The sequence below is a fragment of the Chelonia mydas genome, chromosome 3 (assembly GCF_015237465.2).
Source record: "Chelonia mydas isolate rCheMyd1 chromosome 3, rCheMyd1.pri.v2, whole genome shotgun sequence".
In the NCBI taxonomy this organism is placed as follows: Eukaryota; Metazoa; Chordata; order Testudines; family Cheloniidae; genus Chelonia; species Chelonia mydas.
In genome coordinates, this window is record NC_057851.1 from 126013211 (window position 1) to 126074158 (window position 60948).

The window sequence follows — 60948 nt, forward strand, 5'->3', positions numbered from 1 at the left end:
ATAGCTCACTGCATCAGATGCACCTGTTTAGATTGTGAGGGACCGCAGGGCAGGAGCTGTATCTTCCAATGTGTCTTTCACAGGGCTGAGTACAGCCATTCTCTCTAGCCCCACACTTTCGGGCCATTTCTAAATCTTACTGCATCTTCCTACACAACATCGAAGGGTCCAGCCTTTCCTTTCTGTTCTGACACCGACACTCTCAACCAGGCTCGTATCATCTCACATCTTGACTACTGCAACCTTCTCCCCTCTAGCCTTAACTACTGTAACCTGGCACCCCACCTCAGGTCCATTCAGAAAGTTGCTGCTAAGGTCACCTTCCTAGCTTGTCATTCTGCCAGCTCACCCCCATCTTTGAGTCCTACCAGTGACAACCCCCTTTTTCACTGGATCACATGCAAGCTTCTCATGCTTATTTTCAAAGCCTCTCACAATTCAGCTCCCCTTGACCGATCCACTGTTACCAGCGTGCATTGTCAGCCTTCCCCATTGGCTCTTCCAGCCTTGATTGACTGCATGACCCCTTTTCCCTCAAATACCGTCACTGTGTTGCCCATATCACCCATGTGTGGCACACCCTTGACACAAAAAATCTGTCAGTCCACTATTGTCTGAGCCTTCAAATCGCTTATTTAGATTTAGAACTATCTATTCACACACATTTTGGACCAGACATCCAAACACTGTAGGAATATCAGCCTCCGTAAAGAACACTCTCAATTCTGAAAGAGGCCATGCCTAGTTACTTTTGTTCTAACTGGCCTGGGAATTGTGTCCTGCTAGAATTTCAATAAGTTCTTTTCCAGAGGATAAACATGTAAACCGTCCATCTGCCATATCAACATATGGTGGCTGTGACTGAGAGCTGCTCGGTTAATCACTGACCCATTTCTATTTCAGTCACACAACATGCTCCAGGCTATGAAGTGACATGACAAATCCATTGCACTGTGGCACCAGACAATCTGTTTTCAAGCTGGAATGGCCCCAGAAGCCACCCTTCTGTCTGTGCACTGCCCGACAAATAATCAAGTTGCAATGTCAGCCTGACCCAGGAACCTCTTTGTGCCAACTGGCAGAGAGCACAGGGGGCACAGTGTTATACAGGGATTCCCCCAGGTCCAGTATATGGACAATAATTCACCAGCAGGTGGAATAGAAGGTCTCTACTGAGAGCCAATAGCCCACTGTCCATCATAATACTTTCAAAATACATGTATGGATCATATTTACTGTATCTATACTGGAAATTATGGTCTTAAAGCCTGGAAGTTAAAGGTAGGTCACCAGAAGGTGACATGCCTGGGACAGGCTCTGTTCAGGCAGGGGGCGGTAGATGCTTCTCTCTCTGGTCATTGTGTATTGTGTGTGTCACACTACAAGTCTATTTGCATAAGTGCAAAATTGAGATGAGACTGTGAAATCTGCTGACAGGCACACACAGCAGGACAGGTGTGTGTGTGTTCCAGTTTATGAGTGAAGTTCAAATGATTGTTTGGATATATCTGGGGTTGCGAGGAGACTGTGAGCAGCCAGTGGTACAGAGGCTGGATGCTCCAAGGAGACGCTCGGAGGGCTGGCATGTGCCTAACACTAACCTGCAGAGGGACAGTAGAGCCTGCATAGGCTGAGAGGAAATGCTTGTGTTGCCCATGGCCGGTGGAGTTGGGGAGCTGACCCACGGCAGGCACAGACAAGCTAAGGGCAGGTGGGAGCGAGGTGCCACAAACTCCTGGGTACCCCAGAGAAACATCGTAATCTGGGGGAACCTTCCAACAGTTTAATTTTGCATCAGCACAGCACAGATGACATTGCTGTGTCATACCACGGGGATGCCATCAATGCAATCAGTGCATTTTGGACAGGAGAGCTTGCAGGGGTTGGGACTGACTTCCTCCCCCCCGACCAATCAGGCTACGCCTGTGAAATCTGGGATGGGTGGCCAACCCAAGCAGAGCCTCCACCTGCCTGAGTGACTGAAAGAGGGACAGGATGTAAAATGCATCAGGCTGTAAATTTCCAGTTCATTGTTTTGAAGAAGGGTTTCTTTTCCCCTCGGTCAACTAATTTTCAGCATATTTGCGCTTTTGGCCATGTTGCTTACCTACTGGACAGACCTGTCACAAAATAGCTGGCAATTCCCTTGCTGATAGGGTGGTGGCGGTGAAACGTCCCCCTATTGACTCTTTGCCAACCAGGATGCCAATAGGACTGTTGCTAGTTCTATCACCTAGGCCAGTTCTATCACATATGGGTGTTCAGAAGCCGTCTATTTAGAATGGCAGCAACGGTCGAGAAGCTGGCCATTGTTGTTCCTATCATGGCCATTCAGGTAGGCTAGCTAAAGATCAGTGCTAATTTCTCTCTATCATACTTTGCAAATATGGAGATTGTGCCTTTTTATGGGCAGGGAGGGACATGGGGAGAGGGAAAGCGTCTTTTGTTTTTGTGTACAATGTTTAAAGTGGTAAATAGGCCCCGTTCCTACAATCTGACCTATGCAAGCAGAGCCCTGCACCTATGCAAAGTTGACTTCACTGGAAGGCTCACATAAGGATCAGCCAGTGAAAATCGGTATTACTTTCTTGGTATGGAGTTATAACACACTCATAAAGTGAGTTACCCAGGACAGGCCACAGGGGTCAGCTAGCTGGCCACTACCACTGCTAGCCGACGGATTTAGAGCTATCGATAGGCATCGGTATTTCATTTCCGTAGGTCCTGCATTCAGCCCTTGCTGGGTGTCATTGCAAAGCACCTTTTGCTCTTTGGTGTGCTTCCAGAAGAAGAGAGGTTATTTATTTTCAAACAACAGCACCATTCTACTTCTTTTTAGCTATGAGTGTACAGTTAAAGACCATTGTGATCTCGTTCTCTCTTTCTCTCTAAGCATTTCAATTACTGGAAATAACGGCCAACAAGTACAGTGTTCAATTTCAATGTAATTTCTGGCCTCTCTTTTATAATACCTGGAGGTCTCATAAAGAAGCACTGTCAACTTTAAAGTCATACTTTGGTCTGGCATTTTTTAATGCGCGGTTCATGCTGACTGCAAAATTAGAAGAAACAAATTATGCTTCTCCGTTTTTTCCAGTTTGTTACTTTTTGCATTAGAGCGCACTTCAGTATAGTCAGTTCACTGTTTCCTCTGTACTGTCCTTTTAGCTAGCCAGTTTCTCCTGCTATTTGCGTGGTGCTTTCACACACCAACTGGGGAGGGACAAAGCATTTTAAAAGCGAAGACACTGTACTCGTAATGCCTCAAAAATTGGGAGAGGGACTCAAGGGCATGCATAGAATGAACCTCCTTTTAATTTTTTTTTGATTCATTGCTTGTCATTCCAGTTGATACTGTGCCTTTCAGCTTAGAAACCTGCTTTGCTTAAAAACGACTTATAGCAAATGCTGTAGGAACGGTGGCATTTTCCTTGAGAGCCTTGATAGGACCACATAGCTCAGCTCACGAGAAGTCAGGGGACAGGACATTTCGTGGGCAGCGGGCAGCTCAGCTATCATCCAGCAATCTGAGGTTTTATAAACAGGTTCGGTCTGGGGCTCTCTGCAGGGGGAGGAAGGCTGAGGGTATGTCTACACTACGAAATTAGGTTGAATTTATAGAAGACGGTTTTGCAGATATCGTTTTTATATAGTCTATTGTGTGTGTCCCCACACAAAATGCTCTAAGTGCATTAACTCGGCGGAGTTCTTCCACAGTACTGAGGCAAGCGTCGACTTCCGGAGTGTTGCACTGTGGGTAGCTATCCCACAGTTCCCCCAGTCTCCGCTGCCCATTGGAATTCTGGGTTGAGATCCCAATGCCTGATGGGGCAAAAAACATTGTCGCGGGTGGTTCTGGGTACATGTCATCAGGCCCTCCCTCTCTCTGTGAAAGCCATGGCAGACAATCATTTCACGCCTTTTTTCCTGAGTTACCTGTGCAGACGCCATGCCATGGCAAGCATGGAGCCCGCTAAGCTCACTGTCACCCTATGTCTCCTGGGTGCTGGCAGACGTGGTACTGCATGGCTACACAGCGGCAAAACCCATTGCCTTGTGGCAGCAGACAGTACAATAGGCCTGAAAACCATCCTCATGATGTCCGAGGTGCTCCTGGCTGCCTCGGTAAGGTCGGTCAGGAGTGCCTGGGCACATATGGGTGCAGGGTCTAAATTAGGAGTGACTTGACCAGGTCATTCTCTTTAGTTCTGCAGGCAGTCCTATTGTACCATTTTATGGTGAGCAGGCAGGCAGATGTGGATGGCTAGCAGTCCTATTGTACCATCTTCTGCCGGGCAGGCAGGAAATGAGGATGGCTAGCAGTCCTATTGCACCATCTTCTGCTGAGCAGCCAAGAGATGTGGATGGCATGCAGTCCTTCTGCACCATCTGCTGCCAGCCAAAGATGTAAAAGATAGATGGAGTGGATCAAAACAAGAAATAGACCAGATTTGTTTTGTATTCATTTGCTCCCCCCTCCCTGCCTCCCTCTGTGAAGTCCTGCCTAAAATACCAGAGAGTGGGATAGCTTAGTAGGTTGAGCATTGGCCTGCTAAACCCAGGGTTTTGAGTTCAATCCTTGAGGGGGCCATTCTGTGTGACAGTTGTTTTTGTTCCTCCTTGATATAAAGCCACCCCCTTTGTTGATTTTAATTCCCTGTAAGCCAACCCTGTAAGCCATGTTGTCAGTCGCCCCTCCCTCCGTCAGAGCAACGGCAGACAATCGTTCTGCGCCTTTTTTCTGTGCAGACGCCATATCATGGCAAGAATGGAGCCTGCTCAGATCTCTTTGGCAATTAGGAGCGCATTACACACCACCATTATCCAGCAGTATATGCAGCACCAGAACCTGGCAAAGCGAAACCGGGCGAGTAGGCAACGTCAGCGCGATGACGAGAGTGATGAGGACATGGACACAGACTTCTCTCAAAGCATGGGCCCTGGCAATGTGGGCATCATGGTACTAGTGCATGCCATGGAATGCCGATTCTGGGCCCGGGAAACAAGCACAGACTGGTGGGACCACATAGTGTTGCAGGTCTGGGACAATTCCCAGTGGCTGCGAAACTTTCGCATGTGTAAGGGCACTTTCATGGAACTTTGTGACTTGCTTTCCCTGCCCTGAAGCTCATGAATACCAAGATGAGAGCAGCCCTCACAGTTGAGAAGCGAGTGGCAATAGTTCTGTGGAAGCTTGCAACGCCAGACAGCTACCAGTCAGTCGGGAATCAGTTTGGAGTGGGCAAATCTACTGTGGGGGTTGCTGTGATGCAAGTAGCCAATGCAATCAAAGATCTGCTGATATTAAGGGTAATGACCTTAGGAAATGTGCAGGTCATAGTGGATGGCTTTGCTGCAATGGGATTCCCTAACTGTGGTGGGGCGATAGACAGAATCCATATCCCTATCTTGGCACCGAAGCACCAAGCCGGCGAGTACGTAAACCGCAAGGGGTACTTTTCAATAGCGCTGCAAGAACTGGTGGATCACAAGGGACGTTTCACCATCAACATCAACGTGGGATGGCTGGGAAAGGTACATGACGCTCACATCTTCAGGAACTCTGGTCTGTTTCAAAAGCTGCAGGAAGGGACTTTATTCCCAGACCAGAAAATAACCATTGGGGATGTTGAAATGCCTATAGTTATCCTTGGGGACCCAGCCTACTCCTTAATGCCATGGCTCATGAAGCTGTACACAGACAGCCTGAACAGTAGTCAGGAGCTGTTCAACTACAGGCTGAGCAAGTGCAGAATGGTGGTAGAATGTGCATTTGGACGTTTAAAAGCGCGCTGGCGCAGTTTATTGACTCGGTTAGACCTCAGCGAAACCAATATTCCCACTGTTATTACTGCTTGCTGTGCACTCCACAATATCTATGAGAGTAAGGGGGAGACATTTATGGCGAGGTGGGAGGTTGAGGCAAATCGCCTGGCCGCTGGTTACGCATAGCCAGACACCAGGGCAGTTAGAAGAGCACAGGAGGGCGCGGTGTGGATCAGAGAAGCTTTGAAAACCAGTTTCATGACTGGCCAGGCTACGGTGTGAAAGTTCTGTTTGTTTCTCCTTGATGAAACCCCCTGCCCCTTGGTTCACTCTACTTCCCTGGAAGCTAACCACCCTCCCCTCCTCCCTTCGATCACCGCTTGCAGAGGCAATAAAGTCATTGTTGCTTCACATTCATGCATTCTTTATTAATTCATCACACAAATAGGGGGATAACTGCCAAGGTAGCCCAGGAGGGGTGGTGGAGGAGGGAAGGACAAGGCCACACAGCACTTTAAAAGTTTAAAACTTTAAAACTTATTGAATGCCAGCCTTCTGTTGCTTGGGCAATCCTCTGGGGTGGAGTGGCTGGGTGGCTGGAGGTCCCCCCACCGCGTTCTTGGGCGTCTGGGTGAGGAGGCTATGGAACTTGGGGAGGAGGGTGGTTGGTTACACAGGGGCTGTAGCAGCGGTCTGTGCTCCAGCTGCCTTTTCTGCAGCTCAACCATATGCTGGCGCGTATGAGTTTGATCCTCCAGCAGCCTCAGCATTGAATCCTGCCTCCTCTCATCATGCTGCCACCACCTTTAAGCATCAGCCCTCTCTTCAGACTGCCACTTACTCTCCTCAGCCCGCCACCTCTCCTCCCAGTCATTTTGTGCTTTCCTGCACTCTGACATTGTCTGCCTCCACGCATTTGTCTGTGCTCTGTCAGTGTGGGAGGACAGCATGAGCTTAGAGAACATTTCATCACGAGTGTTTTTTTCGCTGTCTAATCTTCACTAGCCTCTGGGAAGGAGAAGATCCTGTGATCCTTGAAACACAGGCAGCTGGTGGAGGAAAAAAAGGGACAGTGGTATTTAAAAAGACACATTTTATAGAACAATGGGTACACTCTTTCACAGTAAACCTTGCTGTTAACATTACATACATAGCACATGTGCTTTTCGTTCCAAGGTTGCATTTTGCTTCCCCCGACCATGTGGCTAGCCCCTCCAGCCTCCCCATGGCTAACACCGGGGAACATTTCTGTTCAGCCACAGGCACACAGCCGAGCAGGAATGGGCACCCTTAAGAAAAGTACCCTATTTCAACCAGGTGACCATGAATGATATCACTCTCCTGAGGATAACACAGAGAGATAAAGAACGGATGTTGTTTGAATGCCAGCAAACATACACTGCAATGCTTTGTTCTACAATGATTCCTGAGTATGTGCTACTGGCCTGGTGTGGTAAAGTATCCTACCATGGTGGACAGAATAAGGCTGCCCTCCCCAGAAACCTTTCGCAAAGGCTTTGGGAGTACATCCGGGAGAGCCGCAAATGCCAGGGCAAATTAATCATTAAACATGCTTGCTTTTAAACCATGTATAGTATTTTAAAAGGTACACTCACCAGAGGTCCCTTCTCCGCCTAGCGGGTCCGGGAGGCAGCCTTGGGTGGGTTCGGGGGGTACTGGCTCCAGGTCCAGGGTGAGAAACAGTTCCTGACTGTTGGGAAAACCAGTTTCTCCGCTTGCTTGCTGTGAGCGATCTACAACTTCATCATCATCATCTTTCTCGTCCCCAAAACCTGATTCCGTGTTGCCTCCATCTCCATTGAAGGAGTCAAACAACACGGCTGGGGTAGTGGTGGCTGAACCCCCTAAAATGGCATGCAGCTCATCATAGAAGAGGCATGTTTGGGGCTCTGACCTGGAGCGGCCATTTGCCTCTCTGGTTTTCTGGTAGGCTTGCCTCAGCTTCTTAAGTTTCATGTGGCACTGCTTTGGGTCCCTGTTATGGCCTCTGTCCTTCATGCCCTGGGAGATTTTGACAAATGTTTTGGCATTTCGAAAACGGGAACGGAGTTCTGATAGCACGGATTCCTCTCCCCATACAGCGATCAGATCCCGTACCTCCTGTTCGGTCCATGCTGGAGCTCTTTTGCGATTCTGGGACTCCATCATGGTCACCTCTGCTGATGAGTTCTGCACTCACCTGCAGCTTGCCACGCCAGCCAAACAGGAAATTGAAATTCAAAAGTTTGCGGGCCTTTTCCTGTCTACCTGGCCAGTGCATCTGAGTTGAGAGTGCTGTCCAGAGCGGTCACAATGGAACACGCTGGGATAGCTCCCACAGGCCAATACCATCTAATTGTGTCCACAGTACCCCAAATTCGACCCAGCAAGGCCAATTTCAGCACTAATCCCCTTGTCGGGGGTGGAGTAAGGAAATCGATTTAAGTCGAAAAAAAGGGCTTCGTTGTGTGGACGGGTGCAGGGTTAAATCTATTTAACGCTGCTAAATTCGACCTCAACTCCTAGTGTAGACCAGGGCTTAGTGATCTGACTAACCCCTGCAGCGATGTGAATATTGTTAAGCAAATCATTATAAAAAATATCTCTGTCATGAGGTCCATTAGCACCTCCCTCCGCAGACAGGCTGGGCCACCAGAATGAGACAGTGGTTGCTAAAAGGTTGGGTGTATGACACATTAGAAACTGAGATATTCAAATGATCTTCAGAGCTATGCAAAGTAGTTTTGACAGAGCCAGAGCTGTGTGCTTACACTGCCTTTTAGAAAATCCAGCACAATCAGGAGCTGGACTCAAAATCTCCCTCTCTCTCACTCACAGCTCAGGTGACAATAAGAACTGTGGGGAACTACAAAATTTGCCATGCTCAGCAGCTTTACGTGTGAGGTCACTTCTCCCTTCTGAGAATGGGCCTCGTTCTCATGCAGAGAGGATGATGGTCCAATGCTTAGGGCAATAGTCTGGGACTTGGCAGCGCTGGATTGAATTCCCTGCTCCGTCACAGGCTTCTTGGGTGACGTTGGGCCCAGAACCTCCAAGGTAGTTAGGTGCTGCTCTGCTGAGCCTTGCAGTGCCTATGCCCAGGAGCCCCAATGGCCAGTGGCAGTCTCAGCCCCGAGTTAGGCACCCAGGCTCCCCGTACTGAGATAGGCACCTCCCTCTGCTCAGGATCCTCTGCGGTGAACCCTCTCCTGGAGCGAGGCGCCTAAGCCAGCTCAGTCGCTGAGGCAGCCCACACCCTAGCAGCCTAAACTGCCTGACTCCTGCTCAATACCTGTCTCACACACACCCTACGTTGCCCTGTATTCCTGTGTGTCTTTTGTGGGGGTGCTCTGCTGCCCCTCCACCTATCAGTGACATGCCTCCAGTCCTCCTGATACAGAGGCTGGCAGATAGCAGGTGTGCTTTCAGCACGCCTATGGAATCAGGCCCTGCTGATGAGACAGGTGTGTGTATGGGGGGGCACCTAGTTTGAGAATCCTGCTTTGGCTTGAGCTCGGGCTCTGAGCAGCTTGTTAGCTGTGAGGTGGTCCTGGCAGAAATGCAGGCGTCTAGGGGATGTGGACACCTATGAAGTTAGGTGGCAGCTGAGTGGCAGCTTTGAAAATAGCCGTGGCACCTAACTGGTGAGCTAGACAGCTAGTCTCCTAAGTATCTTTAAGGATCTGGGCGTTAGTCTTTCTCTGTGCTCCTCTGTAAAATAAGGATAATGGCACTTCCCTACCTCACAGCAGTGTTGTGAGGTTAAATACGTTACAGACTGTGAGGTGCTCAGACACGACTGTGATGGGGCCAGATAAGTACCCGTGAGAGCTAGAATCCTGAGTCTGTTCAACTGGGTGTGGGAGTGGTGCTTAATTTGTAATGAGAGAAGTTCCAGGGCTCAAGCAATTCTTTTACATTTATAACAGATGTGCCAAGCTGAGGGGGGTCGGGGCTATGAACTGCCACAATTAGAGCTGCTGGAGCTCAGCCCTGGCACAAATTAAGCTTGGTGTGGGAGGCTAGGTTGACTCGTAAGGTTTTGGTTGCTAGCTCTTCTGCTTCTTTGTGATTCAACCAGCAGGCATCTCCTCAAACTGGGTGGGGGAAGCTTTTTGTGTCTTTGTCTACTTTGCCATTTTTTTCTTTTTAACTGCAGAGACAGATGTTTTTAAAGACACCCCTGGTTCTTCCCTGAGATGTCTCACTCTCTCATATCAGGCCTGTTTTCCCCAAGACACTCCTGGCTCCGGGAAGACAAAAAGCCAAATATAGTGAAGATAAGATACCACTCAGTGTGACTTCTCCCTACTCTGCATCATTTGATAATACTGTGGCAGTAACAATGTTATACAAGACAGTAATAAATATGAACAAAGCCCTGATCCTACATATAGGTTTGCTAGCCAGCCATGTAGTTGTAGGTTTGATTTTAACTGTGGGGGTAAATGGATGTTGGCTAGAGTTGGGCCTGAACTGAAGCCCCATATTAGAACTCCAGATCCAAGTGTCCTGTCTCTGTAGTGGGCAGAATTAAAACCACAGATCTGAAAAATGCTGAAACTGAGATTGAATTCTAGATCCCAATTCACATTTTTTCCAAAGTTAGAGGACTTCCTCCCAGGGTTGCCAGAGAGGCACAACGTCTTACAATTTGAACAATAAACACACTCTGGGGGCTGCATACCTTGGTTTACCGAATTCCGTAAGTGTCCCCAGAGGCATCTTCTACCCAGACACAGGATAATTTATTGAAAGTCAGAGAAGTGGCTGTTTTAGCCATCACCACTCCTAGTGATTTTATTGTTTTAGCCTCGTGCTTGTTAAAGCTTGATTTCCCTTTCCGAACAGTTTGTGGGATCCACAGTTCCAAAAATATACCCATAGCTACGTCAGTGTGACAAAACTTGGACATTCAGAAAGGAGAAGCTGCTCTACAGACATTACTTTTGCTGCGAGAAATGATTTGCAAAACAAACCCAGCAGAGATTATTTATTACAAAGCAAATACAAGTTATGGATATCCTAGAGGGAACCAACCTGAACAGGCAGATGGAGACTTGCTCGGCCTTTGACTTTATTATTTTCTAATTAACACTGAACACCAAAGCTATCTGAACACTACTGCACAGCACCCTGAAACTGACTGACACGGTACGTCTACACAGCAATCTGGAGCGAGTGGGAACGAGCCTCCACGCCCAGGTTGACAGACTTGGGCTAGAGGAGCTCATGCTATCGCTGTAAGAATAGCTGTGTAGAGAACACTTTGAAGTTGCGGCTCGGGCTGGAGCAGAGACTTGCAAGGCTAGGAAATGGCACTTGCCACTGACTAGACCTAGTTTGCCTAAAATGGAGCAGAATGCAGCCACTTATCTTCCTGGGTGGAACACGGGTCCTAGCTGCTCAGGTCAAACTGGAGCATTGCATGCTGGCACCTGTGGTCTCAGAGGGCCACACATTCATACTGAAGATGAACACAGCCATTGGCTGCATTGTAGAATGGTGTGAAACTTATTTGCCTTGTGGGATACACTTTGGTCCACCTGGTATTAGGGGATGGAACAGAGGAGAGTCAGAGGAAATAATTTGCATCTCAGTGAGCTCTGTAGACAGGGCCAGCCAATGGATAAAAACATCATTCTGAGCAAGCCAGAATCACAGCCCCCATGGTATAAATGTTCCAGGATGAATGTGAATAATAAATCTATCACTCCACTAGTGCTCCCTGATTTGCAACACTCTGGGATGCTCTTCTATAATGATGGCCCAGCGTTTGTTGGGAAAAATCCACTTGGAAGCCAATACCATTTTGATGAAGTTCTGCAGGCTACTGTACCTTCAAAAGCACTTTGCTAACCTGTAGACAAGCAATCATGAGGAGTCTCAATGAGTGGGTTTCCATGGTGCAACGAATAAGTATATTGGGACTGAATGTGATTATATTCATAAAAGGCCTTGGTCACTCATCATTGTCAGTTTCAGGCTGCTTGAAATGTGCACGTGCCTCATTCAAAGGCATATATACACTGTAGCAATCAATATAAATCTTTAAACAAAATAAAACAAATTTCATCCCATAAAGATCTAATTCATTAATATAATGGGGGTGGAGGAGAGAAAGGGTGGGAAGAATAAGTGCTCCGCTTGCACCATAGCGCCTGTATACATTTGCATGGAAAGGGTAACAGCTCTTTGGTTGGAGGTTTGAGTGTCACAATCATGAGATCCTGCTGAAATCCAGGTTGGACATCTTCAAATGTTCATTGTCAGGGTGATAAACTAGTAGAGAGATAAAGATCAACGGTTATGACTGATAATCCCAGCTACCACCATCAAACCACAGGTGCAGGAGGAAAGGCCCTTGTAACAGCACCATCTTGTTTTGAATCGGTGCCGTACAATGCAGGGGAATTCTGATTTTTGTGCCAATGAGCTAGTTCCCTAGTTTAGTTGTAGTCAATACAAATATTTGTCAGCAAAGATAATGGCGAGATTCAAGCACTTCTTCATGACTAAGAGAAAGGCAACAGGACAAATTCTTCTCTCACCTACACCTGTAAATCTGAAGTAACTCAGTGGACTTTGCTGGAGTCACTCTGATTTTACAACAGTGTAAATAAGAGTAACATTTTAGTCCAATTATTACAAGGAAAGAAATCTTGGGATGCCAAAAAAGAAAATTTAATAATTCCCAGTAGCAGGGACAGAAGTTGAACCTCCACCTCCCCCTGACTCCCTCACACGGAACTTGTTCAACATTAAGCTCGTTGGTTAAAAAAGGAATGCATTGTAGATCTCTAAGAATTAGTTTATTTATAATTATTTATTATTATACTGTGGTAGCACCTAAAGGCTTCCGTTCCCATTGTGCTAGGCAATGTACCACCATCTAACAGCCAGATGGACCCTGCCCCAAAGAGCTCCTAATAATTGAAGTGTGGAATGAGAGGGAACAGATGGGCACAACAGAGAGATGGGGGAGCACAAGGAAACAATGAGAAGATACGGATCACCACAGTAACAAGAGGACAAAGTGCAGCAGCTGCCTGTGAGGCACAGCCTACAGTAAAGGGTGGTATGGATCCACAATGACTTAGAAAGAACCAGGAGGCATTTTTCTCCAATCAGCTGCACTCATTTGCCCCAGCCGTGAAGTGGGCCCAGAGAGAGTAAGGAGGAGAGACCCCAGAAAGAGGAGAGAAAGGGAGCAGTGACTATGAAATGGGGCAAGAAGGTGAGAAATCAGCTTGGAGGAGACAGAGTTATGCAGTAATGGTGAAATCCTGGCTCCACTGAAGTCAACGGCAAAACCCCCCCGCTGAATTCACTAGGGCTGGGATTATTCCCAATTTTTAAAAAGTGACAAAGTTCTAGAGCAGATTTCCAGGTTGTCAGTTTTAAAATGAAGTTATGATCATACCTCATTTATATTCAGGTTAATGAAGTCTCTGTTTTTCTTACTTAGTGCCAGGAATACCCCTGAAATAAACATCAGGACATCACAGTTATAAAAAGAAAAGGAGTACTTGTGGCACCTTAGAGACTAACCAATTTATTTGCTCAAATTTATATGCTCAAATAAATTGGTTAGTCTCTAAGGTGCCACAAGTACTCCTTTTCTTTTTGCGAATACAGACTAACACGGCTGTTACTCTGAAATCACAGTTATAAAGACTCCCCATTCACATTCATACACATAAGCAACCTTTCCCACTGTGAAGCACTACTTGTGACTGTTCCATAGAGAGGAAGGAGCTGGCTCTCTATAAAGGCTTAGATCACAAGTAACTGGTGAACCCTTAGAATGGGTTTGAAAACTGAAGTCCTTGTGAAGGCAAAATGGCCATTGACTTCACTGGGACTTTTGCCTGAGTATGGACTTCAGAAATGAATCCAAAGCTGGTGGTTTGGATGTGAGATACACCCAGATGTTTGGATACATGTCTTACTCCTGAGGGCATTCAGTGCCAAAAACTTAAAAATTCTGCACCAAAAAAATTAAAATTCTGTGCACAATATTTTAAAATTCTGCAAATGTTATTTGTCAAATAAATGTGGAGGCTCCAGCATGGTATTGGGGAGCACAGCCCACTGGCGGCACAGAGGTGGGAGATCACTGTGCAGCTCTCCCTCACCACCCCCACCCGGGACATGGACTCAGCAGTGAGGCTGCACCCAACCCTGACAGTGCAAGGAGCAGGCCCTCCTCAGAAACACCCCAGAGCCCTGCTCCTCCATGCCAGGTGCACCAATTATGGGAGACAGGCTCAGCAAGGCAAGATCCAAATATGGAGGGGCTTAGTGTGGGGGGGAATCCAGGTGTGGGTCGAGAGGGTTCTGTGTGGAGCAATCTGGGTGTGGGCGGCTCAGTGGTGTAACCGGGTGCAGAGGGGATCTGGATGCACAGCGGCTTATTAGGGGCTTTAGGGTGCAACGGTGATGGGACTCTGCAGGGGGTCCAGGTGAAGGTGGTTGGGGCTCAGCAGGGGGGGTCTGGGTGTGGGAGGGCTTGGGGGGTCCAGATGCTGGGGGAGTGGGGCTCAGTGGGGTGGGTATCCACGTGCAACTGGTTGGGGCTCAGTGGGGTGGGGATCTGGGAGTGGGTGGCTTGTCGGGGTGGTCCAGGTGCAGGGGGAATGGGGCTCATCGAAGGGGTTCTGAGTGCAGGGGTTGAGGCTCAGCGGGAGGGTCTAGGTATGAGAGGGTCTGGATGCACAGGGGTTGGGTGGATGGGGGAGCAGCTCCCTATACATGGATCCCTCCCCCTGCAGCTGAGGCGCAATGGATGCAGGAAGGGCAGGGGGGAGTTTGAAGAGCTTCCTGCAGCCAGGGAAGAAATCTGGAGGTGGGTCTGACCTGGACCCAGATGCCGTGCAGGGGAAGAGGAAGTCCCATCCTCCCCAGCCCAGCATAGCCCGGACTAGCAGCTGAGCTTGGTGCAAGGTAGGAACCACTAGCCGGCTCTTCCCCAGTCCCGCTTCCTGCCCCACAGTGATTTACCTCTCTGACAGCTGCCCTGGGCACACAAAACATACTGCTGGTGAAGGTCACGTGACCACTCTTGTGGTTTCCCTTTGCTTCCCCATCAGAAAGTCATTTTTCTGCAGGAAGCAAAGAAATCTGCAGGGGACATAATTCTGCGCATGCACAGTGGCGCAGAATTCCCCCAGTAGTAACGTCTGAATTTTATCCAGACTATCTGCATTTCCTGATTCTAAAAAGTGATGGTGGGAATATAGCAGGAATACAGCAGAAATACGTACTCCCTATCTGTGTTTTGACCCTTCAATTTCCAGCACAGGCTGGAACCAGAAAGGAAAAAGAAGCAAAAAACTTAATAATATGGTTTAAGAAAGTTAACTAAACCGCTTTTGATCCTCATAAAGTGGTTGGGTTTGGTCTAAGGTTTGAGCAAGGGTCAGAGGATCACTTTAATTTAGGCTGATTTACCCATCCCTATTAATTGCTATTAGTCTGGACAGAGAAAGACCCCTGCATGCAAATGAATCAAGAGCCAGAATTCATAGCTGTATTGTGGGTTATATTTTTCAGTCAAAAACCCAAACAAATAGTTTAAAAGTGTGCAATGTCAACACATGTGCATATCTAACAATCCCTTACTTGGATCACTGACAGCATTTGAAACTGGGGCCTTCAAGATTGTAGGGCAGACCTCCAGTACTTGAGCTTGAGAAGTAACTCCACTAGTTGGTTGCGGCAGTAGACTGTTATCTTTTAGCGGACCAGCTTTTACCAGGGATATAACCCAAACTTTGTGAGTGTGTTACACATACGATTTCAGCAAAAGTGGATACTCACGGTTTGCATTCTCTAGGCGAATTAAGCAGTTTAGGAAGTCATCAAAATCAATACGGAACTGGTCATCAGAATATCTGAGGACAATCAGCTGCAGCAGGTAATTATTGAGTTGAAATCCTTTAAAAAACAAACAAACAAATAAATAAATAAATAAAGAAGAAGCAGCAACAACCTAACTGACCTGAAAAGAAATCTGCGAGACTTTAATAAATAATCTAGTTATTTGCTGGAAATTTGTTAGTGGGCAAGTACTCTATGAACTGATTCCCTGTCTCTAGCAGAAACTGAGCTGACTGCAAACTGGTTTTCATTTAAAATAGATGTAGAATTCAGAAATAAGAATTTTTGAAATTTTGCAGTTTTCACTCTACAAATTGTTGTCTGTGTGAGTGAAAGTTCAGTCCCCGGTCGAGGATCTGCCCCATAGTATTTCTGTTTTCCCAACATAAATCAAATATTTCTTTTACCTGCAGCTGTTAGGGCACTACGAAGCTCATAGGAGGACATGGTGCCGGATTTATCAGAATCAAACTTAAGGTAGACACCCTGCATGGGGGAAAACGTAGACATTCAGCATTTAGTACGTTAACAAATCTCACGTATTTGTAGCACATAAAGCAATGGAGTTTCATGTTCTAGATGCTTATTTTTAAAACTCTTGATGTAGCACAAACATTTAAGGAAGTTGAGAGGACTTTGATCTGGATCCAATCTGGTTGTGTAACTGAGGGTATATTTGGGATCAAGCTGTCTCTATCATATTTGTTATGAGCTGAGTGAAAGTTGTTATGGGTTGAGTTAAAACCTCATTGAGATCGGTAGGTGTGAACTCACTCTTCAATTAACATAACTGTAAGGGTGAGCACCCACCTAAGACAAAAGGAGTATGTGAAACCGTCCAAAACTTTTTGCTGAGTATTTTGTGTGTGTGTACCTGTATGTGTGAGAGAGGCAGTGCTTAAAGTGGTCTGAAAGAAGTAATGGGGGTTGGGGGGTCTGTCACAACCTTAGCCTAAGTTAATTTTCATGCACTTGATACAGACAGCTCACAATTTTTGCATACATATAATACACAACACATAAAATTTTTAGCTCAGTAAGGTATGTATACCTATTTGTGTAATGCAAATTACTAAAACAAAATATATCCTGAGAGTTTGAGGGGGGAAGGTCTGGGGGATTTGTGAAATTCAGTGGGGTCTATTTGGGGATAGGGGACTGGTGTGCAGTGAGATTCAATGGCGTTGGGGGTCTCTTTGGGAATAGGGACTGGGGAGGCATTAAGAGTGGGGTTGAGGGGGTTGCAGTGACAGTGGAGTTGGGGGATCTCTTGGAGGTGGGGGTGCAGTGAAAGTCAGTAGGATTGGGGGGGGGTCTCGAGGGGGAGAGTGTGCAGTGACATTCAGTAGGGTCCGGGTCTCTCAGAGCATGGGGTGCAGTGACAGTGGGGATCGGGGTTCTGTGAGATTCAATGGGCTTGGGGGGATCTCAGGGGTGGGGGTGCAATGACCCTGAGGTTGGGGGTCTCTGAGAGGATGGGATACAATGTGATTCAGTGCGGTTGGGGGCCTTAGGGATGGGTGTGCAGTGAGTGTGGTTGGGGGTCTCTCAGGGTGCAGTAAAAGTGAAGTTTGGGGTCTCTCTTGAGGATGGGGGTCTAGTGACGGTGGGGTTGGGGGGGTCTCTCTGGGGCTAGAGAGTCTCCTTTGGGGGCCTGTTCTCTGCCTCCCATTCTTGCTGCTCCACACCCCATCCCTCTCTGCTGGCCTTGCTCTGAGCCTGCTCCTGCAAGGTGGTGGGAGCTGGAGGGGTAGGGTCTGAAGCCCCTGTGAATTCTCCCAGCCCCATCCTGGCTTCTGGGCTGTGCCAGGGCTGGTCTCCCTATCTGAGTTGCTACATCTGCTGCTCCCCTGTCTCCTGTAGTTCCCAGCCCGAGGCTCTGCTCCCTCAGGGACACAGGCCCCGTCTGCATGATCGGCAGGCGAAGGAGCCAGGAAATGGGCACTACCTGTGGCCGAGCCCTGTACTGTATGAGGAAGCAGCAGGAGCCTAGGGAGCTTATGAGGCAGGAGCTCTGGTAAATGCTCTGTGCCCCACATTAACTCCGCCTGAGCTTTACATTTTCCCACCTAGATCTGCAACCCCCTGTGATCACCCCCACTTTAATAAGGGAGAACATGTATGAGAGACACTCAGAGAGACAGCTGAAAGCAGTGGCTGACCCTGGAAGAAAGCTAAGGAGTGGTTTTTGGGTCAGGGTGCCGGCTGAAAAGAGCACTCTTGGTGCTATGAGCAAAAGAAGCTGTTTCCTGCTATTTGTTTCCTTCTGCCATCAGAGACACAGAGCTTTGCATGTTCTTTGTAAATAAACAAAACGGCATCAAAGAAACACCTGACTACCACCTGTTCCTACTCCTAACTGGAACAACTTACTAGACCCTGAATTTCTGGCTAGCCGCTTGGGTCAAAAGGGGAATTAGGAAGCATGCTGAGGTGAAAATCAAACAGCACTGCTTATCAAGCTGAAGTAAAGTTCCACATTTTCCTTGTGGGACAGGATATATCGATCTTCACTCAATTGTGAATTAGTTATATCCATTGTTATATTCACTCTGAATGTTTTAATCAGAAATATCTGGAAATCTCTCCATTGGGGGCATGCATTTCTTAAGTGTACCAGTTTAAAAAAAATATCAAACATTTGTATTAAAGGACTGACAAAGTGAAGTGATCCAGAAAAACAATTGAGATTTTGGATGAAAAATCCAGGAAGCAGAAAATTGCAATGATCACATCTTGGATGTAGCATAAATTCAGAAAAGATTATTAATGACCCACGAGGAAACAATTATTGTGCCTTGAGATGCAATCCTGCAAACATATACTCACATGCTTAACTTTACTACCATAATAGTGTCATTGATTTCAAAGGGATTACTCATGGTAGTAAAGGTAAGTAAAGTGTGTAAGTGTTTGCAGAATTGGAGCCTAACCGGCTAATATTGTTCCAGACCCTCAGTATTGCTTACTGCTGAGGAGATAAACAATGGAACAAAATAACTCATCAGATGACTATTTTCCACTAATCACAAGTCAGCATTTTCTTCTTGTGTGAAACAATAGGAACAGAATCATCAGATGTTATTTTGATTAGCCTCCTATTAAAGCACATTTCTGAAATTCATTACCCCAAACATAGTTTCTTAGCTTACCAAAATTACTGATATTTCCAGTAAACCATTCTGGTTTGGGACAATGGAAAACTAAAAATTGGTCATACTTCCCAGAAGAAAAAACATTTTGAAGAGCTTGTGTTTTTAATCAATATTTTGTGCTTTTATAGATGTATGCCATTAGATTTTTGTCTCTGAAAATCATAGAAATAGAGGGCTGGAAGGGACCTTAAGAAGTCGTCTAGTAGTTCATCCTGTGCTGTGGCAGAATCAAGTATACCTAGACCATCTCTGAAGCGTGTTTGTCTGACATTTTCCTAAAAAACTCCAATGATAAAGACTCAAAATAACGAATACAGTCACATACCAGCCACTTCTTTAGTTTGTCCCAGAAAATCTTGAACTCATTAAATTCCAGTTTCCCATTACCACTGGACTAGTATAACCCACATTAAGGAAAAATACTGGTTAAGTGAAATCCCATATTATGTCCAAATCTACCGGTCATTCCTTTACTCAGATAACAATAGCTACACTAGGAAGCCTATGATGCTGTTGAGAGCAAATAATTGCAATGATTGCTGTTGGAAACCTAAAACGTTGTGTGATAGCTCTGCTGAGTAACGTAGTGAGAACAAAGCAAGAGCAGCTTTGGATTCCAATTGGATAGGAACGATTCAGAGAATTAAATAGATATGTGGGCACAGTTGGCAACGGGCTTTGTTGCAAGGATAGGTTCCTGGGTTAGTGGTTCTGTTGTGTGGTGTGTGGTTGCTGGTGAGTATTTGCTTCAGGTTGGGGGGCTGTCTGTAGGCAAGGACTGGCCTGTCTCCCAAGATTTGTGAGAGTGATGGGTCGTCCTTCAGGATAGGTTGTAGATCCTTGATAATGCGTTGGAGAGGTTTTAGTTGGGGGCTGAAGGTGACGGCTAGTGGCGTTCTGTTATTTTCTTTGTTGGGCCTGTCCTGTAGTAGGTGACTTCTGGGTACTCTTCTGGCTCTGTCAATCTGTTTCTTCACTTCAGCAGGTGGGTATTGTAGTTGTAAGAATGCTTGATAGAGCTCTTGTAGGTGTTTGTCTCTGTCTGAGGGGTTGGAGCAAATGCGGTGTGCCCACATATCTATTCAGGGGACACCATCATAGGGCCTAATCACATCAGCCACACTATCAAAGGCTCGTTCACCTGCACATCTACCAATGTGATATATGCCATCATGTGCCAGCAATGCCCCTCTGCCATGTACATTGGGCAAACTGGACAGTCTCTACGTAAAAGAATAAATGGACACAAATGAGATGTCAAGAATTATAACATTCATAAACCAGTCGGAGAACACTTCAATCTCTCTGGTCACTCGATTTCTGATCTCAAAGTGACTATCCTTCAAGAAAAAAACTTCGAAAACAGACTCCAATAAGAGACTGCTGAATTGGAATTAATTTGCAAATTGGATACAAATAACTTAGGCTTGAATAGAGACTGGGAGTGGTTGAGTCATTACACTAAGTGAAACTATTTCCCCTTGTTTATTCCTCCCCCCCACTGTTCCTCAGACTTTCTTGTTAACTCCTGGAAATGTGCTGGAAATGGCCCACCTTGATTATTACTTCAAAAGGTTTTCTCTCCCCCCACTCCACTCTCCTGCTGGTAATAGCTCATCTTAAGTGATCACTCTCCTTACAATGTATATTTTTTCATGGTCTGTGTGTATATATAAAATCTGCTCACTGTACTTTCCACTTTATGCATCCGATGAAGCGAGCTGTAGCTCACGAAAGCTTATGCTCAAATAAATTGGTTAGTCTCTAAGGTGCCACAAGTCCTCCTTTTCTTTTTGCGAATACAGACTAACACGGCTGCTACTCTGTAACAATAGGATTGTAAAGGTGCTCAAGCACCTCTGAAAATCAGACCACTTACTTGGATGCCTAAGCGTGGATTTAGGTGCTGAATTTCACACACTCAGGTTTGAAAACTTAGGCCAGAGTAGTTTTAGAAGCAGCCATCTTCTATAGAGTGGCACTTCCCACTATTCAGCAAAAGAATAAATGGTCTCCGGTTTTATTCAAAACTGGGCAGATTTGCTTGAGAGCCTCACAAATCTTAACCATTTTTAACCAGCCTGGGCTGAGTTTTGAGTTGGTAGCTGTAACTCAAACCAGAGGCAGTTTTGTTTTGTTTGGGTTTTTATTGCAAGTATTTGTGAGGAGGTGCCACAAATAACAAGGGCTGGAGAAACAAAAACAAAAGAGGAGAACTTAGTAGCTGGATAGGAGACGGATACAGCAAGCAGCAGCCAGCTGCTATGTTAGGGCTGTGGCTGCTTGGTCTGCAATATTAAATGGCCAGCTATCAGGGGAGCAGGCTCAGCAAAGTACCTATGAAAGGGAAGAAGCTCTTCTAGGAAGCTTCAGTAGTGACCAGGCAGCTCTAAGACAGCTGTTTCTTGGGAAGGAACTGGATTTCCACTTTTTCGAATGCAAGGATCTGGTTGACAGTTATTTCCAGATTTTTCAGATTTCTGCCCAGTAGTTGAAATAACATCTTTTATATAAATAAAATGAGTGAGATTTTCAGAAGAGCTCAGACGTGGACTACACTGAAGTCTCTGATATAACCTGAATGCTTTTGAAAAGTCCCACTTTAAGTTTCTATAATAAAAGCTGGAATACAATTTTGACACCATCTGTTTGTTGTGCTTAGTGTACCTCCACTATTTCACAATATTGCACTCATGTCTAGCATCGGGGATGAGAAAGCTCTCTCAGGGCACTTGCATACATTCAGTGCCAGTGTGGCCCCAGAGAATTCACATCAGCATTTATGTGAAAGGATACATCCATGAGAGAGATGATGTTTCTACATGTCATGAGGCTTACTTTCTCGAATGCGATGGTGTTTGCTGAAAAAGCATAACAATCAAGTTAAATAAGAAATAAAGTCATTGGACATAAACTTAAAGTCTAAAAAAATTAACAATGGAAAAAAGTGGAACAATGCACTTCATAAAAAAAGATATAGTTCCAAAGATACTCCTATGACCACTACCAACTCTGCTGCCTCTATTCACATGAGGAACCTCCAGTGACTTCAGTTAAAATCTCATTCAATAGGACTACTCAAAAGAGTAAGAGTTGCAGGACTAGCTTTGTAAAAATCCTTTAAAAATCTTAAATATAATGACATTATTAACAGTCAAGCAGGGATTGACCATCTCATCAATCTGATGATGCAGAGTAGAGCTGATAGAGTCACAGTTTCAAAACCATATGTCCATATATTTTATGCATTTATTATTGTCTTAAGGGGTGTTACACACACTTTTGAATTAGCCACTAAAAAATTATTGCCTGATCCAAAGCTCAATGCAGTCACTGGGAGTCTAATGGGACCCACCATTATTGACTTCACTGGGTGTTGGATCACTCCCTTAGAATTTACTTTAGGTAACGTTTTCAGAAACACCTATGGACTTAGGCACTTCTGAACATTTTACCTTTTAACACAACTATTAAACATTTTGATTTCCAGTGTTTTCATGATGAGGAGGAGGGAACCAACCAACCAGAATCGGAGTAGTATAATAGTGCAACAGGATGCACCTGCCATTTAAGATTTGAGAGACCTGTAAGCCAGCACTTCCCTCTCCCAATTGTGGCTTTTTAAAATATCTATGGAGCAGAGGATGTGGTCAGTGAAGGGAGGAAGTCGTCTTGGGGAGGTGAGCTGGGATCTGTAGAACATCACACTGCTGACTCAGCACATAGGCCCTGAGACAGGAGCCTTATAAGCAGGGTGCGCCAGACCTCTCCTCTCCTTTGATGGTAAGAACAGACTGGGGTAGTTCCCAACTGGCCTTGCTCTGGGATCCAGGGGTGTGGAGTTGCTGGGAAATGTAATTTCCCTAGCAACTAATTTGGAATCCTGATCTGGGCAATGCATGCTGTAGGCAGCTGAACCCATTTTGTTTTTGAGGCAAACTCTTTTGAGGAGGGTCTACAATTTCTAAAGTAACTGGAGGTCCTTTGTGCTGCTTGTTTGATGAGTCAAACCAAAGCCCTGGGCAGGGGGAGGTTTTTTTTTCTTCTGTTTCTAACCTTCATGGGCATGCCCTTTTGTTATTCTTTGGCCTGCCACAGAGAGCGACAGGCCCAGATCTGCAAAAGTATTTGGGTTCATAACTCCCATTAATTCAGTGGGAGTTGGGTGCCTAAGTATTTTGAGGCTCTGGGCTGTATGGACTCAATCCTGAGTTAAGTGGAAGGGGAAATCTGCTGAACTACACCTATAACTGCAGAGTGTGGCAAGACGTTCACCAACCTCAACGCAGCAAGCCCTTGCCACCTCCCCATATCCTGCATGACTACATAGTTCCCAAAAGGAGCATAGCTGGAGGTTGAGGATGGGCTGTTCCTGAAAGTGCTGAGCCCGGATTCACAGGGTGATAACAAAGTGCTCAGCAGTGGATGCACCAGAACAACCGGAGACCAGAGAAATGGGTGACGCATTGCTAAGCATGCTTCATCAAAGTATCCCACAGTGCTCAACAAACCTGAGGAGATGATTAACAAACTAAGCGAAATAGGTCTCTGTAATCCACACTGCATATTTCTTAACTGTCTACGGCCAAATACTGTTCTTGGTTACTGTGGTGTAAATTTGGAGTGATTCCACTGACTTCAAGTGAGTCCATCAGGATTCACATCAGTGTAACTGGGAGCAGAATTTATCCCTTCTTATACAGAGGCCACTTAGAACATAAGAACAGCCATACTGGGTCAGACCAAAGGTCCATCAAGCCCAGTATCCTGTCCTCTGACAGTTGGCAAAAGTAAACTGGACAAATGCCCAGTTTTGCCAAAAAAGCGGGTGGGACCCTTAGTGGGGTGCGACCCCTATCAGGGTGCAGAGGAATGGGGGGGAGGGAGCAAGTGGTAATGCCAGCCCTATGTGTGAGGGAGGTCTTGGGAGAGTGGCTCGGGCCAGGCCATCCCCACATGGGTTGGTGGCAGGGGGTCTTGGGCCGGCCCCACATGCAGGAGGTAGGGGGGCCTCGGGCTGGTCCCAAATGGGCAGGGGTAGGGAGGGACTTCAGGCCAGCCCCAAGCAGACAGGTGGAAGAGGGGGCTCGGGCTGGCCCCATGTGTGTGGGGGGGAGAGGGGTGCCTCGGGCCAGCTCCACATGGGCAAGAGGCAGGGAGGGCTGGGTGAGGGAACTTGCTGAGGGCAGGGAGCGGGCCTTGGGCTGGCCCAGTGTGGTGTCCCGTTTTCCCTTTAGGAAAATATGGTCATCCTACTGAAGTGAAGCCACTTCAGGGTTGAAACCAAACGACTGTGTAACAGCACTCTGCAGAGCTACAGAACAGCTGAGGATGGAAAGTGAAGAACACTGTGTCACACTGGAAGCTACAGGGTAATTAAAGGTAGGAATTAAATAACAGCAGCTGTGTTTATGTTCTCATTTTGTGGACCTAGTGTGCCTTGTGCATGAGCAGATATTTAGTGGGCATTGATTCTATTTAGTAAATGGAGCACTTGCTGAGATGAGCACACACAGACTCCCTGCATACTCCCATCAAATGTAAACACAAGCTGCTGTTTTTATTGTGGAGAATGGCTTGGAGTTTCCTTTTCCTTGACTATTTTAAGAATCAGAAATCCAAATGAAATTTAGATACCCCAGAAAACCAGAGAACATTAGTTCTGCTCCTAGTAACTCATTGAGTCTCATATTCTTCAGGAGGATAAAAAATAGACTTTTTACTTTTCACAATCTCTTCTTTGGTTTTGTCACTATTTCGTTACTATTATCATCATTTGTTTGTTTTATGGTACTGCCTAGACACCCTGTCCAACATGGAGGCCATATTGTGCTAGGCACTGAACATACACATAACAAGAGACAGTCCTTGTCTCAAAGAGATTACAATCTAAATAGACAAGACAGATGAAGGGAGGATGAAAGGAAATATGATCCCCATTTTACAGATGGGGAACTGAGAGATTAAATGATTTTGCCTAGGTTATGGTAGAGGTAGGATCTCCTGAGTCTCAGTCCACTGCCTTAGCCATAAGACAATCCTCTTTCTCCAGAGCTGGGAACTGGCATCACTGACCTGAAATGGATTTTGCTGGGAGACAGCGTAGGCTAGGGGTTACGTCAGGGAACTTGGGTTCTGTAACCCGACTCTGCCACTGACTTGCTGTGTGACATTATGCAAGTTACTAGGCAATGCCTCGGTTTTCCCACCTGTAAAGTGGGGATAATATCCACTTTTATAAAGCCCTTTGAAGTCCTTGGATGAAAGCCGCTATATAAGTGCAAATAAAGTTGTTAACACTTACTTTTTTTTAATACAGCATTCAGAACGTATTCAAGTTCTTCTGCAGTTATCTCCATGTCCTAGAGTTGAGAAATTAAAGCAGCTGTTACTTTTGTATGTCTAGATTCAGACATATTGAAAGCCTAACAGAATGCAAATAGCATCCATCTGACAACCACAAAACTCTACTGCACTATTGTCACTGGGTTTACAGCTTGCTGCTGAAATCCAAGAAATAGTGAATCACACAAACAACAGAAGGACTTAAAAAAAGGAGGAGACGGCAAAATACAACTAAGCTGCTCACTGACATGCTACATGGAATCACAGTTCTTCTCAAACAGGAGGTGTTTATTTAAACAAAATAACTGCAGCTTCAGACACAAACAGGCTCCCTCACAGCTTGTGCTCTAGTGTTGTCTCCTTTGTTTACCAGGGACCATGCCATCAGGAACTTTATAAAGGACACAGAGACATCTAGTGGCTGAATATATACGGCAAGTAAACATATTACATATGGAACCCTGAATTTTTACTTCACATGGAATTATGTGACAACAGACATATATTTTTCAGCTACATAGAGTTGTTCCCATCCCAGTTTTTTCAAGACATTCATGATTTTTATAGTTTCATAAAGTTTAAAGCTAGATGGGATCATCAGACTTCCTGCACTTCACAGGCCATTAAACTTCATCCAATACCCCTATGTTAAGCCCAATGATGTCAGTTAAACTAAAGCATTTTAGTCCTCAGGAGACAAAACTATTGTGTGCCACAAGCAGAGAACAGGAAAGACCACTGCCCATGGCCCCTGTGATGCCAGAGAATTGATTGGGTTTGATGAACCTGGCAAGTGATACATGGCCCACGCAGCAGAGGAGGCAACTCTCTCCGCCAGTTTCCTTGCTAATCTGACCTGGGAGAAAATTCCTTCCTGACCCCAAATCTGGTGATCATAAGAACAAGACTCACCAGCCTGATTGCACCACCTCAGAGCACCAGCCCACCCCAGCTGGAATCACGTCTCTACCTGTGGCATATCTCTGCTGTGTCAGAGGAAGGTGAGGCCCCCTCCCCGAAGATTACAAGTGTGTATTGGGGAAAAACTTCCTTACTGACCCCCTGAGGGGACCAGCTAAAGCCCTGAAGCATGACATCATAGTCATGACCATAAGACAAAGCTAAAAGCTTTCTGAGTACTCACTCACCTCTCCTGCAACCTGTTCAAACAATGCCCGGAACTGTTTTTCTTCTTCTGTTTCTTGTTGCGGTGTGGTTGGTTTAGGGGGCTACAAGAACAGGGATAATTAAAAGTATCAGAGAGCTAACATTTGTTCTTGCACACAGATTATGAGTAACAGTCACAGTAACACACTTTAAGGTAGAAGGGAGCACCAGACCATCTAGTCTGGCCTCCTGTATATCATAGGGCAGTGACACAGCCAGCACCCGCACACTAAACCCAACCATTGAAACGAGACCTAAGTATTACAGTCCATAGGAAACTAAATTATGATGTGTCGCAGGCAGAGAACAGGAGGAACTGAGATGCACCAATGTTTGAGGCCCCTGCAAATGCAGGGTAACAATTAAGCAAGCCAGCCATCCTTGCAGCACATTTAGGAGAGCTATGCATTTTGAAACAGATACACCTTTCAGATTTTATCATCTTTTGTATGAAAAACTTAACCCTCCCTGGCACTCAATGTCTCAGAAATTTTCACCTTTCATTTCCGATAGCCCATGCTATTGTGTACTCCTAAGGTGTAGGCAGAGCACTGGAGCTGAACAGCTGATCAATGGTGGCCTCCAATGCTACGCTGTCTCAAAACTATCAGTTTTCCATTTTGTAACCACGTTCAGCCAAGTGAAGCCTGGGATAAACAGGTGCAACTTTCATGGACGTCTCTGGGCCAGATTCAGTGGTGATATTAACTGCTGTGTGAAATACAAGGCTGGGTGTAAGTTGATTGTAAAATAGATGTAGGCAGCAAAGTAGTGTAACTTGCCCTACTTTGGCACTCAGTGGCTGTGCAAAATGAATGCAACTTGCATTCCAATGCACTGGAAAGGTATGCGCCGAAGGAGAATCAATTAAGTGAGGAAGGTCCCACACTGTGCCCAACGCTGCCATAGAATAAGAAGTATAAGTTACTGTATATCCACTGAATGCCAACATGGTGGAAGTTACATTGATTTGACACTTACACTCATTTTTCTGACCAATATACACCCGACATGACACTTAGCCCACCATTTATCTACTACCATTCAGATGCCAGATGGCAGGCACTTTAAAAGCTAGGCTAGATGAATAGATGTATATCACTAATGACTGTGACCTTGAGAATCTGGAAAATGTGAAGCTCAATTTGTTACCCAGTCTCTGGAAGCGAGGGAAAACTGAGTGAAATATTGCCAAAGAGATGCAAAGCTGAATCTTGGCTTACTTTCCTTCCGCAAGCATTTCCACTGAAATCAGTGGGGCTATTTGCAGGAATAAGGTGAACATCATCTAGCTCAGTCAATACCCAAACATAGTGACTACAAAGTGGTTCAAGGGCTGCCTGTCAGATTTTTTTTAAGCATAAAAATCAGCTTAATGTTCAGCAGCAAAAATTGTCTAATCATTTTTATGAAAATGCAATATCAAGCTTCTGACCCCAAAATGTTCTGAGAATGTGTATGCATGTTTGAGTGTGAATAGGTTCTGTGGCCCGAACTGTGTAATACTGCACAGTATGGCTAATGGGCAGATCCTCAGCTGGTGCACATTGGCTCAGATCTATTGATTTCAGTAGCTACGCTGATTTATACCAGCTGAAGAGCCAGCCCTTAATTTCTTTCTGGTTTCAGCTGCCTAACAGCAAACAATTGGAAGAATTATTAATTATTATGATTGTATTATTAGGGTTGTTTTACTAAGCCCAACACAACTGTATATTTCACACACACAAGGTTGGCATTTTCATAAAATTCACTTGAAATGAAAAAGTACAAATAGAGCATAGTGGATGATGCTGACTTATCCAGTCCTTATTTTAGCTCTGTAGATTTACCTCTGGGAGATTAATGTCAATGTTTCCATCCACATTCCTGAGGAAAACAAAAACGTACTCAATAACAAAAGACTTTGCTGGGGATCCTTTCTGTTTAAATTTTCCAGGAGTAAAAGCAAATACGGTATTTTTACTGAACAAATTATTCACTTTGGGTGAAATTCATACCCATGCAGCGGGTCAGGTCTTTGCATCATATAAGCTCAAAACAGAGCTTAAGTGGTTCCTAGGCCTAGTCTGAGCCATCTCTACAGGGGTTGATTTCAGTTTTTATACATTGCACAAATGCTTTTTAAAAATAACATATTCTTTATTAAACATGGTCATTCACACAGGAAACAAACAGGAATATTATTACATTTGGAGAACAATATATACTATGGAGCAGCTACTAACTCTTCACAGTTAAGGTTGCAATTGAGTTTTCATTACAAGTCTGATTTCCCCACCTCCTAATACCCACAAAAATAGTCAGAGTGGGCTAAAAATTGGGAAATTAAGTCTGGAGCTATGGTAGAAATTTTCTACCACATTTTAAGCGCATTGAAAAAGGGGTTTCTGATTTAGGCCCTCCTGAAATAGAAGCGTTCACCAGAGTTCAAAAACTCATCAAATTTTTTCTTCCCCACTTTGTAGCAAAAAACCTGCCAATCCTCTCCCACAAAAACAAAACAAAACAAAAAACAAAAAAACCCAACCAAACAAAAACAACAAACAACAAACAAAAAGAAAAGGGGAAAAGCCTAGATTACTAGATTCCCCTGGCTGAGATCTAATGCACAGCACCACGGGTTAACTTTTGTTAATTACAGGAGTTGCTCTGGCAATGAACTCCATTTAGTTCATTGGGAGCCTCACATAGCAGGCAAGGGTGTGCAGGAAGTGGACGGGAGGGATGCTTCTTCATCTCTGGGGTCTCTTGTCTGGAGCAAGATGGGGAGAATGCCCTCAGGAATCTCTCATTGTTCTTAAAAAACCCAATTAACATGGCTGGTGTGTGAGAGTTTTGGAAGTTGCAGGAGGCCTGTTTGACTGACCACCCTCCACTGATTACTTACTCTGTGATGGCTTTTTTCTCAGAGAAGATTCTCAGGCAGAAGTCAGCTTCCTGGTGTGGCTCAAAAGTACTAGGAACAATAACATAATCCCCAGGTGGCAGCTTGACTCGGTCAGAGACTTCCCTTAAGTTAATGTAGGTTTTGCTCCTTGCCTTGGAAGGGTGGTATCTGAAAAAGTCTTTGTTCAAGTGTCCATCTTTGCTAGGGCTCTGCAATGGAATTTGAAGCAGGGATTTCAGTTTTATTCATTATTGTGTGCAAAGTAACAGATGTGCATGGTTCAGATATGTCAGATTCCCACCTCCCTTCTTGATCTAGAATCATAGGGCTAGATACATGCATGATTCACTGGCTCCAGGATCAGGAAGTCACCATTAGCCCCGGGCACTCCTCCCACCTTATTCTCCTGTGCTGAATGGAGCTTGGATACCAGGGGAATCTAGCTCTCAGACTTTAAGGCATTTTATGTAGGGGCTCTAGGATGGTGAAACTCCATTTTAGCAAAGCCCTTCTGCACCAATATAAGGACATTTTAAAGGGAAAGCTACCATTCTCATCATTATTTAAAGAACGTAGGTGATTAGATACCACAGCAATGGGTGTGATGCAGAAATCTTGACTGACACACAGAGAGATACAAGGGGGGAGAGAGAGAGAAAGAGCAAACATGGCTACTACATCGTAAAATACCAAGTACCTCATAAATAGCATAGCCAATTGTCAGCATTTCAGCACCTAGTTTCCTGAGTTTACGTCGATTCTTTTGCATCAGAGCTGCTATAAATGTGCATTCATCGTTCCCATCATCTTTCTCTGTCAAATGCAGCCTGATCTGTGGATTTGTCCAAAAGGTGTCTGCCAAAGCAAAGAACACAGACATTTTTCCCCTCAAAAAAAAAAAAAAAAAAGAATTTAAACTGAGCCAAACAAGGACAATAGAGAGAGTAATTTGAGGTTTGGGGGTTTTATGTTTGTTTTATTTTTCCATTTTCCATTATGTACCTTGATGATTTCAATGCAATTCTGCACACAAAGAGCCAAATCCTGAGGAACTTGGGTTTTAGTATAAACAATAGCAGAATTTAGCCCCAATATCTCATTAAATGGCAATGGTTTAAATCGGAGATGAAAGTTACAAGACAATTAATTGGGGTTTTGTTGAAAATATAAAAGCACAAAGGGTCAGCTTCTGATCTCATTCATATTGGTGTAAATCTGGCATAACTCCATTCAATCAGTGGAGTGGCTTCAAGTCTACACCAGCATGATCAGAATGTGATGGTAAGGGTTGGATTCTCCTCTCACTTACAGTCCTTTGACAAGGGTGTAACTTAACTGATCTCAGTGGAGTTACTCCTAGTTTGCACAAATGTACATGAGAGGAGAAAGAGGTGCACAAAACTGAAAGGCAAAAAAAAATTATTTCTTTCAAGTGGAATCTTGTGACTGTTTTGATATTTTGCTGGGTTTCAGCTAGTTGAGACTCCGCCGGCTTTATTCAGCACATGGTTGTGGAAGTTACAAAGGGGTGAAGAATTCTGTGTCTATAATGGATGCTTCCATGGGCGTGTGAATTTTTTCTAAAGAAATCTCTGTTCACCTAGAAAATTTCTGCACCCTCCAGCAGTGGAACCTCTGACCCAGCTCCCTTGATGGACTGTCACCTCCCACTTGTTGGTAGCATTGTCCCCAAGAGCATCTGGGGTGAGGTTGCAGATCTCAACTTTATCAAAATGTGTTTTGAAGTCTTCAAAGTTCATCCTAAATGAAAGGAAGGGAAACCAGTCAGTGCATCACATTAGTGACTGAACAGAAGCAGCAGCCTAGGCAGAAACTACTCCCAGAGACCAATTCAAAATGCAGAATATCAGAACATAGGGCCGCATCATGAGTTTCTGTAAATCAGTGTAGCTTCATTGACTTCATTGGAGCTATGCTGATTTACACCAGTTGAAGAGCTCTCTCCATAGACCTGATTCTCCTCTCCTTTACACGAGTGTAATCACAAGTAACTCCATTGACCCCAATGGGCCTGATTCTGATCTCTCTTATACCAATCTTAAAATAGTGAGACTCCACTGACTTCATCTGAGTTACTCCTGATTTACACCAGCATCAGGGACAGAGCAGAGTCAACCCAATGGAGTGACACTAGTGTAAAAACTGGTGTGAGAAGGGAGGCTCTAGTCTTCTAGCCTCACAGCTCCTGGGCCCAGTGATCCTTTTTAATGCAAAAACAGGACAGAGGGGTTAAAGTTCTGCCAATATTGAACTATAACCAAGTGTGATACGCTGCGTACAACCATTCCTACTCACATACCAAGAAGCGAACAGACAGCCCAATGTGCAGCAAGACATAGGAGGGGTCCACTGGCACGTCACTTGCTGTGAACGGGTCTGCTTTCAGACCTGAACCAAACTGGAGTAAGAACCAGTAGGGGAAGTATTTACCAAATCAGAGACTGGTGTGCAATACAGCAGCTGCTGCTGGATAGCATGGGAAATAGAGCAGGAAAACAGTGTAGCAGAAACCAGGTATAGCGGGGCGGTCACCCTGCTCTGGCTCAGAACCAGTAGCTGTGTCAGTCTCTCTAGCTCCTGAGAGAGAAGGACCTGGCTGCCTGGGAGAGAAGGGTATTTGAGACAGAGCTGTGCTGGGGAAAGGGAGGGGGAGCTCCAGCCTGGCAACTCCCCAGGCTGCAGGCCTTGATAGAGGCCTATGCAGGCACGGGGTCTGGGAGGAGCAGCCTGTGGTTAGGTAGAGGCAGCTGGTCTGACCCCCTTGCTAATGATGAGTGGCCATGACAGATTGCAGTTTGCCCCAGTGAGTGGGGGCTAGATGACAACTGACAGTAGCCACTGAGGCAAGGTGGGGATAGAGGGTTGGGGGTTCCCCTGGGAGGGGAGACCTAGACTGTGGGGTATTGCTGGGGGCAGAACCCTGAGGTAAAGGGCACCGGGGTCCAGGAGGGACACTAGCCTGCAGAGGGCACGCTGTATGCTGGAAAAGAGCTAATTCCCAGACAACCAGCAGGAGGCGCTGCGCCAGGGAGTCTCGCTTTGCTACACCAGGTATCCAGTTGGGCAGCTAGGCCCAGATCCTCAAAGATATTTAGTCTCCTAACATCTATTGAAATCAACCTTTGAAGATCTGGGCCTTAGTGACTGAATGACACAAATGAACAATAGCAGGAAAAAGCCAGTGAGCTCCAGGCAATGTGTATGGGTGGGTGTTGACAGGATGCGATCCTCACAATAGCACACAGGGGTAGCAACATCACAGTCCCACCAGCTATAATAGATTCCATATTCTGCTGAATAAGTAATAGGTGCCTAGGGTTACTTTAACTTACACTGTCCTAGAAACTTTTCATCGCACACTTTTGATAGGGGAGCAAATGGTAGAGTTTGATTTCACTGTCTGCGTCTCCCTTTTTGTATTGTGTCTCCCTTCAATGTATTGCTCGCTCTGCAAACCAGGTGCACTCCAGCTTCTTGCTTCTGTTCTTGGTACATTGAGAATAAGAGCTGGATAACAACCCCTTTTGCTTCTGTGTACCTAGCACAAATATCCTGGCCGTGTAGCATAATTTATGTCTTTTGGGCCAAGTGCTGCAAATTCTGCTCTTTGTTACACAGATGTACATGTGAAGTACTTACCAGCACTTCACTGGGGTTGCTCTGGATTTACCCTGGTGTGACTGAGAGCAGAATTTGACCTACAACTTTGAAAGAGAGGGAGGGAGAGAGAGAGATTTAGAAGCTGATTTGCTAACTAGCCCCAGGGTTAATCTTTCCCCTCTGGCAGAAGCACAATAATGAATGTAGAATTTGCCTCTCCTCTCTACCCTCCCTTATCAAGACTGACCTCAGTTACTCTTGGTGTAAATCCAGAGTAACTCACTGTAAGTTACTGAGATCAGAATCTAGCCCTGAACATGTTACCCTTAAGGTCTTGCTAGTTCCTAGTTAACAGGAACCCAAAGGGTAAAAGAGACAAATTCTTATCAAAAACGTATTTCCCATTTGAAATGTCTTAAAATTTATATTTAAAACAGTTAACGCAGCCTTCTGTAGTTTGCTTCATGCCACTCTGATCTGAATGCATGAGAATAAACTGGTAAAACATGACAGAAAAACACACCACATGTAGGTGCTATTATTTAAAATGTAGCACATAATCCATGTGCCCTGAGAAATGCATGAAAGCTAGCCATATCCAGAAGCTATAGTATAGCACTGGTTTTTAAACTGTTAGTGAGCTGTTTGTTTAATTTTTTCCCTTTAATTTTCAGGTGCAGTATGTAATAGCTTACAAAGTAAATATCTGTTGGGATCCCTGAAATTAAGACTTAACTATTATTATTTATTATTATGATGTCTACTGCAGTAGAATCTAGGGACCCCCCTCAACTCCATTGTGCTTGCTGCTGTAAACATAACACAAAGATAGTCCATGCCCCAGAGAACTCACAATCTGAACATTCAAGATGTTGAATAGAATTGTAGGGGAACTTGAGAAGTCATCAAGTCCAGCTCCCTGTGCTGAGGCAGGACCAAATAAACCTAGACTATCCCTGGCAGGTGTCCAGTGATGAGCATTCCATGACCTCCCTTAGAAGCCTATTTCACAGCTTAGCTACCCCTTATAGTTAGAAAGTTTTTCCTAATATTTAACCTAAATTTCCCTTGCACCAGATTAAGCCCGTTACTTCTTGGCCTACCTTCAGTGGACATTGAGAACAATTGATCACAGTCCTTTCTGTAACAGCCTTTAACAGATCTGAAGACTGTTATGAGGTCCCCCTGTCAGTCTTCTTTTCTAGACTTTTCAAAACAGGCCCAGTTTTTTTAACCTTTCCTTATAGGTCAGATTTTATAAATCTTTTATCATTTTTGTTGCTCTTCTCTGGACTTTCTCTACATTTTCCATGTCTATCTTAAAGTGTGGTGCTCAGAACTGGACACAGTACTCCAGCTGAGGCTCCATCAATGCCAAGCAGAGTGGGACAATCACCTCACAGGCCTTACAGACAACACTCCTGTTAACAAACCTGAGAATATTAGCCTTTTTTTCCCCACTGCATTACATTGTTGACTCATTCTCATATTGTGATCCACTATAACCCCACATCCTTTTCAGCAGTACTACCCTGCTAGCCAGTTATTCCCCATTTTATAGCTGTGCATTTGATTTTCCTTCCGAAGTAGAGAACTTTGCACTTATCTCTACTGAATTTCATCTTGTTAAATTCAGACTAATTCTCCAATGTGTCAAGGCTGTTTTGAATTCTAAATAATACTTAACTCTTATATAGCATTTTTCACCACTAGATCTCAAATCACTTTACAAAGGAGGTCAGCATCCTTTTTCAGATGGGGAAACTGAGGCACAGAGGGGCCATTTCTTGCTCAAGGTCATTCAGAAGGCCAGTGGCAGAGCTGGGAATAATTCATGGGTCCTCTGAGTCTCAGTCAAGTGCTCTATCTACAAGATCACACTGCTCTAAATGACAGCAAAATATGAGAAAAAAACAGCTGATAACTCTTCAGAAGTTGTTAGGCTGCTCTGTGCTGATTTCACTACTTTCATGTCCTTAAGGATGCACAGCATTTGTGTAGCCTCTGACATGCAACATTGAAACTCATGAGTCATTCTTTCACCTGGTGTGGCACATGCTGCATTGGGAGAATCACCCAATTCAAATGGCATTAGTAAGTTGAAATATGATGTAAAGGAGTGGAGTATTTAGATAATACAAAACTTGACAGACTTGTTTTTGAAGCATTCCTTACATTGTGCAAATCACCTGTGTCTGAATAACCCTTTCAGGAAACAAGTCCATTACAGTGTCATTCATTTTGAACTTGAGAACTTTCGAATTCACAGTGTTTTAAATATATTAATTACAGTTGCTAAGTAAGGCATTTTAAATATCTTAAAGATATACTCTGCCATTAAGAATATGTAAATTGAGAGTGGCTTAAATTGAGAGAGTTGTATTGTACCAATCCTCTTTGGATTAAAGCACTAATTTCCCAGTTCAGAGCTAGTCTCTTCTGCTTCACTTGGCCTGCCTGCTCACTGTATTGATTCTCATCAGCATATTTATTTTTCGAAGGGGTACCATACCAGAATTCTCCATCATCTAGCACTGTCTGACACAGGCGTTTTTGCTCCGATGGGCTGACTGACTGCCATTCAGGAGAACTACAAGAAAACAAAGTCAAGCTTTACAAGGCTATCAAGCACTTCATTTCCCTTGGCTCAAAGACACCAGCTGGATATATTAGCAGATTACACCGCTTTCAGATTGATTTTATTTGAGCAGTAGCCACAACAGATGCCTTTAAGGAGCCTGATTCTGCTGCTGTTAAAACCAGTGGCAAACCTTCCATTGACTTAGACGGAAGCAGGATCAGGTCTTAAATCTTGAGGTTACAGTACTGCTGTACAGACCAGTACCACTGTGTTTGCAATGATCCCCACAGTGAGAATAGGGAATACTACAAAAACCAAGGTACATTTAAGTACTGCGAGTGGTATATCTCTAGATTGTACATCCACTGTACTGTAAACCTTGTTGTGCATCTGTATCATTATTGCCATGAAGTTTGTTGGTAGTATAGAACCATCCGGTGCTCCCAGATGAAGTCAGTGGGAGCAGGATGGTGCTCTTTAATTGTACAAATGAGTGGAGAGAGAAACTGAAATACCTGATGTCCCAACTGAAAATCTGTATTTTCATTTCCATTCACTGCTGCCATTCCTGGTTCTAGCAGGGATGGAAGCAGAAAAGCCTAGATGTTTAATGAAAGCCTGCTCTTACAGCAGTGTATATTTCAGACCTGATTCTAAGCAGGAAGTACCAGAAGTCTCTAATGAGATTACTAACCTAAGCCCTGAGCCTGCAAGTCAACGTGTTAGTGTAGACTCCCATGCCCACATGGAGTCCCACTGGCTTCAGTAGGACTGTGTGTGGACGCTGTGATCTGCATTAGCAGTTCCACGTGCAGGATCAGAGTCCCTTTTGGCAGATACAGCACTTTGGCTAAAAATCTCAAATGGCTGGATACCTATTCTAAATTGAACTACTAAATCTTTTGAGATTTAATAATCTCTAATTATACTGCTCAACTATTCTCACAATTTTGGAATTTACAAAGGATCATAACTACACTTAGAAATGTAAGTATCTGGGATTGATTTGTTGATCATTTTAAGAGAAGGGACATTTGATAAATTTCCAGCACTGATTCAAATCTGCTAATTATTTCACTGTTTTTAAAGGGGCTGTCAGGATGTATTATGGAACTGTCTCCTCTCATTTATACCAGCGTAAATCAGGAAAAACTCAGTTGAAGATAATGGAGGTAAAGCAATGTAAGTGATCTCAGAAACAGGCCATGTATAAATTTCAAACATGAAAAATCCAGCACTGATTCAAATGTCCCTTCTCTTAAAACTAGTAGGAATTTCCAAAATAGAATCTACTGTTCACCATTTATGCTGTTTGCTTTTTAAATGACTATTTGCATTTCATCCAGCTTGGATAATGAAAGAGGCTAGGGAGCTTCACTTTTTTCCCAGTTGGCATTTTTTGGGTCTTTTGCTCTTTACACAGCCAATGTAATATGAAAGAACCACACAGGCAAGTGTGGTCCAAATAACTGTCTTTAATAACTACACAACATGCAAGGCCTACCTACAATATATACCTTGGAGCTCTGGCTTCAGAAACATAGAACACAGTAAGTGCCATTAGAGGGCTCACAAAATATTTAAAGAGATACTGTCCAATTCCTACACACTACCTCAGCACTTTCCAGCTCTCCTGCAATAGCACAGTGTTTGGATGTTTGTGTTGCAAATACTGCAGGGGAATGTTTAAATAATACAAATTATACATTTTCCATTGGAATTATCTTAAAAATAATGACATTTATATTAATAGTGGATTTTGTTTCTATTTTTAACAGTACCTACATTTTGGGACTAAACAATCTTGACAGTGCCTCTTTAAATGGTAGCTGAGCAGTCTTGACAATACTGAAGCCAGGATGTTAGGACGACAACAGCACTGTTCTGCATGTGTAGGCTGTTAATTAGACTTTACTTCCCTCCTCGTCAGTCTGACCTCTATGCAATACAAATAGTTATTATACATAAAACTAACTTGTCACTCCAACGGCCATTCCACTCCACTTGCCCCCATGGATTTCTTGGCCGTACGAGTTGCACCTTTCGGCCTCGGTAGCTCACCTAAATAGGAAGACCAAAAATAGAGAAATTCTTGAGTGGCCTTAAAATATAACAGGACTATTGCTATTGTAGAAATCCCTGGCTGGCTGCTGTCATTAACTAAGAGACAATTCTCCAGAGTGCCTAGGCTAGATAACTCTTCTGGGCACTGGGGAACTCTCTGGAGCAAATGTGCAGAGGGTAGAAGGGATGGTGGAGAGGAAGGAGAAACCTCCCACCGGGCTGTGTTAGAGTTTCACTTCACAGGGGAGAAGAGTGGTGCTGGGTGAATAATGGAGTTTTTGGTTTGCTGTAAATTAAAAAAAATAAAATAAAATTTCAGGCCAAACTGAAAATTAAATTATCTAATATTTCTGGCAAACCCCCAAAAGTTGAAAAAATAATCATTTCAGGTTGAACAAATCACTTTGTTTGACGCAAAATGAATCATGCCGTTTCAATTTCGTGCATCTGAAAATATTTTTAATTTCTAAAAAGTGAAAGGACATTTCAAAATAAAAAGTGGTTTTGAATCAAAAATGCACATGCTTCAAAAATGTGTTTCAAAAATGTCAAAACTAAACGTTTTGGTTTTTACAGAATTTTTTTTCCCAACCGAATTGGTTTGGTGAAATCAGCACAAATTCGTAAGATATTTAGTGTCACAGAATCAACATTTTTTGTCCCCCCCAAAAAAAGTTTTAGTTGAAAACTTTCACTCAGTTCTAGGGAAGAACCAGAGGATACATACAGTCCTCTGGCTCCCAGGCCTCACCCCCTAAGTTCCTTTAGGCACAAGAAGCTGGGCACAAAACCTTAGATTGGGGGAGAAGGGACATGCCCTGTGTGGGCTGCCAAAATCCAGTCCCCTCCTCATACACTGCAGCCACCCCAGTTCTCCAGCCAAACTGCATCCAGGAGATGTGAAGAACAGGATTTATGATCTTTCACTTTCCAGCTCTAGGTTTCTACCCACTTGAGTTTGCACCTCTTGCCAGCTCACTCTCCACCACATACTGTCAACATAGCAACAATTGGGACGTACCTCGTCAATGCCAGTTACTGAATAAGCATGACCCTTTATGAGGCCGAAAGGGGTTCGAGCTTCTGACTCAGCTGCGCTGCTGGTCTGAAATATGAAAATACACTTTGACATACCCTTCCTTGAGAGGACATTGTACGTGGTGACACTCTGTCAGTATCCGGGCCCGTCACACCTAGATACACTGAGAAGTAAGTGGCTGTACTAAAAGGTACTGTGAATGACAGTATAGCTTTTCCTCTTCCTACAATACTGCACACTGGCACAGCCTTTTAGGGAAGACACTTTCGCCACAGAAAAAATGATTTTATTTTTTTTCACATATTAGAAAAATATGGGACTTTCTACTAAGATTGTCATCAATAGGAATGCTCTCAGCATTCCAGGGGGAAAAGACCAAGCATCTAGTGGGGATGGTGAGTGAATTATCTTCTCTTACCCCTACGGCAGGTTCCTCTAGGTCAGGGATAAGACACACTGGCAGAGTAGTGTAAGGAAGCTTACAGCTGCTGCCCATGTGGTATCTCTTCTATGGATAAATCCAGTGTTGTAACTAGGGTTGCCAACCCTCCAGGATTGTCCTAAATCTGGTATCTTTCATGAACAACAACATTAATTTACAAACTCAGGCACTGACTCTTCAAAGCCCCCTGTGTCCATACAGAGCTTACTTCAGGATTGCAGACAAAAATAATAATAGCACAAAAATTGTAACATTGTAAAATTGGGGGGAGGAATAGCTCAGTGGTTTGAGCTTTGGCCTGCTAAACCTAGGGTTGTGAGTTCAATCCTGGAGGGGGCCATTTGGGATCTGGGGCAAAAATTGGGGATTGGTCCTGCTTTGAGCAGGGGGTTGGACTAGATGACCTCCTGAGGTCCCTTCCAACCGTGGTATTCTATGATTCTATGAACAGCAATCACTGAAGCCAGTAGACACTGACTCCCGCCCTGTGACAGGGCCGTGAACAGCTTTACCTCTGACCCAGGTCAGGTGAATGGAGCCAGGAAGTAAAATTCACTGTTATTACATGCACATACGAAGCTGAAATCCAATGACTCTTCTTCCAAACAGCTGCCATAATGACTAAACTGGTATTGCATGTACGTTAGATTACAGCTATTGGTTATCAATGATTGCAGTGCTTATTTGCTACTATTGCAAATTATTTGCTATTAATTTCAGTGGGATTTTTAAAATGTTTTAAAAAATTAAAAAAAAAAAATACCCCCCACAAAACTAAACCCTCTCTAGTCTTTTACTTACATCAATAGAACAGCCCACCAATGAACCTCTTTCAAGAGCTTTTCCCAAGATTTCATAGAAATTTTCTGGAGCCTTTTTGACTTCGTACATTTCTCCAACTCCTCCAGTAAAATCTTCCATGGCTTCTAGTGTACTGCCTCCTTTTAGGGCTTCATAACTCCCATTCAGTCTGAAAATTACACATCCATAGTGAGAAATGTTTTTAAAACCTTTTTTTTTTTTAGGTTACACTGAGCTGGATTCTCACCTATTTACACTGGTGTAAACCAGCAGTAACTCAGTTGAAGTTAATGGAGTAAAAACTGGGTTCAGTGACAGGAGAATCTCAGTCCCAGCTTGTTAATTACATTGTAAACTCTCCCCCCCCTCCACCTCCTCATTCTAATTTCCAATTCATTATTAGTTCAAATCCAGCACAGGCTGGCAGTGACCATACTGTAAGTCTGGTTCTCAAACTTTTGTAGTGGTGACCCCTTTCAAATAGCAAGCTTCTGAGTGTGACCCCCCCCCTTATAAATTAAAAACATTTTTTAATATATTTAACACCACTGTAAATGCTGGAGGCAAAGCAGGGTTTAGTGTGGAGGCTGACAGCTCGTGACCCCCATGTAATAACCTTGCAACCCCTTAAGGGGTCCCAACCCCCAGTTTGAGAACCCCTGCTGTAAGTTGTTCAGTGACCTGCTGGATGCAAAACCAGTAGATAGTCTTATTCCAGTTTTTATCCATAACAATTGGCATCATTATTAGCACACTCAGCAGAAAAACAGAGAGCAAGTTTTAGGACTTGATCCAGTTATCACTGAAGCCAACTGGAGTCTCTCCATTGACATTACTGGAAGTTGGATCAATCCATCAGGGATTAATTTAGGACATAGTATCTCCAGGTCAAGGCTGAGGAAACTGCAATGAACAAATAAAAGCTGACGATTTTCATTGTATGACAAACTAAGCAATGCATGCACCAAAGGCAGACAGTACTTACTTGGCATAGGCTTTTTCCAGTAAGGCGCTCCAGAATTCATTGTGTTCAGACGAGTGTAGAAAAACCAAACGGTCTTTAAAGGTGGGTAATCGATCATCAATAACAATATCCAGCCACTCATTGTGCTGCCAAAACTGTGTTGAATGGAGGGCGAGAGAATTGTTCGATAACTTGTAATATTTCATAAGGCGAGCACGCCTCTCTAACTACCATATTCCCATGCTCCTAAAGTATCTCAGTAACATTTGGGGGCTGTTATAAGACTAAAATCTCGCTGCTTTTGTGAACGAGGTGAAATCTGACCCAAGGTAAGCACCACATTTCCCCCACTAAGCCTCTTCTCAATCAAGTCAATAAAGAAACTGCTGGGCTTCTATTTTCTAAACCTGACACAAAGACACAGCTGCTGTGAAACCTCCATAGACACAAACTGCCATACCTGGAACTGCAACAATTTCCTGATCCTGAGCCACTTCATATATGCTGTAGCATCAAACTGTAGTAAATTATTTAAACTATACTGAATTCATATGAGAGCTGTGTCTTGGGACAGACTTTCAATTAATATATACATTACAAACTGAAGGACACTGAGTGCTATGGGACAAAATAGTAAGTAACAGACTGAATTCATAGCAGGCAGGAATTTTGTACATCCCCCCACAATTTCTCTGAGTTCTTATGATAAACTCCAATAGAGTTTTACAGAAATTAAGTAAGGTTCTATATAAATTATTCTAAAAATCTAACATTTAGCAGAATATACAATTTATATAGAATTTTTAAACCAACCTAAGGAATTCTATAGCAGAGATCTATTCTATTCGATCCATGTTCTTACATCATGACCACCACCATGGTATCTGAGCACCTATAGTTATATATATTAAATTCTAGAAGTTAGTTTTAAAAATGTATATAATTATCACTCTCTATTACATTATATTGGACTATTTAGAACAGGAGTGGGCAAACTTTCTGGCCCGAGGGCCACATCGGAGAATAGAAATTGTATGGCGGGCCATGAATGCTCACAAAATTGGGGTTGGGATGAGGGAGGGGGTGCGGGCTCTGGGGATGAGGAGTTTGGGGTGTAGGGGGGTGTTCTGGGCTGGGGCCGAGGGGTTCAGAGGGCAGGAGGGGGATCAGGGTTGGGGCAAAGGTGCGGGAAGGGATGCAGGTTCCCCGGCTGGAGCGCTGGAGTGGGGCCGAGCCACATGGTGTGGACCCCAACCCAGTGCCCCAGCCACAGTGGGGCTGAGCCGCGTGGTGCGGCTTGTGGGCTGGCTTAAAATGGCTCACAGGCCGAATCCGTCTTGCGGGCTGTAGTTTGCCCACCCCTGATTTAGAAGGAGCAGGAATCTGAACTAAGTCAGATACACAGATATTAAAAGTCATTAGGAATTGTATTATATTTCTTGATCTGAACTAGATATAAAATATCATGTGACTCAAGCCATCTTAAAAACCTACATATACTGTAGGGCCAAGTCTTCCTCTTGATTACGACTATGTAACCCCTTTGACTTCCTGGCAGTGGGGTTGGACACATGTAATTGAGTGTAGAATTTGGCCCTGGGTATTTAAACCTTTCTGGGATGATGCCATGATTTCTAACACTGTACTTCCCTTTATAATAGAAAAACAGCATGGGACTGTGAAAAGTTAAAATTTTTTCTAGGTTTCTTCTCAAGACTCTCACTTAAGGTGAGTTTAGCAAGTACTGCTTTGAATAACTCAGACATCATTCAGAGATCAGACTAGATCAGTGGTTCTCAACTAGGGATCTGGGCCCCCCTAGGGGCTGCGAGCAGGTTTCAGGGGGTCCACCAAGCAGGGCCAGCATTAGACTCGCTGGGGGCCAGGGCAGAAAGCTAAAGCTCCATTGCATGGGGCTGAAGCCCAGGGGCTCTGAGCCCCACCACTCAGGGCTGGGGCTGAAGCTGAAGCCTAAGAAATGTAGCTTTGCAGGGCCCCCTATGCGTGGGGCCTCGGGTAATTGCCCTGCTTGCTACCCCCTAATGCCAGCCCTGGCTTTTATAGGCAGAAAAACAATTGTTGTGACACAGGTGGGCTGTGGGGTTTTTATATCATGTTGGGGGGGCCTTTAAAAGAAAAAGATTGAGAACCTCTGGACTAGATGATTTAATGGTCTCTTCTGGCCTTAAACACTATGAAATCCAATTCTACAGTAAACAGGCAACCCTGCCACTAAATGGACCAATGCATTTAGCTACCCAGCCCCTAGAAGTGTTTGCATTTTATGCTGTTTTACCTGAAAGTGAAATATTCCAGCATAACCCGGTCCAAAATTTTGATCTTGAGGTACAACTCTGGCTAATGTTTTTTCTTTCAGTGTAAGAGAAGCTATAGCTGCCAATAGCCAGCAGTCACCTGCAAATTGAAAAGACCAATACACAGATCACCAATAATATATTGTGGACATATACACAATCTACAGGACAAAGATACTGCAGCAGCCTTGTCTCAAACTGTATGGGTAAGATTCTGACTTCAGTTACGTTGGTGTAACTGAAGTCAATGGAATTATTCTGGATTTATGCCACTGTAACAAAGATCACAGTCCTGCCCTACATGTACTACAGGTTCTGCATTTAATTATGTATTAAGAGTTCTCATTGGGTGGAGTAAACTCACATTGATTTCATTTATTTGTATCTTATTTCCTGTGCAATGTGAGATGCTACACAAACCAGCCATAACTGACTATGAACACAACTACTGTCAGCTGTTTTCCTCCATGCAGTGGGCTAAGTTTGCTCTTATTTACTATTTCATTGTAAATCCAGATGAATTCCACTGAAGTCTGTTGTTATTTGGGTTACCACTGATGTTACTGTAAAGCAGACTTTAGCTCATTATAGTGAAAGTTCACAAAGTCTGGGAAGTACTTTTTGCCATTGGGGGAAAAAACGTGTGATGGGGCTTCATTTGCTGACTCTACATGTGACATTTCACATGACTTCCTATTATAAGCCGGGAGTATGATGGCTGGTTGCCCACCACCCAGCGACACATCAATATCCTGTTTAACTTAAAACTTCAGGAGAAGACTGGCTGGCTACCTGGCACCAACCAGGCAAGATGCCACATGGAACCATTCAATTCTCAGATTCCTTGGAAGTCTTATAGCATCTGAGCCAAGACCTGATCTCACTAAAATAAAGAACAAAGTTTCCATTGGCCTCAACAGGACCAGGCTTTGACCTTTTTTGTGTGTTTGTCTTCCTCAAGATGAAGGCAAGAACTTGGCTTTGTGTTAGAGACTCACAGGAAGAGAAACTGCTTAAGAATGAAACAGAACAAAAATGAGTCATGTGAACTTTTTCCAAACCAGCAGGTCTGCTGCAAGCTCTGTGTTGTTTGCACAGAGTGAAGGGAGTAGTGAGTGTCTCACAGGAGGCGGGAACTGCACAAAGGTCTGAAAAATCCCTATAAGCCATTTTGGAAGAGTATTAGGAAACCATTCAACTTGCAATGTACACCTTATGGAAATGTCCTGTGGAATTCCTCTGGGATTAAACGAATAGGTTTCTATGGAAATGTAATAGGACTGCACAGAAATTACTCTAAAACCTATAGAATTCAATAGAAAATTATAAACCTTCTTCAGAGAGACAAGGTGGGTGAAGTAATATCTTTGATTTATTCACCCACCTTGTCTCTGACCAACACAGCTACAACACCACTGCAAACTTTCTTTATGTTTTTTGGATGATCTTATAGTGTTGTCTAGCAAAAATATAATTCTCTGAAATTCTGTACAATTCTATAGCTGTGACACTTTTTGCGTGTAGTGCAATTCAATCCAAAGCACCCATTGTTTAGAGTGGGGTGAGCGAGAAGCTAAAACCAATTTAGAAGTTAGTCACATAACACCATGTGCCTGTACTCATGACCTTCATCTTTTTAAAATGAATTTTTATATTCTTATTTGCTCTTTCTCCGAGGGTAACCACTTTCCAGATTTTATCCTGCAGGACCAAGTAGATATGTCATGGCATTACTACCCAGTCAAGTTGCATCAGTGCATAATATTGCATCATCATGTCAAACACAACATTGGCATCAACCTGTGGTGTTGCATTGATATGGTGGCACACAACATCAGTATGTGTCTGTGCAGTGCCCTGCCATGAGGATAGCTGCATCATGATTTTAAGACTGCCCCAAAAGTATTTGAGACTCTAAATTGCTGTAGATGCTATTATGTGCTTACAGGACGCCATCCTGGGACTCGCCTGTGAATTTCATGATGGATGGCAGCTGGCAGCACTAACTTCTCCCTAGCTTTTCACGGCTCTCTCTCTTTAATTTGGAGGGAAGAAAGTGAGCGAGTGCCTCCACAGCAACCAATACTTTATCGAGGCATCCAGAAATGGGTATGGGGTTAGAATGAGAACACGTTACTTCTGAGTTTCACTTCTTCCACCAATTTAGGGAACAAGAGACTGGAGAGGCAGTTTTGCCTACTGGATAGAGCACTTGACTGGGCTCTAGACACAGCTCTGCTGCTAGGTGACCTTGGGCAAATCACTTCCCTACTCTGTGGCTCAGTTTCCCCACCTGTAGAATGGGGGTATTGATACTAAACTCCTTTGTGAAGGACTTTGAGATCCACTGATCAGAAGTGCTACATAAGAGCAAGGAATTACTATTCGATAATAACCATCCTCCCCCACCCCCCACCCCCTTCTAGAATCTTCTGCACCACAGCACTTGGATAAGTGTGGAATAATTCTGTAAAGGGAAAACACTCACCAAGATCCCCTTGACAAATGTCAGTTCTTGTGGCTCCTCCAGTTATAAACTGTGGGTTTTTAACAATTTCCTGAGAGAGTAAGAGAGAAAAAAAATCATTTAAAATATACCTGGAAAAATATAGCATCATTTAGGGGATGAACCTGTCACCAATATGCTACATGCATTACTGCAAGCCTTGAGGAACTGGCTACCACACAATAGTACAGACACTGTGATACACCGTGTTGAGCCTTTGTTGCTAATTATTGCGTGTCACAATGAAACGATCATTTGTTCTCATTTTTTCTAATTAACGTCATGCTGATGAAAGGTACTGGATTGACAACCCTGAGAGAGCGAAGTCCTGTGTTCACGTGCAGAGCATTCATAGCATAGGCAGTGGTTAGCAACCACAACATCTTCCCTTAAAGAGAAAAAGGCTGATCCCAACCTTTGTTTGCCTTACCAAGTAATGTTAGTTTTAAGTGGGAGCTGGAGCAAGTGTGACACTCCACACCCTTGAGTGTCCAAAGGTTGAGAGGGGCTGAGCTGATAAGACACTTGTAGAAAGGAAAGCAATGTTGACTGGCATTTCTTTGATTATTTTAAGTTCAATTAAAAATTTCACAGATGTTCTGCATTGGATAGAAAATTAGGTTTGTAAAACAATGAGTCTGTCAGGGATTTCCCCCCTTGAAATCTAACTTAAAGCTGTCACTTCAAGAAAAAGCAATCACTGCTTTGCTGCTGGTTCTCTACTGTACTTGTGGCTCGTTGAATGGAGCCGTTGGGGTATGATAGGTAAGGCTGCAATTTAGTCACAGAGGTCATGGAAGTCACAGAATCCGTCACTTCCAAAGACCTCCATCACTTCAGCCAGTGCAGGCTGGGAGCAGCAAGGCGGCAGGGAGCTGTGGGGTACCCCCATAGTTCCCAGCCACCACGGGTGGCAGGGAGGAGCCCCGCACCTCCCCATCGCTACCGCTCCTGGCCACCATGAGTGGCAGGGGGAATCCGCCACTCCCCCCGTCGCAGGCGGCAAGAGGGACCCATGGGTGGCAGGGGAGATCCGGCAGCACGGGGGGATCCCTGCTGCTCCCATCCACCATGGGTGGCAAAAGGGACCCACAGAGCTCCCAGCTGTGGCGGGCAGCAGGGAGGATCCCCAGAGCTCCTGGCCACCATGGAGGCAGGGGGGACCCCCGCTGCTTGGAACCACCACTGGAGGGGGAACTTGGAGCTCCCACCCCCCGCAGCAGCCCAGGCTACCCATTTTGTCATGGTTATTTTTAGTGAAAGTCAGGGAGAGGTCACAGGCTTCTGTGAATTTTTCCTTATTGCCCATGACCTGGCCATGACTTTTATTAAAAATATTCATGACAGAATCTTAGCCTTAATGATGGGCCCCTATTGATCTTTGTCCTTGAAGTACCCCTTTTATCGAAATATCTTAGGTACTTCTATGGCTCTCTGACTGTAGTGCCTCAATCTTTGATGTAGTTATCTTTGCAATACCTCTGTGAGCTAGGGAACTAGTCTTATCCCTGTTTTACGGATGGAAAACTGAGGCATAGAGAAGTTTGCCCAAGATTGCACAGGAAGTCTGTGGTGAGCACTGACTGAACCCACTCCTTTAAAATGGCAGGCGAGTGCCCTACCCCTGGATCATCTTTCTTTCAATGGATAGGCCTCCCTCTCCTTTTCTACCCTCACAGACTCCCTGGCACACCTAAGAGGTCTCCCCGCAGTTCCACCTTTGTGCTGGAATACAGGTAGCTACAAATACCTTCTCTTGTCTCCCTCAAGAATGAAGACAGATGCTAGTGCCCATCCGTGAATGGAACCAGCCAGTATTCATTCAGGACAACCAGAAAGCAATCACCTCAATATTCTATAACAATGGGATCTACTATAGTGACAAAGAGAAACTTTTTAAATATAAAGGACACACAGAAAATATGATAGTATAAACATCTAGCTCGCCATCCTGAGTAATAAAGGTAAGCTGGCAGAATTGATTGTTACAGAATGAAGGCCTGATCCAAAGCCCATTGAAGTCAATGGAAACCCTCTCATTGACTTCACTGGGCTTTGGATCAGGCCCTAGGGAAAGAAAAGAAATAACATGGACAAAATGTTCTCTCATACATTTTGCAGTTTATCTCTGTTTCTCTCTAGAAAGCCACCCTGTCTCTCATGACTACCTAGGGAATACTGCGTGTCATCAGGAGGGCTGCAGATGCACACCACCTTGATGTACCTAAGTCAGTAGTCAAGTTATACCTGCACAATCCCACAGAAATCACAATGGGTCAGGGGTGCTGGAACAATTTGTATAGTGGGGATGCTGAGAGCCACTGAAAACCCTGAATATGATGGAAACCACTTCAAGCCAGGGGTGCGGTAGCTCCCCCAGCACCCCTAGTTCCAGCACCTATGCTAGGGGTCCAAACCTGTACAGTGCTAAGCTCCTAAAAGTTAATTGGATTGTGGGGGTGTAAGTGAGAGCATAATTCAGCCCTCTATCTCTATGCAGTAGCAGTTTCAATACCATAAGAATAAACACCTTTCAGTGACGCCATGTCATCTTCTGAGGCATTTCAACACAATGGCAAATGAAACTCAATGTCAATACATGCAAAGTAATGCACACTGGAGGGGATAATGTAAACCACTAAAACACTTCACAGCATTCTAAATTAACTGGATCAACTCAGGAAAGGGACATGGGCATAAGTATGGCTAGCTCAATTAAGACCTCTCTGCTCAATATGCAGCTGTGGTAAAAAAGCAGCAAAGATGTTATGTCGCATAAGGAGTGGCGTGGCGAATAGTATGGAGAATATTAGAATGCAGTTATATAAATCAATGGGGTTCAGAGAAGGGCAATGAGAATGATCCTAGGCCTGGAAATAGTCTCTTGTGAAGAGGGATTGATAAGATTGGGACTGTTTACCTTAGAAAGGAGATGAATAAGTGGGGACATGATAAAAATATACAATAATCATCAATGGTCTAAGCAAGGTAGATTGGGAGCTCTGTTCTCCTACCACATAACACAAGAACAAGGGGACAGTCAATTAAATGAATAGGTGGGAAATTCAAAACTGATTAAAAGGATATTTTTTCACATAATGTGTAATTAAACTGTGGACCTCATCCTAGGTGCTGGAACTAAGGGTACACCCTCACCCTCTGGCTTTAAGTGGTTTCCATCATATATAGGGTTTACAGTTTGGTTCAATGGCTTTCAGCACCCCCACTATACAAATTGTTCCAGCACCCCTGGAATTCATTAAACTTGAAGTTTTTGAGGCCAAGAACTTATGAAATCATTGGACATTTATATGGATCTCAAGAATGTCTAGAGTTAATATAATTAATGACAATACAAAATTGTGGCAGGGATATTAAATCTCATGTGTCAGGATTTAAGCCAATATCTAACTACTAGAGATTGGGATAAGATGCGCCTAGTGCTGGGATGTTATACCTTCCTCTGAAGCATATGGCACTCGCCACCATCAGACACAGGATATTGGACTAGATGGACCTTGTCTGAGGCAGTATGGCAATTCCTCTGTTCTTAGGGAAAGAAAATAATTCTGAAGCACTGGGGAATGCAGCTTCTGCATGATTTCCACCCACTGTGGCCATTAAATATCACCCAACTGTCCTGTTTCTATTCCAGGCTGAACACTATGGGATAAATTCATCCTATGACTGTGCCAGCTTCCACTCAGACACAGGGTCCCTGAGATGGAAAATCCACCAAGTGATGATATGGTGATACACAATAGCCGTCTGTAATTTCCTTCCACCAGGGGGCCCTAGAGGAGACTAGCACAGTCCAAAAAGTGGCTGGTGCTGGTTCAGGAGCAGACAGGGTCCAAGTGGCCTTGGGGTGCATTGATTCAGCACCTTACAGCAGCAGTTGGTAGTGGTGCAGCTTCTGTGGATCTCTGGAAGAATTTTAAGCTGCTTCCACCCAAAGGACAGTCCAATGGAAAAGAGGCAGCCACCTCTGATTAAATATCTCCCTGGTTGCACCAGCAAGAGTGATTCTTGCTCAGTGAATTCTGGTTCACGTTATACCAGAATTCGGTTGTTTGTTGCCTGATGAAACCTTTCCTGAAGCAAATGGACACAGGGGATCAGACCCTAAGCACTGTACGTAACCCTACCCTGGGGATGTTGTACATGCCTTTGACACATACCTAAGTTGTCTGTTTTATCTTACGTTTTGGCAACATTTGTATAGCTTGTCATGCCAATAAAGTCTCATGGAATTCAACTGAACAAAATGGTTAAGTCCTGTGCGTCCAGTTAGTCAATCTGTCCTAAAATCCTGTTGCAGAACTGGTTGTATAAGTGATAGCACAGTTTCAAGGCTCCCTCCTCTGTGGTACATACTAGGAGTGCCCAGTTAGGTCTCAGGTCTCTAGCTGTCACCTATCTCTGGGCAGGGACCCTTGTCCCATGCCATGTGACTGGAGGTTTTAAGACTGCTCAGCCTCTTGCCTTGCCATGTGATATCCCCAGCCACCCAGTCTGCCTAATGGCCAGCGCTTGTGCTTTTTTCTTTCTTTCCGAGGGCTACGAACAGTGTATTGCCAGCAGTAACAAGTTACTGCACTGCCCTTTCTAAGCAAGCACAATCATTGAAAAGATTCCAGAGAAAACATAATGAACAACAAAAGGACCGAGACATGCTAAAAGCTAACCAGAAATCACCCATCAGTCTTAGGGACCCTGGTAGGCCAAAGTCCTTCCAACCCAGGAGCCCCCTTGGACAGAAGGTCCTGTCCATTTGCTGGATCAGAAAGCAGGCCCTCAGTCAGTTGAAACCCAGCCTCGTTATAGCAAAAGCCCTTTTTTTATTTGGTGGTCTCTGGAAAACCCAGTTTCAACCAGTATCTGCAACCCCTCCGCCCCCACACTGGGAGTGGTATATCTCTGGAGGTGTTTACAACCTATACGGTTCCTTAATCGCCCCTCAACTGTTTTTGGTTCTTGGAGGAGCTGTGATTACCCTGCCCCCTGGAGTTACATAGGATCCCTGGCCAATAGTGATCCATAAACTGAATATGGTATGGTCCCTAAAGATATTGCATACAATTGCAATATCTGTCACAAGTGGGGCCACACTATTTCAGTTAAGCAGTCGAGCAAGAAGCCGCTTTGTTGATGCCTTTGCAGAAGGAGGAAGTTCAATAGAAAAACAATAACAGGGGAACAAATGCAAGCCTTCAAACACGGCAGTTCCCTCGAAGGAAAATGAGTTGGTTTGTATTTATTTTAGTGTATTTATCAGTCGTAATTCTGTAGTGTCAAAGATTCTGATTCCTTCATAGCTAACCAAGGCCCAAGTCCAGGTCCAGGTCCGGGCAATGAAATCTGGCAATATCCCAAAATTAGTAAGTTAAACAGCCTGCAGTTTTAGACTCTCAGGGCACACTATAAAGTGAATCTGTTTTGCCAGGCTTTTGTACATGGGGCAGATGGCTGGGGATTAATACGCTCAGCGAGGGTGGGGTATTTTTATATTATTTACAAAGTGTGATTATTTTGTTATGTTGGGGTGGGGAATAAGGATAAATTGCTGAAGTTGTATATGTATTATATTGTGTACATTTTTGGTGCTAGGCACCTAGGAAGTGGGAGAGATGCTTTAAAAAATATCTACACATCTAAATAAGTTTAAAAATACACCGACACATAAGGGTGCATGTTCAGAGCAATTTATAGCAGCAGCTATATGTAAAGATCATATGTAGTGTACCTGACTCCACACAGGATAAAACACGGACAATCTCCACAGGAAAATAAAGGTCAGCAGCACCGTTTGGTTTTCTCATGCCTATTGAACAAGCTTTATAGCAACTCATGTTTTTAAAAAGTGGGTATTTGTCAAAGTGGGTAGCCAACATCACATAAAACCCTATAACGTGGCAAGCCCTTCACTTTGCTATCTACATGAGCCAGTTTGCTACACCCAGACCTGCCGCTATGAAATATTGCCAAGTTCTGGAGTTACCCCCTTTGCAGATAATCCCCGCTGCATACGGCAGCATCCCTGTGAATCGCCAAAATTCCATTTGAATGCTGACTTGTTAAAGACCTAGTAGTGGACCTGGCAAGCGGGGTAGCCCTGGAGGTGCATTTTGACCAAAATTCCCAATTCAGGAGGCAGCAGCCAAGTGATTAAAAAAGCGACCCACCCTCTCAACGATCAGACTGCATGTCCCAACCCATGTTGAGTGCCCCACGTGCAATGCGCTGAGCATATTGCAGCCAGTTCTCTGTTCCATCCTGGTCTCTTTATTCTAGTTTGGTGGCAAAGGGAGGGTAGAATTGGCCTCAAGAATAAGGGTTTTGCTGAGTGTCATAAAGCCAGAGAAATGGCTCTGTGCCAGACCCCCCTTGCAGCACCCTGATAGAGTGAGCTGGGGTTATGGCTGGGGGAAGGGTTCAGATTATCCCTGTTCTGCAGCTCTTTTCATCTGAGGAATACCAAGAGACTTGATACTGGCTGAGTACAAGCTAGAGCAACCATGAGACTGCTCTAATTTACACAGGGTGCCCGGGTAAGAATACAGTGAGGCACAAAGATTGTTTAAAGCCACCTTCCCCCCCAGGCCCTGTTTCTGCAATGAGCAGAGCAGCAATCTGGTCCTTTAGATATCACTGAAAACTGAGGGAGCTTAGTCTCACTTGGAAAGCATTCAACACCTTTCAGCCTTTATGGAGCATAATACTGCATCTTTGTAACGAAAAGGCTCAATCCTGCTCCTATTGAAGTAAACACAAACATGCCAAAAGAGCACAGCCTTACAGAGGAGGAGAAGAAAGACATTAACATCTGCACAGCAGGTAAAAATGAGAAACGTCCATGGGCGATTGAAGTCATTAGCCCGAGCTGTAAGTCAGACATTAAATCAGCATAATTTATGCTCATGTAGGGATGAGGATGGCACCTTTAGAGTGTTTCCTGGATTCAAAGGAAGCGGCAGAGGGCAAGTGACCTGCCCACATTCCTTCAAGCCAAATGCCTTCCATCAAGAAGCAGTAGTGAGTTTGATGTGTCACAGTTACAGAAAACACTGGCATGTCAAACCAGAACTTGTCATGATCTGACTCACCCGCTTGTTAAATACACCCTGACATGTGACCTGTAACTAAATGATTTAAAAAAAAACCATTCATAGTCCTTACAACATTACAGTGGAGGAAAAAGTGAGGGGGATTTTTATTTTAATAATATGTATTATATTAGAATTGCTGCTTAAAGGGAACTTAAGTATGTTGCTTAAGTATGAAGCGATTAAGAAACTCACATTTTAAGAGAGAGATGATTAACTCAATCTGTCCCCAAACGCCCTAAAACTTTGTGTACCTCCCTCAATAACCTTTACTCCCTATGTATCGGGTGCACAGATCTACCACCGTACTCTTTCTGTGCACAACCTCCTGAGGCCAGGACATTGGTAACCAACACCATCTAGCTCTGGATGATAGCATGGTATTGAGGTATCCCAGCTCATTTTTACAAATGATATTTCATATCCTACTTGTATAAAATACCCTTCCCACCAGACTAAATGGCTTGTCATAGTAATGAGATAAGGAGCCTTTCAAATCCAGACCACTAGTGGGAATCTGTGTTAGATTAATAGTAACCAAACCATATTACTGTCTGATAATTGTTTGGTAGCCGCTGTAAAATGAGTTGGTGGTCACAGGGCAGCTCCTAGAGAACTATCTCTGTATCATAATTAGCACCCTTGCGGCCATTCTCGTGAGAGACGTAGACCTCAATTCTCCTTTTGCTTACCACAGTGTAAATCGGGGGTAATGTTCCTGAATGTCCCTTACGACAATGTAACCCAGAGGAGAATCAGGTCCCAAGGAATGAATGGGCATGAAATCTGAACCATGGGTGGGCCCTTGTCTGCTTTAACAGATTTCAGTTTCCAGGGCTACCAAGCCTACACCTTTCAGGAGCACTAAATTTTAAAATCACTTCTCCTTGTGATTTTGCATAGCAGTCTCCACACTTTGGGAATGTGACTTTACAGGTGCTCTTGTTCTGCTTATATACAGCCCTACCATATTACATTGTTAGAATTGTGAGTGTGTTGTACTACGCAGCATCCAGGAGTCACCTTGAAAGAAGGCCCTGATCCCTGTCATTTTAATCCAGTATGAATGGTGGTGCAAGTGCTAGGTGAGAGGGGAGTTGCAGTGGTGCAAAGTAGTGGCAGCTGCATTTACAAAGGGGAGATGGGAGGTCATAAGGAGCCCAACTCAACCCCCAAAGCGGGAGGTATTGGCTGAAACAGGGACAATGACCAGGGCAGGCAGGCAATCCACTGATGGAATGACTTTCAGAGATTCCCATCAGCAAAGTTCGCGCAACCCCCCCTGTCCTCCACAGAGGGGAATTCCACTGTCGGGTGCAATAGTATTCCATGATACAGGAAGGAGAATGTCACAGCTCTCCATAGCAAATTTGCTGATTTGGCTATATGCCTGACTGCATATTCAATAATTATTGAACAAAAGGCTATTTACAAACCAAACATGGAATGCAGTTTCAAGACACACCTTCATGTTTCTTACTAATGGAATGCAGATACAGGTGCATGGCAATGCCTTACTATGTAATATGATTTCATTCCAACACCAACACCCCTCCAAAATCTGGGAATTGACATTATATTACACTACAGAATATGCTACATACCTGGGGAAACTGACTGGAATAGCTGTTGTGGAATGGATTGTTCTGCAATAACTATTCAGGTCACTTTCCCCCATGTAGACATTCCCTAAGTAGATGTAACTTACATACCAAAGAGATGAAAGATGGTGATACTCACAGTAGTCCAAACACTACTTTAATTTATAGTTTCTTCTGGCTCAAGAGAGGGTAAATTACAATAACTTGGTCTCCCTTCCATATTGAGAGTGTGTGTGTAAGCCGGTCTGAGAGAGTCTGAACTGGTGTAAAGAAATCTCACTTTCATGATCTTACATTTCACCTCTGCCCCCAAACTGACTGCAACATTCAGCTCCAGTTCTGGAGGTTGGTGGGGGTTGTTTAGATCAGGAGAGTTTTGGTTCAAGTCCATTTCTAGATCGCAAATTCATTTGCATTGGCAAGCGATGGGGAAAAAATTCTTTAGTTTTTTTCATTCCGTAATTTAAATGCCTGTGACATTCCCAGGCACTAACTATTACAGAACATGTGATATTTATACTGGGCTAGCCACTAACAATCTAAATAATACATCAGGGTACAAAGAAAAGAGAGGTGGATCATGCCAAGAGGAAAATAACGAGGAAGGGGTCACATGTTCTCCAACATTAATAAAAAAGTATCTGTTGGAAGATATAGTTTTAAAGGTTTTCTTTTCAAATAAGAAAGAGAAAGCAGGACAGTATTGCTAAATAGCTTTTATTATTTTACAGCATTTGGGATTTGGCATATAGGTCCATATCCTCAGCTTTTGTAAATCAGCAGCGCTCCATTGACTTCAGTGAGGTTATGTGAATGTACACCAGCTGGCCTATACTGTGTGTACACACACACACACACCTTTGACAAATTAGAAAGTCCTTCTTATACTGAATAAAGGAGATAAAGCTATTTTTGGGTGCAAATCTGAGAGCTGGCAATGCAGTTACTCCATTTATTTTAATATTCTTTATACAAACTACTATATAGAGGGTTTATTATCTGACTTCTAATAATATTTGAGGTTTTTTTAAATTCCACAGATGATTATTTCTTCAAGTTTTAAAAATGCCAGGTCAATTTGGCGGATGAGAGAGACAGCATTAGTCTGTCTCCCTTACACAAACAGAGAGAGACAAGACGGGTGCGGTAATATCTTTTATTGGACCAACTTCTACGTCCAATAAAATATATTATTACCTCACCCACCTTGTCTCTCTAATATCCTGGGACCAACACAGCTACAATTACGCTGCATACACAAAACTCCCTGACACTTAGCCTCCGTTATTCCCACTTACTGATATGAAAGGGAGACTAAACTGGCTTGATTTACATGCTGAAAAGCCAGAAGAAGGTGAAACTCAAAGTAGGGTATGGGCTACTGTAACTTATACCTTCTTATTCCCTCCTGTTAGCTGCTTTTCTTGCTACACTGCTCACACACGCACACAGCAGAAATCACAGCCTAAAGGCACATCCCATGTCAAGTCACTTATTTGGCTTGAAATTCTTCCAAATTCAGCTTGCAAAAACTAGTGACAGCTGGATCTGGAAGAGACGCTGAAGACAGACCACTCTCCATTGCTCCAAATAATGACTTGGAACAATTATGATACTAATGGACCCCTGGTAGAAAAAAAACATTATTGACTGCTTGATAGTCACTGTGTGTTTCAGAGGGAAAGGTAAACAGGACTTTTGCAAATATTTGCATTTGGTACCAGATACAGTATGTAAGAATCACACAACCACATCATCTCACTATGACCACACCTTCAAAATTATAGCTTATCTTCAGAATATATGTTCCATAATTGGATGGAGTCAATGGACTTTATGCCATCTCACACCTAGCACCTGCAGGAAGCCACCCTGTCCCTGGGACAGCAGTAAAGACCACTCCCGGGCGACCTCAGTCCCATGTGGGTTAGGCAGCCTGGGGAGTAGGACCTGATGTGAGAAGTGTCTGTAGCAATTCCATAGTTAAGTTTGAATTTTTCCCTTAAAGTGGGGATTCAGCCTCTTTGTTATGTATGAAAACTAGAGAGCATCCTTCCCATAATTACAGCACATACACTTTGGATACAAAATGAATTTTCTGAGACTTTACCAGTAAATCTGTTAATTAGTTTAGGAACTATAATTAACTAAGAATGGATCTTTTGAGAAATATAGCACCCACTGGCAGACCCTTGCTTTGCCCTTAAAATCTCAGTAACAGAGTAACACAGGCTCTTTAATTAAAACTCACTAAAATCTTGTGCAAAGGCTACACTTGACTATTTTTTTTTATCATCAGTGATAATTTCCCTCCATTTTTCTTCCTAGCTGAAAGACAGAAGTCTTAACTCTGCACTGCAGTGATGCCATGCCACACCTGTATGATTAGGATCAAGGCATTTTATTGTCTGTGGCCGCAGCTTGGATTAAATCAATTTTTAAAGACAAGTTTTTTTTATTTTTCCATTCTCTTCCCCCTTCAAGGTGTCATTACTGGGAGGAGTTAAAGTTCCTGTTGAAGGAGAAACTTTCAGTTGTGAAGAATGACAGGAAAAGATGAGCATTAATCCTTAACAAATATTTCAAATGTAACCTGTGCACCAGATTTCAGCCAGTTTTTACTGACTGAAAAGTGTATGGCAGACAGGGCACAGCTAAGGTTGCTTGAGTGGCCCATCTGCATTTCCAGACCTTAACATGTTTGAATTTCTTTTAAATTTAACCTTAACTGTGGATTTCCTAGTTTTATAACAGAAAGAAAAGGAGGACTTGTGGCACCTTAGGTGCCACAAGTCCTCCTTTTCTTTTTGCGGATACAGACTAACACGGCTGCTACTCTGAAACCTAGTTTATAACAGTAGGTTTTGGGATCATTATAATGTACCTGGAATGTCTTTTACTCTAAATGATTCATATGTACTCTCAACCTTAGCTCTATCTTAACATAGCGTTTGTCTAGGAATAATGCTAGGCAGCAGGCTTGTTGGAGGTAGTCTATATGGACTACTACTCAGCGTGCTACTATACAGACTACAGAAGGAGGCACCAAAGAACAAAACTAACTAAATGCAAAATTCTAAAGTGAATAAGTCAGGTTTTCTGGCAGGGTAGAGGTGATGAGAAGGGGTTACAGGAGTTATGGTTTGATATGGAATTTTTAAATGTCATTTAAAAAAATGTTTCAAAACCACCACATTGTACACATTGTTTGTGCATGGTATGATCTGATTACGGTTACCATCATTTTTCTCCTGCCCCTTCAATCGTTTGCTACACATTTATGCAGCTTGTCTTACATTAGGCCCGATTCTGCAAAGATTAAGGCAGGTGCTTAACTTTAAACATGTGAGTAGCGCCACTGAATTCAACAACATTCAATCTGCTGTGGATATGACCTACCACAGCCCTTACTGAGGATGGAAAATATGGCCCTTACAAATTGACTACAAATCATGGACTCAGTTCACTCTGGATTACACAGGCACAAACCAGGAATAATTCTATTGAATACAATGGAGTTACACTGCTGTAAAAACCACTAGAGGAGGGTCAGACCAAAAATAAGTAAGACATACAGCATGCACATGTATACTGCTTATATGTAAAGCTACAAGAGATCTAATTTACACCTGTATTTATCTGTCCATCTATACGTGTACCTCTATCTCTCTCCACACACAGACCATGTCAAAATTCTCTTTCTTATTCCACATGAGCAGATCCTGATTCATACTGAAATTCTTTGGGGGCAGAGACTATGGGTGAAATCCTGGCCCCACTGAGAGAAAAGGCAGAACTCCCATTGACTTCGACAGGGCCAGGATTTCACCCCATGTCTCTTATTTGTCTATAAAGCTCCATATACACGTATGGCGCTCTGCCCCTATTATGTTCCTTTTTGTTTTGGTTTATCATTAAGAAGTCCAGTGTCATCTGACTCTTGGCAGGAAAGATGGAGATATGACGCATAGCAAAAGTGGGAACAACCTCATACTCACCCCAGGCCTTTTCCATACAAAGGGGATGGGTGGCTTCTCACTGTAGAAGAGAGAGGAGATATTGGCTGGGAAGTCACAGTCCTCAAATAGGGTCCCCTTCTGCTGGCACTGGCACTTCAGCTCCTCATATGTCTGGCCAGAGGAGTGTGTGGCATGAGCACTCTGAGGTAGAGGGGGAGACCGCGATCTCGAGTCCCGGTATGTGTAAGGCATTGTTCTGCCCCACGTGCAGTAGCAAAAGCTCCAGTGATCACAGAGATAAACGGGAGGTGGAGGATCAAGGGAAAGGGGGAGAGAAAAATGCCAGCAAGCAAACAGAAGAGAAAAGAAACAAGATGCTCTCTACAAGAAAGAATGAAAAGAGCCTGTGTGCTGCAGGGAAGTGAAAAATGTGCCCAAGCACCTCCTCTTTTGCACCTGTTTGAACGACAGGGAGACCTCCCTGTCCACCTGAAACAACAATAGAAAGGAACGCCCTGAGAGCAAACAGAAAAACCCTGTTTGTCCTTTTTAGGAGTTCCAGCTGCTTGGCGTGCGCCCTCTGGTATACTACCTCAGGAACCACAAACAGGAGTTAAGAGAGAACTCTATTTCGTTTATGTGATGTGTACCTGCTGCACCCAGGAAGAGACAGCAAGCATGTGAACACCCTCAAACCAACCCTTTCATGCTCTAATGATATGGCCAGGGTGTGGATCTATTTTCTTTGCTGGCTGAATAACTTTGAGAAATGCCACTGTGCATGAAAATCTCTCACAACTCCTGATAGAAAGTTACCTAATTATGGGCTCTCACCAGTTAGGTTCCTTTCACCACTCCCTATCCCTGATCAAAGGTCACGTGAGATAACCTCCACAAGGAGGCCGCCAATGCCCCAATCCTCCTTCATATAACAGCAGAACCAGAAGGAACTCCAGAGCTTCTTCACAGACTAAGTGGCACAAGGGGGTCTCCTTCCTGCTATGTACTCCATGGGACAGGACAGGGATGGGAACTGCCCATAGGCCCAGGAATCTTCAGCATTGAGTATGATATCAAAATGAGGGAAAGTTATGTTGAAGGAGGGAGGGATGATGAGGGGTGTGGGTGGAATGCTCACAGGATGAATTGCCCAGGATGTCGTGTGGAGTGCAGACACAGCATGGCTGGGTGGTGCGGGAAGGTATGTGTGTGGGGTTTGAATGGTGAGGGAAGATGGGCACTGGACAGAGGGGGAAAATGTGGGATAGGGAAGGGGGCACTTTGCCCTGAAAGGGGATTTTAGTGGGTTGTGGGGAGGGAGATTTGTATACATTGTAGACCATGTTTTGGAGCAAGATGTGTATATAACAGCTACCTAACTAAGCAAACCTATTTTTGTGGCCCATGTCTACCCATCCTTCTATTTCATGAACTTTTGTTTGTAGCTTTCACAGCATGTCCATTAGATTGTAAAATCTTCATGCTAGAGAGTGTGTCCATCTATCTGATCTGCAAAGTGCCTAGCACAGTACGAGTGCTGTGAGGAAATAAAAGTAAAAAATACTATTTCAAAGCCAAAGTTGGAATGGACATTCTTCCAGGCCTGTAAAGGTTGAAGATGCAGACTGCTTGACAAAAAATATAGTTAATGTATTACAAAACACTGCCTTGTCATGCAAACACTGCTAGCTTTTCTTCCATTTTAATTGGTACTCTGCCAGCTCAGTCAATCTTGCTGCTAAGATACGATTTATGGAAATCAGTTAGGTGAATCAGAATGCATTCCTTTCTGTTCTGTTCTTTTCCATAACAATGTGGGAAGGAAACCCTTCACTTTCAGAGTGTGTATTTCCTTATTTACCTCCCAGAATTGTATTATTGCTATGACTGCCTAGATACCCCAACTGAGCTCAGGGCCCCACTGTGCTCAGCTCTGCATAAACACATCGTAAGAGAGAACCCTTGTTCTAAAGAGCTTACAGTCTAACCAGACAGGACAGACACAAGAGGTCAGGGGAACAGAGCCATAGAGAGGGGAAATGAATTGCCCAAGCTTACACATCAGGTTAGTGGAGTGCAAGAAAATAATGAAATGATTTTGTGAACTTCATGCTCATGATGGACGCAAGATTGACAATGCTGAAGATTCCTGATCTGAAGGAACCATCACCTGTATGGCTAAGTGGGCAATTAAATCCATTCAATTTCTGGTGAAACTAACAACCAGGCTGCAGATTACAGTGTTGATTATTGTGATACTCACATCTGGACAGAGTAACAACCCATTTCACGTAACTTGCTCACAGCTTTTGGACGCTGCTGGGCTGGATTTGAACTGGTGAGCTAGAAGCGAAAGGCCTTGTGTCTTATTATTCCTCTCTTAATGCTAAAAACCCGTGTTCTATTGCTCGTGTCCTCCCTTCGAACTCTCAGAGCAAACACATGTTGCAAGAGGCAGAGTGATGTCAGTCTGTTCATAGCTAAATGTAATCATGTGAATGGACAGATGGTGACATTTAAAGGGAAGTAAATGTAGTGCTTGGGATAGCTGGGAATACCAAAATCCTTTCTGTTCATCCACAGAACAGGTACAACATGGGTAGCAGCAGTGCACACTCCTCCACAGTGTCTCACTTAAAACCTCAACATCAGAACTGACCACTCCAGGGGTGAGAAGACAATTCAGTCCTTGGTCTCCGCTTTGCCTGCCAGGAAAGGAGCTAAGCTGCCGTCAGCTTTGATGT

The 60948-nt window shown here is 44.1% G+C and overlaps 1 protein-coding gene across 1 annotated transcript; it reads right to left on the bottom strand.

The window, feature by feature from the left end:
- Positions 1–10609: 10609 nt before the first annotated feature.
- On the bottom strand, positions 10610–58607 carry CAPN9 (calpain 9). The gene is made up of 20 exons (XM_007071060.4): positions 58244–58607; positions 45521–45590; positions 43014–43132; positions 40739–40872; positions 39754–39922; positions 38493–38576; positions 37383–37468; positions 35339–35416; positions 30806–30966; positions 29903–30060; positions 29206–29414; positions 28148–28184; positions 26297–26377; positions 25108–25165; positions 21600–21664; positions 19129–19197; positions 16056–16134; positions 15589–15705; positions 13190–13248; positions 10610–12048 (listed from the first exon to the last, which is right to left on the bottom strand). Exons 1-20 carry the CDS (start codon positions 58454–58456, stop codon positions 12022–12024), a joined length of 2073 nt encoding a protein of 690 aa, XP_007071122.2. The 5' UTR covers positions 58457–58607; the 3' UTR covers positions 10610–12021.
- Between the last annotated feature and the right edge of the window lie 2341 nt (positions 58608–60948).

Bases quoted from the DNA above. Each gene is read 5' to 3' on its own strand.
- CAPN9 (XM_007071060.4), bottom strand. From the start codon at position 58,456: ATGCCTTACACATACCGGGACTCGAGATCGCGGTCTCCCCCTCTACCT. The intron at 16,135-19,128 runs GTATGTGACTGT...TCCCCCATGCAG, and splicing joins ACAAACTAAAGAAGTGGCTG to GGTGTCTACCTTAAGTTTGA. The intron at 12,049-13,189 runs GTATGATCATAA...TCTCTCTACTAG, and splicing joins TTAACCTGAATATAAATGAG to TTTATCACCCTGACAATGAA.